The sequence below is a fragment of the Coloeus monedula genome (assembly GCF_965178545.1).
Source record: "Coloeus monedula genome assembly, chromosome: 6".
Lineage (NCBI taxonomy): Eukaryota > Metazoa > Chordata > Aves > Passeriformes > Corvidae > Coloeus > Coloeus monedula.
In genome coordinates this window covers 51,043,658-51,115,746 of record NC_138786.1, presented here as the reverse complement: position 1 = coordinate 51,115,746, position 72,089 = coordinate 51,043,658, and the positions used below count along the sequence as shown (strand labels likewise).

The 72,089-nt window shown below is 37.8% G+C and overlaps 1 protein-coding gene across 1 annotated transcript; it reads right to left on the bottom strand.

Annotated features, from left to right (window-relative positions):
* Positions 1-16,755: 16,755 nt before the first annotated feature.
* On the bottom strand, positions 16,756-50,884 carry VRK1 (VRK serine/threonine kinase 1; the record flags this gene model as incomplete). The annotated part of the gene is made up of 13 exons (XM_082283085.1): positions 50,829-50,884; positions 43,483-43,644; positions 41,956-42,011; positions 37,641-37,710; positions 37,162-37,249; positions 35,636-35,744; positions 35,404-35,496; positions 34,265-34,397; positions 32,906-33,026; positions 31,982-32,040; positions 30,958-31,136; positions 26,876-26,969; positions 16,756-16,838 (listed from the first exon to the last, which is right to left on the bottom strand). The coding sequence occupies exons 2-13, from the start codon at positions 43,637-43,639 to the stop codon at positions 16,756-16,758; spliced, it is 1,242 nt and encodes a 413-aa protein (XP_082139211.1). The 5' UTR covers positions 43,640-43,644; positions 50,829-50,884.
* Between the last annotated feature and the right edge of the window lie 21,205 nt (positions 50,885-72,089).

Genomic DNA, 72,089 nt, shown 5'->3' with positions numbered 1-72,089 from the left:
GATAAAACCCTTGTATTTTGTTTGGATTGAAAAGAATTATTTGTGTAACTTCTGTTTAATTTTTTTTTAAATGAAAATGCAAGTCTAAATCGTTACAATGTTGCTGATGACAACTTTCCCCTTTTTCACCTCTGACTTTTATTCACAAATTTCAATGTTTAGGTAGATCACTTGGAACACAACAACCCTATTTTCAGTCTTCCAGGACAGCACCCCAGCCCTGAAGCAATAAAGCTATTTGAGATATGATTATTTCCTATTGACACCATTCCACTTTGGGAAATAAGCATTTCTTAGATCAAAGACAGAAACTCGAGTGCATATCTTAAACACAAGACTGGGCAATTACTTTATATAAAATATATCTAGCTTGAAAGCTCCAATGTAATCTCAGCTTCAAAATGCACTCTGGCTGGGGAGTTATGTACTTTTTTGACATACAGGAAGGGCTTGATTTAAATCCCTGTCATCAGTTCCTCTGTGAGAGACTACAGGATAGCACTTCTATGGACAGCAGCTCCAAGGAGACAATTTTTCAGGAAATAATAAATGAACATGCATCTGTGTATGTGCTTCAACTTCTGTGAAGTCAAGAACTGGGAAAGGAGGATTTGAATGTGAAAATGTCTGTCCTCTGACAGCACCTTGGGCACTCAGCATGAGACAGAGCAGCCAGCACCTAAACACACAAATCTCCAACCCCCAACTGAATCATGTGGGAAGAGCACCTGCCAGCATTACTACAAAGTGGAAATCTTCAGAAATGGTTTTGTTCATTGGTGCAGGGTGTTTCTCCCATGTTTCCTCTAATGGACACTTCTTCTGTTCACTAGCAAGCCTGTCTGCTTTGAGATAAAACCTGCAATGATGCTGGGAGCAGCACCATCCTGGGGGAAGAGGAAGCATTTCAAAGCCCTTTACCAAAGGCTCTGCAGATCTCAGAGACTCAGTCTGCATCTCTTCCAAAGGAGTGAGGCCGGGGGATCTGTTTGAAGGCTCCAATAAGGTAGCGGTCCCGTTTTCTTAATGATCTGTCCTTCCTCAACTGCAGAGGAAAAGCAAGTCAAGTGTGTCCTTATACACTACTTTAGTAAAATGGATGTGCAGTACACACTTCATTACAACCACCATGGGAATTAAAAGTAACTTGAGCAAACGGCCCCAGCTCCATGTAATTATCTTTTGAAGACACTCGAAGAAAAAAGGAAAAAACCTCACCAAACTAACTCAAGAATAGCAGAGTTGTCCGAGGGACAGGTGAGCTGGCGATGGCCTCAGCGGTTCCCCCATGAGCCAGGCTCTCCTGCAGTGTCCCGGGTTGATGGCCGGGGCAGCAGGTCCCATGAGACCGGGAGCGTGCAGAGGCTCTCAGAGGAGGAGCCCTTCCATGGATGTGTGCTGGACAAGGCTGAAAGGCGCCGGGCTGTGTGTCTGAGCAATGCTGCCCTCCCATGGCACTTGCTCAGCCCGCTCCCTGCTGAACCCACACCCCTCAAATGCTTCAGCGGGCCCGAGCCCACAGAAAGGGCAAGAGCAGGGCGGGGGTGATGAGCCTTTACTGGGGGTTACTCTTTCAAGCTCGGGGCCTCTGAAACTGTATTCCCAGACGACTGATCCAGCTGGCAGTGCCCATACTCAGCCCCACCACTCACAATGGACCACAGCCCTTCCCGGCCTTCAGGTCCCTTTTTCTTATCAGTCTCCCGGCTTAGTAGCTCATTCTCCTGTTAACTCTTTCAGAGGTAATAAAACGGAGAAACAAGAAGCTGAGAAGTCTGAGAGCATAAATATTCTTTGAAAAACAGAGCTTCAAATAATGAAAAGTACAGGGCTGTGAGAGGCTCCTGATGACATCCAGGGGGACTGCAGCCCGACCCCAGACCTTGGGCAAACCCAGAACTGAGCCATCCTTCTTCTGATGGAACAGTGAGACCTCCCTTCCTCTAAGGATATTTTTCTTTTGAAAACAGTTTCTAGCTCCTTTTTTACCTACTTACTTCTTTGTTGCCACAGAGTGGCTGAAAACAGCTGTGGTTGTAAGTGGCTGTGAGTCCTGTCGGTAAAACCTGAATATGTGTGAAGATTTTTTAAATAAACACACCACTTGTCTGAAATGGGGATCAGAAGGCTCAAAGGCCAGCAAGTAGTTCAGTAACAGAGGCACCCACGGCCGAAATGTCTTTATGTGGACAAAAGCCCACAGCTACATTTTTGTGAATGTTCTTTGTATAGAAGGTGACTTGAACTGGGTACAACTCACAGGTTTACAAGCAGCCGCAGAACATTGAAAGTTTAAGGAAAAAGAAGTTGTAAATTGAAGAGATTTAGCACGGCAGGAGAAAATGACAATGACTCTGCTCAGATCCAGTTGTACCCTGGATGACAACTGCATATTTTGTGCACTTAATGTAGTTGGCTCCATAAGGAAGTCAGAGGCATAGAGACACTTTTAGCTAAAGGGGAATACTACTTCTCCCTCAAATCCCTGGGAAATCACTTCTCCAGCACAGAAATAGGTCTGCCTTAAGCCACGCCAGCCAGCTTTCTAAATCCACTGTGGTCAGAGCTCTGCAGTTCTGAGGCAAACCAGTGGCTTTCATGTTATATAAAAGTTACTGACTTTGTGTTTACCACGTGCCTTCTCAGATGCTTCTCGAATCTGGATTGTTTCCAGTGTACATATATAGTTTATATATGTTTATAACTTTATAAAGTTTTAAAAGCTTTGGCAGTCTGTCAGCCAGAGCTGTGGTGTAGGTCTAGGTGTGTTTATGGAGCCTGAGCTGGGAAGTTTCAAGTGTCTTTATGGACTTGCAGGTGGAGGTAAGTAGAAGCTGTATCCCACATGAAGAGGAGTTCTTCTGTGTATTAAAAAAATTTTTTTTCCTCCAACCACAAATTCCTGACTGAGCTTCACTGTAATCACTCAAATCACCAGATCCCAGAAAGTGCACTCCTCCTGGGGACCTGAAGAGCCCCACAGCTCTCTGACTGAACACACAAGCTGTCATCCCCCAGTACCACCCCAGGTCTCACAACCCCCTGGCCTTCCTGCAGCCCACACTGCTTTGCACTTGATGACAAGCCTGAGCTGCAGGCCTGGCCCAGCCTCCAGATTCCAGCATGCCTTTGGTGCCATGGCCATGGTCTTCCTCTGCCAGGCAGGAGGGCCCTTTGCATGACTTAACTCTGGCCTTGCTCTGTGTGAATTGTGGCAAACCCCACTGGGGAGTTGGAGAATGGAGTATCAGAAAGTCCACTACTACCTTTGGATGCAGAATTTATCCTTAGTTTCAATTTTTTGTCCCACATCCCACCCCCAAACTTTCCTGGGCTTTTCCTCATGGGTCCTCCTGCTCCCAGCTTTGCTCTGTCCTTGACCAAAACCATAGGCAGGGATATACCCCACTCTGTGAGTACCTGGCAGTGCTGTTTTTACCACCCCACTATGACATGCTCTTGAAACCTGATACATAGCTTTTGATGGTAGGCCACAGCAGGCTTCCAGCAGGCAACCCAACAAGCAGTGGAGATTTTGCACATAGAGCTATTAAAACACTAGGTAATGAGAAGTGTCAACTTCTTTCTGGGCTGCTGTAGCAAGCACTGAGAAGAGGAAGACAGAACATGTTTCTGTAATGACCTAATTACACTTAATACAAAAAAGCATGGAACATCTTCTTGGGGAGGCTGTATTCAACAATGATGGATCTAGGAATGCTGGACTCTGTAGTATGCATTCTTTACAATACCTGAGCATCAGTTTCAAACCATTTCCTGACAAACTAATTTTCCCCTCAAAATTTCAGAAGATGGAGGCATCATTTTGTCTTCCCTCATTACCCTCAGAAAGTGAAGAACAGCTATTTTTACTAGCATTACAAAACACCTTACATTTAACCCAAACTTGTAAAAACAGTGGAAGACTTTTACTGCTCTAATACACTAGGTTGAGCATTGTTATTTCCCTTTCTGAGAAAATATCCTCTATGAATATATATTTAGAACTCTTCTTAAAAACTGATGACCTGATTGCAATCATGGAATTACTAGAAAAATGAGAAATTGTAAATACTTATTTCAAAAGGTAAATATACCAGTTCTTTTACTAACGATGTACTAGAAGCTTCCTATAAAAATAGTATAGACCATTTTGCAAAGACCAGATCCTCAAAATGCAAAGAAAAGTTATGTCTGTTTAGTGTGCTCACTTGTTCCAAGTGGAAGGTTTCAGGAATGTAGTGGAAGTTTGCAGAAGAAGTTGCAAATAATTAAGCAATCAGAATTTGCTTTTGCACAGAATTCTTTGTTTATAAAATGCAAAGAACTTCTCAGAAGCAGGCTATGAGTTTCACCATTTCTTAAAGAGAGGTGAGAAATCCAGTCTCAGCAACAGAGACAGGCACTGAAGCCAGCAGCATGTTGACTACCTTGAGGGAAGCGTTAGGAAATTTACCTCAGATAAAAAGGCAGAAATGTACGAACTCTGCCCTCCATAACACCTACAGAGTACTAGCATTATAATTATGTTCTATTATGTTCTAGTCAGTCAACCATCTCATGTCCACACAGATAATTATATTTTAACTGCTAAAGGGCTTTGGGAAATTAGCAGCCATGTGAATGCTTGGTTGGTACAGCACATACATTTGCCATCTTAAGGTGATTAATGTAATTCCTAGCACAGGACTGGCCAGATGATTAGTTCAGTGCTACCCCTCATATTTAAAAGCAAACGGACATGAGAAGTAATCCAGAACATACACTAGTCCTTATTTGTGCCTTTTAAAGGAGTTTAGAGAAGAACCTGTATAGTTTCCACTGCAGATAGATAGCTCCTTGAATTTGACTGAATAGGCTGAGGCTGGTTTACTTCACAAGGCCTCTACAGGACATTAACATTGTACCTAAATAATTTAGCTTGATAATTGATCAAGAACAAACACTTTTCAGGGCTTGTATGAGGGACCAGGAGATGAAGTGATATGTGATGTCTGGGAATTTTATATGCAATTTAGTACCTGACTTAGCATGTGATGCTGAGCAAGCTGAACTCTGTTTCTGGTCCCCTGTTTCCCTTTAAGGGGAAGAGGGTACCTAGTTCCTAGATATGAGTTTCTCTTACTGATGCTCAGTGCTTGTAGAATAACTTGGGATCTTTGGAAAAAAGATGTACAAAAACATTATTGATCCCAAATGTTTTGTATACTCTGTTGCTGCACTCAGTGAAACAATCAAATATAGAACATGTTTCTGCAAAGCCAGCATGTAGAAAATTCTCTATTGTCTCTTTCTGCTTTATCAAGCAACCCACAGAATTCTTTAGAGGACCTAGTCAATACTATTTAAAACATCAAGACTCATTTTGCACTCCACGTTCTTTGTAATTTCTCTTTCTCTCAAACAGGTAATATACTACTGGGAAGAATGCCTTCCCTTCATAATTACAACACACAAAGCCTCAGACATGCACATTTCAGGTGAGGCCTAAAATTTTGAAGGCTCTCTTTATCCTTCTAACACAAAGAGACTTTCTGGGGGACCACTGCTTTTGCGAGAAAGGATGTGTGTTTTGTTTCCACTCGATGTTACAGTGAAATATAATGTCATGACCAGCTCACAGACTTACTGGTAATCCATTTCCTGAAAAATCAAATCCACCTATTGTATATGCATGGCTTTATGATAATGCAATGACCCATACAGGATAGTCTAACAGCAACTGGTTCCAGCTTGTCCCTGCCAATCACTGAGCTTCTACCGCATGTCTCTTGCAGTCACAGGGCAAGCATGTGCATCTTGACAGCCCTGGAAATTATTCTAAACCACTTCATCACATTCCAAACCAACACTTACTCTGATTACAAAGTTAATAGCTTGAAATGGACATTCTAGAATTAACCCTGTGACCTGCTAAGTTGGTGACAAGGAGACAGCCAAATGTGATGCAGGCACCAGGCTGAGTGACAATGCCTGATGATGCCTGAGGCTCCACTGCTAGAAGCGATGTTGGAAAATGGAGGTAATTTTAGGGTTTTCATTTCTTCTTTTGGCCTGCAAACATTTGTTTCTCATAATTGACTTTCACATCTGACTTAATGTGTGTATTTCTCAAGAAGAAAATATCGGTGATGAGGCACAATGATGCAGTTTGATTGGATACTTTGCTAATTCTCCACTGTTCAAAGGTAGAAGGGAATTTCTCAGAAAGGCATGTGGAACTCTTGGGACAAAACACGTATTTAGAGCTGCCCAACAACTACTTTTGGCCAGTACCTGAATGGTTTACATCCAGCCCAGTAAAGGATAATATTAAAGTATTATGAGCCAGGGAAATAGAATTATTTCCTAATTAAAAAGGGGCTTTAAACTTTACTTCAGAAAACAAACAACGAAAAGTCCTAAGCCCTATTTTAACAAAGGGTTGTACATCCAGCAGGTTTAGGTAGTTCACTGCAATGAGCAACAATACTGGCACTGCAAATGGGACAGGAACACATAACCAGGGAGCAGCAAAAGAAAATGGGACTGTGCTACTGACCCCAGGTGCCCACTGGATTGGCTTAGTTGAAAAGTGAATCTATTCTCTGACCGATATCAAGCCCATCTATAGAAACATGTGAGACAGGAATGAACCCAATGAGTCTCATTCTCTGAGTAGAAGACTTGACAGGTCTGAATGTGGATTTTAAATGCCTGAACAAGGTAGGAAAGAGATTCTGGTGATGGAAACTTTGCAGAACAAAAATATTCCAACCTGAATCCACATAGTATAAAGCATTAAGGACATCTTTTTATCTTTGGAAATTTTACAGTTAACAGACTAACAACTCTGAAAATAAGGCCTCTTTTAATTCTCTCTCCTTGGATTTGCAATGGGAAGGATTTAAAGAACTATATTTGATCTATCAGGTTGAAGTACTCACAGTACTGTACATTGTTTTAGTGTACTAAATTTAGTTGACTTCTGTCTCTTTCAATTACCCTTCTAAAAAGGATCGGTGAAAAATAATGTCTCTCTTTATACAATTTGGTTTGCTGTTGATTAATTTTTCTCTTCTAGTACTTGCTTATGTTTTGCAGGGTAGGAAGGACAAAATAGCTTAAGGGGGGGGGGGGGCAGGAAGCTCTTTTTCTGAGTTGGAGCTTATAGATTCTTCCCTTTCATATTTTTATCTCATCAATATAATGTCAGGATCATTGAAAGGAAAAAAAAGTCAAACAGAGAATGGACTGAATCTTAACCTTGGTAAAATAGACCAATTGTAAGATATCCTGAAAGTAAAAATAAATTTCTGCACATGCTATCCTCATCATTAGTATGAAGCAAAACTTACTAAAGTTTTACATAATTAATCCACTGATTAGTCCTCTTTTGGCACAGCAAAGAACTGTAGAGGAATAGCATGCCCTAATTCTCAAAAGAACCGTGCTCCGCATCAGAGGTACTCCTCGATATTTCAGAAATAGTTCAATTGCATTTGGTATCACTTATGTGTATTCCCTCTGTAAGCTATGTACAACTCTTAACACCACTCAGCCTCTCTAAAGGAGGTAGAAACCAGGCATGGATTCTGGGGCAGGTCTTGAACTCAGCTGCTGCTTTGCAAAGGATGCAGCAGTGAGAGCCAAAGGGTTTCTGGCTGTGATGTCCTCCAACCATCAAATGGTAATCAAATACTTTGATGAGAAGGAAGCAAAAAAAGATTAATGTATTTTAGTGATCTGTTTAAATTTCAAAAATAGTATTTGTTGAAGTCGACTGCTCTAAAAACCTTTGTTCTGAAAACAGAACGAGGCAGCAATGACTTGCCCTGAATTTCTGCAGAGTCTGAATGATCAAAGATCTGTTGAAGTTTTATTCACCCTCCTTGTTTCAGTGTTTAGACTGGGCTGATACTCCACAAAGACAAAAAGAAAACCCCAGGCTTTCAAAAAGGAAGGAAGTTCTCCACTCAGAGAGACATTAATTCTTTCCAACCTTCTTTTCTAACCTTTCCAACCTTCTTGTTGGACTTATAAGTCTCCCTTACTACATTTGATAGTGCTTCATTAATTATCAGGATTAAACTATCACTAATATTAAATGCAGAAAATCAGCAGTCATCATGTATGTTTGATTGAGTCCTTCAGAGAAACACAGAGTAAGAAATCCAGATGCTGTAATAAGACCTGGAAGAGCTTATGACAGAATGGAAAAACATTCTAGTGCATCCTATGACAATAAATGATAGCAAATGGGTAATACCCTATAGTATCAAAGGCAGAAGTGATGATTAGCAAGCGTACATGGAACTGGGACTTATGACTTCCTGGAGACAAGTGTCCCTGGAGCAGCTTTCCTAAAATTCCTCTTTCCCATCAACCCACCAGATGTTCCTTACCCTTCCTCTTTACAAATGTCTCCTTCAGACATTGGGATGTCACCGGGAAGAGGGGAAGAACAGACCACACCTGCACCATAGCTTGTACAAACATAGTTAACTGGCAGTGCTCACAAATTCTGTTAGAAGGTGTGTAGTTATGCAAGTTTGATAGTCTTTTGTGGGCTGACAGCTTAAATAACTTGCCAGCAGATCATACACTAGAAACTTGTCACTGCTTGTGATACAAGAGCACGTGTGTTCTTGCCCATTACTGGAATGCACCTACTGGGGCAGGGTTTGAAATTTACCAGTTCAGACAAAGATATCTTCAGGTTGCAACAAAGGAAACAAAAGAATGGAAATCTCTTAGTAGACATTAATTTTTTTAAATTATGAACATTTACTTAATGAATGCTGTTCCTGTTAAAGCTCCACTTTTTGAACAGGCAGCCATTCCTAAGACAGAAAATGATGCCATTCCCTTTGCCACCAGATGTTTGGATCCCTGTTTGACTGGTGTTCTACTAGAATTATCAGCTGCTGGGCACATAATATCCCCTGGCACTTGTCTGAAGAAGTCTTGCAGTTAGAAACATAACTTGCAATTTTTATTTGGACACTCCATTACTTGCTGCTGACCTATATGGGCTATCCATGCATTCAGGCAGGTTTCCTCAGAAAAAATAACCTCCCAGTGGAATGTGACATGATTTACAAAATTCTTTGTCCATCTTTCAATCTAGATACTTGAGACTCCAAGAGATAAGCAGGGGCTCTCCATTGGGGACTATTAAGCTATTAAGAAATTCAAGCACTGCTGAGAAGCTTAGATGATATATATACACAGAAAACTATCATGCTTATGAAGTAAAGGAACACTCTGGTGGCTGAACACTACACAATTGGATAAAACTGTTTTCTAGAAGAAATCCCTTCCTTGGCACACTTAATTACCAGTTTGATGGTCTTTCAGAAAAACTAATAGGATTGTCAAAGGCAACATGTTAATGTGGAAACACGGCGAGTGTGGGCTTCTCTGATGAGTTGTCAGATGTTTCTGTAGGAGAGAAGTAGAGTGAAAATGGATGGAAGGGAGAGAACAACATCTGTAGAACCTATAATGATCTGAGGAGATGCTACAGTGGAAAAAAAGAAATCAAGGGAAAGGATTTAGGGGAGAGCAAAGAGGAAACGCTTATGCACTTTTTGTGTCTCCTTAAAAGCTCCATGTAATATTACAGCCCCTGCCAAGCTGTGAAACCCAGGTGACCCACAGTGATCTAGTGGGCCCCCTAGTACCTGTGCAGGACTCAGACTTCTGGTCCGATAGCTCTGAACATTGCACGAGTGATTGATTAGAACAGTGTCGCAAATAGCATTGTCTGTGCTGAAATGGGGAAGAAATCAGATGCATAGGATTGAAAGAGACAGATGAAGGAAAGACCCAGGGCAGATGGCTTTGTCTTGCTTTTGCCAGGCAGATATGATGAAGAGGAAGCAGCAAGGCAGCCATGCTTTCAGGAAAGGCCCACACCTTGAATCATCAACATTGGGCAAGAGAGGCTGTCCAGAACAGCCATCCCATTTCCTCAGCTATAAGCAAAATGTTGTGCCCTGGCCTACTCCAATGCCTGCCAGTGCCCCAGGTTTCCCACGTCTCCCCTCATTTTCTGTGGTCTTCAGGGCAACATGAATTTCAATAATTTCAATAATTAATCTAATGAGGCTAAATAATTAGTCTAATAAATCTAAAATACTTGTTGAATAATCAAAATATTCCCTTGAAAGGCAGAAGGAAGAAGCATATTGCCATGAAATAAACAAAATAACTAATAAAAGGAAATTAATTTTATCACAGGCACTCAACTTCTCACATTCTAGTGCAGCAGGTATTACACAGAGGGGCAAGAAGATTCCCACGTCTTGAAAGAGCTTATAACAAAGACATTATGAAAAAAACCTGTGAAGAATGCAGCAAAAACACATATGTATTTCAAAACATTTTTTTCTCACTCCTCCAGTTCCTCATTACCTTGGACACAGTATCCTTAGTTAATCAAGAAATGTTGAGTTCAAGCACAAGTTCTGTGGTTCAGCTCAAGTTACCGGTTTGCAGCATGAAATTTCACTTCTGAATTACTCATTCCCTGTTAGGGTCTCTCTTGCAATTTTGCTCCTACCCCTAATCTTTAAAGATAATTCAGCAGTGTGCTTAACAGCCAAAAATATTATTATCTTCCTAACAGGCAAAGGATACATTTTTAGAGGAACATAAACTTGATTTTCAGATACAGTGGCTACCTGAAGCCCTTACTGGCTTCAAATAATATTTTGGGCACTACTACCACTGAAAGGTCAAAACAGAATAGTTTCCATGCACTGAAAAAAGTATTCTGGGCAGATTTAGAGAAAATCTTTCTTTCACCAGAAATGGATGACAAATTTCAAAACTGTTTTTAGGAGGGCTTTGACATGAAGAAGGGAAACAAGAAATCAGTGACACAATTCACTGCCACAAACATCTCACATATAAAAATAATAAAGGCAAAACCTGTTGTCAGTCTCCAAAGAGATTTATCAGGTGATACCTGGTCTGGATAAAAGATTAATTTCAAATTCCTCTTCCACATTTGACCACACTGATTAAAAAAGGCCTGCTGATGACCAGCTCTGCCAATGACAGAGGAAACCAGTTGTTAGACCACACCCAGATATTTTCAGCACTACATTGTCATCTTAATGTGGTATTCTTTGCTGTATATTTTTTGCTATGGCTATTACCAAGTATTATTAGAAGTGAGTCAAGGATTGCACATTTGCTACTGCAGATCCACCCTCACCATTCCAAAGGAAACAGCTCCACAATGAGAGATTAATGAGAATGTAAGAATAAAGGCTTTTTTTTTTTTTTTTTAATAGATATATCTCTTTTCAGAAAGGAATTCAATTTATTACTTACACTATTTTTGTTCAGGTTTAGCAGCAGATAGACAAAATTAGCTGGAGGGTTACTTACTTTCAAGTAGATCCAGTGTTCCACTCCTCTCCTGGCAGAAAGAGAAAGGAAAGTATCTTCAAGTTTTCAAGGCACAGATCGTGTATTTCTTGTGGTATGAAGTAATTTCTTTTAATATTAAACTGTGCAATTCACCAATTCCCAGAACTGCATGTTAGAGTTTGCATTCTGAACAAAGCTAAGTACCTTCCCTTCCAGGGCTCTTTTGTCTTTTAAATGCATCCTCCTTGGTTGTATTTCATGTTATTGTGTCCTCACTGCTTCTGTATAAATGAACATATTAATCCTTAATTTTCTGGGTTTCTAGCTCCATTTGCCAAGGAAGAATTTTTCTTCTCTCAGAAGCTGCAGATGCAGATCCCCACTGTGCCAGCTTCTTCCAGTCTGGAGTGGTCTGGCAAAAGGAATTAGTTCAGGAAACTTCATAAAAATGTATATTTTCTTTTCACTTCTACTGTACTTCACAGCTGTCTCACTGTGTTCTCATCACTTTTCTTTTGAGTATACTTATGAAAGCCCATAACAGCAGCTAAGGTCTGCAGGGTTGGAAAGCTGACCTTCCAAGACAAGGGGTAGAAATACAGGAGCCAATCTTTCTCGTATCAAATGACAGTTTCTCCACAACTCTTTTACTTTTTGGGGTACTCCTGAGAAAATGCAAAACCTCAATTTTGACTTGTTGCAGCATTCACAACAGGGAATAAAAATCTTCACTTATAGCAGCTTAGGCAGCTGTGAAACTTGAGGGCCATTTGACAAGTTGAAGTATTTGTATGCAGAACTAAATGCAAGGGCATTAAAATCTGACATGGAAGACTACATGGGCAGAATATGCTCCAGTCTGGAAGAAGACAGGTTTTGGCTGGGATAAGATGAAACACAGACACTAGAAAGAAGTACAAATGCAATACTGTTTGTGATTTAAAAACATGGCACATCCATGTAGAGAAAAGTAGTCCATTTTTCTAAACCTCAAACTGATGCTATAGATACTATTCACAGAGATAATTCATGGAATTCAGATGAATTTATGGAATCGACTTGGGCTGCTGAATCTCAAATATATCAATGAAGAAAACTGAAATGCCTACAATTTAGCATGCAGTTGCATAAAGCTATCTGAGATCCCAACTAGGACTCTAGGACTTTTCAAAACAGTTGATCCCACTATATCTGCTTTCTCTCTGCCTTTGAGAAAGGACATAATGAAAACCACTTCTCACAAAGAACAGATTCCTTCTCCTTTTGAGTACCACATCATTGCAAAGAGCCCAGCACCCCCAAAACAGAATGGGAGGTGAAGGAATTGGCATTTACTGCCACAGAGTTCTTCCAATCAGTTTGATGTTGCAGTGCAGCTACAAGGAATGGGATCTGACCCATGTTCAAAGAGCATCAGCTCTATGTTCTGTTTTACAATGGAACTGGTACACTCTGGAAATTTAGATGTCCCACTACATATGCTGGTAAAAGCACATATATACTGGTTATTCAGACACAATCTGGAGTCTGCCTCCCACCTCCTACAATGAAGCTACTGTTACTCACCTATCATCACCTATGCAGGGCACTGCAAACCATCCTTGAAACAGCTCATCAGCAACTGGTAGACTCTCTATTAAAGCTGTAGCAGTATTAATATCTGATGTCTTCACAAAAGATTTTTTTCTTCTAAAGCAGAAAAGTCTGAGAAAGACATTATTAGTCACAGGATGAAGCAAAGGCTGTTAATCTCCTGTCTACACCTTAAGAAAGAAAAGAGGAGAAAAAGCTAATTTAAACAAATGCTACTAGGGATAAAAATTCAGACTGATGTTAGATTAAATTACATGGGAGGCTGAGGTATCCAGCCATGGTCTTCAGTAAAAAAGAAAATTATAGGGTCTATCAATTAGAGAAGTGGTGCTCTGAGCCTATGTGCTGGCATGCTTACAGTTTTTTTAATGTCTGGCAGGATGTTTTACAAACTAAACTCAGCAAGATGACAATTCCACCAGAAGGTGCTTCAGATGGTTTTGCTAATAATTTTGATCAGCTGAAATGGAGAAAAACATCACTTCGTTTATTTGGCTTTTCCAGAACATGTCAAATCTGAGCAGAACCATTAATTGCCCCCTTCTACACCTCCCCCTGCCATCTCTCCTGCCTTCTTCCAGAAAAGACACATTTCAATTTATTTTTTTTTTTCTACGAGTATTCTGCATAATCAGCCTTTGTTCCCAAAACAAACTTTGGTCATCCTTCATGCACTTCCTTTCTAGAAGGAAGTGCCATTTCTTGAGAATATTCATTGGAGGCTGGTACTGCTACTGCTGCAAAGATGTAAGTGCTAACCACCATATATTGGCTTTTGTTTTAATAGCCTTTTAACCAACTTTGTTAATGGACTGAATGCAATTTAGATATGGAACTTGGCTAAAATGTAGCTTCAATTGGCTATTAAAATTTAAGAGCCAACTAAGATAGCTAATTACAAAAAAGCTCCGGTGATAATGCTAAGCAGAATTAGTAATAGCAAATGACAGTCTGTCTAGTCTTATTCCCAAAGGGAAAGAAACTCTTAACTGAGAAGTCAACCAGACAACGTGCAGAAAACCTAATTGCATTACTGGTATTATGGCATCCCAAATCTGGCAGCTCACTGGGACAAAACAGTGAGAAAAGTCTGTCAAACTACTCAGGAAAGCAACTGACCCCCTTCTTAATGCTAGCTGCAGCAAATATTGGGAATTAATTTTTTATATTAACTTACTGGAAAATAATCCTGTAAAAATTATCAAACCGGCACCATCTAAAAAGTATCTTATAGCCACCCTGAATTTGACTGTCTCTCCAGATATTTTAGATTAGCGGAAAATATAAACAATCTGTCTGCAAAACGTTCAAGCACTAAAAGCAGCATTCTGTGCTTCATTATCAATATCCTCATTACACCATCAGCTGAAGTGCCGACTAGTTCTCCTGTGAAGATTTATCATGTATGGTGGCCACTTTGAAACATAGGTAGCGTAGTCTTTAACATTCCCTACTCAAGTGTCTCCCTGCTGTGCCTGTAAATGTCAGTCCAGTTTTTTCATGGCTGCACGCACAGATTAGAAACAGCAGGAGAGCTTGGGAGTATGACTACAATACTAGTAAGGACACTTGTCTTCATGGCACTGCTCAAGTGATTCTTGGAATGCAGGACCCTGCTGTTTTCTAATATTTACACACAACTGGAGTCATCAAGAGCAGTAAATGCAGTCTAAAGGCAGCTTGCTTCTTTTGTGTTAGGGGCTTTACTTTCGAACAGGGATGTCAACAAAATCCTACTGCACCCTCCGCCTCCCATAAAGTGCTGTATTTCCCCATCAGTGCTTTGCAAAGCAGCAAAACACGTGTGTGCAAGCACACACTGTATGTGATCCATATGGTAGCGCTGCGGGTACAATCACAGCCTTCCCCTCTGCTCCTCCTGGCTGTCCCACACTTTAAACACTACTGCAGTTACAGCAAGCTGGAGCCTGGGGTTTTGCAGTGCCTTGTGAGCACAGACAAGCCCTGAAACAACAGTCACCTTGAATAAAAAGCACCCCTTTCCTTCACAGAACACTTGCCAGGACATCTTTTTCCAGGACATTTTTGGGGTGGGAGGAGGTAGGGGTAGCTTATGAAATTTGCTCCTCAAAACATTTTTTTCAAATATATAGAAATAACTGTTTGTTGCACTTGGCTTTGGTAGTGTCAAAAGAAAGCACACACCGTGAAAACTTGGAAAGTAATCAAAGGAAGTTTACTGGTAAATAAGTTACTAAAAAAATAAAATGTCAAACAATTGAAGTACAAAAGAATGACATTAACTTTGAGTATGTGACAAGGAAGAGAATACCGTATGCCTTCCTGACAATAGCTATTCAGAGCAGTGTAACATACTTTCTGAACAAAATGATTAAACGAAGACATTAAAATGATAGTTTGATTTGAGGAGTTTTAAACATGACAGAGGCTTTAGCAGTCCTATTTTTACATCTGAAATGAAGAGAATGCTATGCTTAAAGTTGTCAGCCACACTTTGCTAAAACCCAGGAAAATGAGCCTAACAGTCAACAGAAATGAGAAAGCACCTTGTAAATGTGGTATTCCAGTTTTATTTCAAAACAACGGATTCCCTTGTTACAAAACAAAACCTCATCATTCATTCATTCAGCATTTCATGCTACAACATATTTATTTAATCTCCTGAGTTGTTACTCAGACATTATACAATCAAGCAAGCTGGACATCCACACGGATACACTCTCACTGGCTCATATGGATTCCTTTTGATTTGCCAAACTTTCAGTTGCCCTGATAAGAATGATGTTCATGCCTTACGTGTATGCTGCAGTAGATACATGAAAAGTGGTAGTGTTTCACACTGAAAATCAACACTATTTTTTGACTTACAACTCTGAAGAGAGGACTGAAAGCCAAGCAACAAAGTACTTTTACAAAAGGATTTGGAAGATTACATGCTCCTCAAGTACTGAAAAGGTAAACCATTATGTTGCTATGAGAAGCAGATGTGAGACAGTATTTCACTGGAACTAGATCCTGCACAAAGTTACTCACAATTATAACTTTTCCAGTCTTTTCACTAATATAAAAAGAAAACCTGAGGGGGTGGTTGAGAATAGGCATTGGTTTTTGGTTGGTTCTTTTCTTTGCCCTTGGCCCTTTGTCTAAAATTCTGGTCTCTTTCTTCCCAGAGAAATTGTAAATAATTGGAAAAGTGATATAAACACAAACACTATGCAAAAAAAAAAAAAAAAAAAAGCCAAAATTCAGTACCTGTCTTTCAAAGAATTGTTTAAATGCATTTTATACAAACTAGAATGGAAGGACATGATTTTTGCCTTATGTTCTGGTTTTAATTCAAACACTTGAAAAATATTTAAAAGCTATTTCTGCTTTTTCAGACTTCATCTCAGTGTACATCTATGTGACCACCAATATGACTTTACTCAAAACTGTGAGAAATCAGATGCAACACTGCTGTTTCTTATATAGTATCCATAATGAAACTATTAAATAAGGCTTTATCTCTACATTATAAAGCTGGAAAAAGGGACTCTCTTTTAGTTTGCCTTTAAGACATGAATTCATGTATATAAAGAATAAAAATGCATCCCCACTTCAAAAGTTGGCAAAATTTTGCATTAGTATCTAAGTATACATAAATTATGCAAATATTTTAATAAAACATTCAAAAACAGGTACAAACAACAGTCCGTGTTTTTATAGGAGTCATCATTTAAAAAGGAAAGAAATAGATTCCAGTGCTACAAGAAAAAAAAAAAAACAAAACACAGAAATGAGCCACTGAGCAACTTAATTTGTTGCTCCATATATTATTTACTTCTGGAGTCTCTTTCTAGTTGCTGTGCTTTTCTTGAGTTTTGGTAAGGTCATCTTCTGGGTTCTGGCAGCAACTGCATCTGCAATGCAAACAAAACAAAAAGACTTTTTGTTAAGCAAAGTAACAAAAACAGATCACAAGAAAATACTTTTAGTCTTAAAAGGATAGATCAACTCAACTCATTCATTGAGCTTTAAGTGGGATGTGGGATATGACATGGACAGAGGAGAATCTACAACTATTTCTGGGCACTGACCTTCTCCTAAAAAACACGTTGTTCAGTTCAACTTCTCCAAGAGTAGCATCAGATGGAGTTGAGTCATTTTTTTAGCTCATCTTCACCAAAAGAATTAGATCCTCTATAAAACCTACACTTCTCCTTCCTCCTCATGTGCCAACTTTTCATTTTATAATGCCTTCCAGTATTAAGCCATTTTTTGGACCTTGTGCTAAGCTCATCCAGCTCTGGGATCATAGTCTAACCCCAGACAGTAACTACCTACCATGCAAAGCTCATTCACTCACTCCCTCTCCTCTCCCCTCCCACTGGGAAGTGGAGGAGAATTGAAAACAGGAAAAAAACCCCATGGATTGAAATAGGAACAGCTTAATAATTACAATAAATATAATAATAACAAAAGTAAAAAGAAACAGATTAATTACCACACTCACAAAAAAACCTCACTGACTGATGCCCAGATTACCCCCAGCAACAAGTGGTCCCTCCCAGCCAACTCCCCCATTTTATATACTGGGTATGACATTCTGGTATGACATTCTCCCCCCATTTATATACTGAGTATGGAATATCCCTTCGGCCAGTTTGGATCAGCTGTCCTGGCTGTGCTCCCTCCTGGCTTGTTGTGCAGCTCCCCATTGGCAGAGCACACAAGAAACTGGAAAGTCCTTGACTTAAGGTAAGCACTGCTCAGCAACAGCCAAAACATCTGTGTTATCCACATTATTCTCATACTGAATCCAAAACACAGCACTGCACCGGCTACTAGAAAGTAACTCTATCCCAACTAAAACTAGAACACTTAGCAATGAAATTTTGATCTGAAATTCTCACAGTTTAGTGAGCTGTGGCATCTTAGAGCGTTCTGAATGGAGCTTATACAAGAGGAGGTGGAAGGCACACAGGTGTGAAAAAAAAAGAAGGAAGATTTCTGATTGGCAATGTCAGCTGTTACATCAGCTCAGCTATCAGTGCAACTGTGCCCACAGATTCAAGCTATCACTTGACAATATTTTATTAACAAAGGTAACAAATAATCCCATCTAAATAAGATTCCTAGTAAACCTGGCAGGCAGGTTGTTCAAAGAGACCATACCTAAAAGCAATAATAAAAACCTTCCTGCACTTTGATTCCTTCCTGCCTACTACCAGGGAAAAGGAAGAAAACAAAGCACCACAGCTCATTTCTGTGAATTGTATTCAACTGTAGTCACTTTGACAAAAAAATATTACACATAATAAAAATTTCTATCTTTTTGCATATACAGGAAAAATGAAATATTTCTCATCTCCTCATGTAGTTTTTAATTATTTTTTTCCTTCTTAATCCTAAATTCCTCCTTGAAGATAGCATGCCTCATTACTTCAGTTCTTGCTTGTAAAACTATATATAATTCCACTGTCCATGTCAAGAGTACAGGTAAAGAAAAGTAAAACTGAATTTCATGGAAGTCCTTAAGAAAGAAGCTGCTTGCTTAAGACAACAGCCTTTGAACAGTAAGAGTCACTGATCATTCAAGCTCAATGAGTAAATTTGGGGGAATCAAAGAGGCAGACAACAATGCAAAACAAAACAACTTTACAAAAGAAACCCAGCAGTATTGTGTATAGCTCTGGGCTCTATCCTACAAAAAAGGTCTGAGAAAAATGCAGAGAAAAAGTGGTCTCCAGCTCTCTAACAAAACAACAAGAAAACATTGAATTTAACTAGTTTATCTGAAGAAAGTAAAAAAAAGAAAAATGGAGACATATGATGTGCAAAAGGTTGCTGCATAACATGAGTGTGATTTTCATGTCCACAGCAGCTAGAACAACCACTAAGCTTAAGGGGAATTCATATTAGGTAATAAAAATATCAGAAGAAAATACTTCCCCTTATCAAATCCTTTGTAATAGTAAGGATAGTTAAGTACTACAAGTGGTGTTGACCAGAGAAGTTTTAGAATAATCACACAGGTTTTAAGATAAAATATTAGCATGTATGAAGATTAACACCAACATAAATTGATTAGATTGGTGTATAGAGCAGATCTCCTCTTGATGTCCCTTATCTCATCTTCCAATCCTACGTACACTGTTTTAGAAACACACAAATCTTAAGAGAAATAAAACTGTGCTTGAGTCAAAAAATTAAAATTTCTATAAAATCACAGAAGTTCTTTCGATAAAACCAGAGTCACAACTTTCCCATTTAAATTGCCTTCTTTGATGAAAAAAAGGACAGTGAGAGATTTGGAAACATGAAAACACAGCTAACGAGCAGATAAAATCAGGTATTATTTAGGTGACTTCTAAGTTACATCATAGGTTAGAACATCTGAAAACAGAACCACACAGAGATTTTAGACTCTCAGCAAACATCATGTAACTGAAAAATATCTAGCAGCAGACATGCCAAAAGTTAGCAACTGCATCACTTGCATATGCTGAATCTACACCTGACAAAGGCTAAGCACATGCCAGTCCCCAGCTAATGGGCTGAAGAGTTCCAGCAATTGTAGCTCTTAACCAAATTTGTAGTCATCGTCATTAAATAGAACAGCTAACATCAAAAGAAGCACAAGTGGTGGAGTACATTCATCAGACACTACAAGGTTTCCTTTCTCAAAAAAAAAAACCCAAACCTAATGTCCATGCATACATGCGCATAATCTTACACACACATTTTGCTCTACCTCTTTTAAGAAACAAAGGTCAGTAAACCTGGGAGTGGTGGATGATATGGTGGAGAGTTCTCTGGAAGAGATGTGCTCAACTGGTACCCACATGGATGAAGTTTAATCATCTTTTCTGTGTGGACACCCCGAGTGCCACAGCAGGACAGTCTCAGGACTGACGTTGCTTTAACTACACGCCAAATGTGTTGAATTGCCACAGTTAACCTGAGAAGTGATAAGGTAGGAATGAGACTGTCCCTAATCTATGATCTTACATATGCCACTGCATCAGATCTCAGTGCAATAATTTATTCCCAAGAATAATTTTGTTACTAATTTAAGTAATAAATACAGACTTGTGATTTCCAAAGCAGATAAACTTAGAACTGCCAGTTCTTCAAATCTTCCACTGATCACAGTATCCCTTTTCTCTTGCAAAATGTGCTTCAGTCATATTTCAGCTGTCTTTGTTGGTATCAAACAACTAAGTAATTTTGCTAGATGGCTCTCTAGGAGACCTTTTTCCTTCAACTGCCCCTTAAAAAAGTTCTACAGTCATCAGATTGAAAAAGAAAACAAGAAAATGGAACTCATACATTTGCTGTTTACATATGGAAGGAATAAGAAAATAGTGTTGGAAGACTATGTTCAGCAACCAGCTGCACACATCAAATGGGAACTTAGGGCAGGCTGCAACATTTAGTGAGTTAAACACCACCCTTCTCCAATAAGTTTGGGCAGTTTGAATATGGAACCAATGAGGAGATATTTTTAAGAAGATAAAAGAAGAAATCGTCTTTTAAGAAGATTTTTAAAAGATGAAGTCTTCTTTTAAGAAGACTCTTCTTTCTTTTAAGGAAGAGTCCTCTGACAAGCTCTTTCCCAACTCAGACAGGGAACCCCCGCATAACTGAAAAAACTGGTGAATAACACTTCTCAGACAAGCATTTTTCAGTACTCTGAAGCCGCTGAAGAAATTGCAAGGGCAACAAATAGTAGTTGCGGCTAGTTGGCCTTTTCTACAAGCGCTAGCAGCTCTTTTTCTACAAGAATTCAGAAATGACTCAGAAAAAAAAGAATGGAGAGACCAGAAGAATGCAAATATGGACTTGAATTCCAGTAAATATATGTCTGTGGGGTGGGGATGAGAGAGAAAAAAAGTCAGTAAAGTTATGGGATGGGGCTTGGCTTTAGGTACTCTGTTCGGCCAAGTACTCCCTTCCTGCAACAAATAAAGAAAATGCTTTTCATATTCTCATAAGGAAAAAGCATCAGAACACAAGAATGTATTATTTATGACTTTATGCCTGTGTATTTTTTACAGATAACATCAAATATATGAGTGTTCTTTTAAAAAATTTAATATAAAATTGTTCCAGATGAAACTAAAACTGGTTTACTTCTATTTGTAAAAATTGCTTCACTGAAGATATTCCAAAACATAATTGTACATACACAGAAACCATTCGTCCCGTTCAGCACGTGTCTAAAATTAACCCTCCTCTTCACCATGCAGCAATTTGCAGAAGGAAGGCAGTTTAATTCAAAACATTACTTGCAATCTTGAAACAGGTTAGTTTCCTGTAAAAATCTGAGTCACTGCAGTACAATTTTTCTTTCCTGTAGAAAAATTTCACTTGCCAATTTAATATCTGAGTTCGAATTGCAATACCTGTTCAACATACTGCAATTCATCTTCAGGTCACAGAAAAACAACCAAAAAAGCAGACATCACTTTTTTTTCTTAAATTACTTGATTCTACATGTAAAATCATTATACAAAACCTTACACATAGAAAAGTTTTGTTACAAGTTGTTTTCTTTTAACTTAATACTTTTTATTAGCAACAAACACAAGAAAGTCCCATGAAATGTAACAAGGAACTTAAATTACTTACATTTTAAGTGTGTTTAAGTGCTAGAAATGGTCTGAAGATCTTGTACAGAAATAAGCTTAAAATACAAAGGTAGACTCAGTAAAGAACTGTGTTCCAAGCACACACACAGAAATACACAGTAACACTCTCATACTTTACATGTTGGACACTAATTTTTTCACTTTATTGTAATTAGTGGCACATGTTCAAATTAATTCTCACTGAATTTGTCACTTGCAAATTGTCAAAAAAACCCTATTTGTGAAGAACCATAAAGAGAAATTAAATGTAAACCAAATCTATTTTAACCTTCCTATTCAAAATATTTTAAAATCTTCAAACTTAAAAGCACCTCCTACCACACCTTTTCTAATTTAAATAGCTTTTGAAAAGCCTCAAACAATCTTTGGACAGGCCATAAAAAGACAGATCACTTCATACTGTGTTTGAATATACTTAATGCAAAATATAGAAGTGAGTTTGTCAATTTTTCAGGCAACTAAAAACATTATTTCTCTACTTTAAAACCCAGATCTTCCTGTTAATTTCTAGATATAACATTGCAGCACTTTTAATTGCTTTTAACTGCTAGAACCAGACCACATAAGTCTTATACTAGAACATTTAATTTGCAACACTCCTGAGACAAGTAAGGGAAGATGAAGAAGGGCACAGAAAGGGACAGATCTTTCAGTCACTAAACACAGAGATGGATATACCATTTTAAAACTTACATCTACTTCCTCCTGGAGTCTGTAACAGATAGTAGTCAATACCAAATCCTCCACAAGAAGGAAGAGATGAATTAAACAATTAGAATTATTGTGAAGCAAGTTTCACAGAAAATAAGGTTTTAGGGTATGAAATTGAGATAAAAAAAATCTACCTCTAATGTGGGCATTGGTACAGAGTAGAAAGACAAGCCACAAGTTGCACCATAAAGAAGCTCAAAAAACAGTATGATTTGCTTTCTCATAAAGCTTGGTGACAAGGCCAATAATTCTCTAAATGCAAAAATGCGCTTAAGTGGACATTAAGTAACAAATCTTACTTGAATAAAGAAAAAAGATTTAAGGCAATAACCCACATACTGATTTATGCAAAGGCATGCAAGGTAAATAAACATAAAGCTAAGTACCTATTAATTGAGAAATACTATTAAACCACCGTTTTGGAATGTTCTTCTAACCAATCCATCAGTATGACTGTTTTCATATTGGAGTGGTTCACATAGTTCTTTATTTATACTGCAAGCGTAACCAAAGACCCCAGGTTAAGGCCTTAACACGGTGGATGCTATCCAGCAACACTGACATGCAGAATTCCTACCCTCAGTAGTATTGCCTATTTTAAAAGTACATTAAAAAATACAGTACTTTCATTGTCGTATCTTAGTATTTCTCTTTACATGTCCTATTTAATAAACTCCAAAACTGTCTTAAAAAATTCAGAACAGAAAAAAGGTTATTCTAAAAAAATTCTGTATTGCAATCTTCATCAACCCCGAGATTTAAAAATACCTGCCAGGGTAGTCATTTCTATTGTAGCTTTGAACCTAAGATTACTCACAAAACTCTTGTTTTTGCAGCATTTATGTGATTTTGACTGAAGATACCTGTACTATCTGCCTATTCCACCAAACTGATCAAAAATAAGCATATTAGTCCTATCATATTATGCACTACACCCCTGCACGAGCGTTGGTGGATACATACAGTGTATGCCAAAGTTTGGCATTCTGCTTTAACAGTATCGTCATATATAAGACTGTATTTTACTACTGCACTTGAAGGCAGCTAATACTGAAAATGGAGCTGCAACAGAGTGGGGAGAAAAGCTTCTAATTTAAATAGAAATCATCTCTTCTGACAGCATCCTGGTGGAGATACATTGGCTAACGTAATACTTCAACATCATCCATATTGCTTTATAAAGCTTGCAAAATTCCACTTTTCAGGAAAGCCTATGGTTTCATTATGTCAGGGAAAAAAAAGAAAAAGCTGATAACATGCTAATATAAATAAAAAACAATTTAAGAATGTCACAAAATTTCATGCAACTTATTTTGGAGTCCAATACAGTTTGTTTCTCAAGTGCTTTCTGAAATTCTGTTTCCAAATAGAGTTGCTCAACAGCTCTAGAAACACTGATGGCTGACAGAATTGGAAGAGAAGGCTTTTAACCACCTCATCTGATATGGCCACTCTTACACTGAGAACAACCAGGGGCAGCTGACAGCAGAAGCAAGAATTTCCAGATGTCTGTCCTTTCTCAGTGCCATTCTTTCCTCCTCCTCTAAGTCCACAGGCTCCCCAGCCCCAGCAGTGGCAGATTTCATTACTGGCAGAGTTCCCTATAGCCACCGAGCACCTTAAGGTACTCTTAAGTGCCACACAGCTGATCAGGATCTTTTGGGGACAACTAATCTTTTGAACTGGGTAAGCCAAACTGCTTAAAAATCTGGTTAATGCTGATGAGCTGAACTGCAAGAGGCTGCACAGCTCCTCTTGTCACTGCTTTATGTTCAAATACTTACGAGATGTTGTTTGAATACCTGAAGAGCAACCACCATTCCACCATATTTATGCCCCTTACAAGCCAACAAAATAGAATTTCAACAACTTTTAAAGCATTCCTGTATGACTTCACTTTAATTTGTACAACTAAGAGGTATCAAGAAAACATCCATTTTACTGAACTTCAAATTTTTTTTTTTTTAGTCACAGGAAAAACTACTTAATGGAGAAACAAGTCTGTGGTAACACAAAACTAGTCAGATTTGGAAACACAGTTTTAAGTATTTCTATAATAATCAGAGCTTTTCAAATTATAAAAGCATCAGAATCAGAAAAGATTATGAAACAGTTGCCCCTTCCTTCTACACAGGTTTATGAATCACATAATAGTTGGTAAAGTTTTTAATTCCAAATTTGGAGAGAACCAAATGAGTAAGTACATGTATCACATTTCACCTGAAATTATTTCATATACTCCCTCTACTTGGTATTCATTAAACTGAGTAGTGTAAATTAGAGCCATTTCATCTGTAGCTCTATTGAACTGGCAAGAGTAAGTTCTTCTAATTTAAGCTTATGTTGAAAATCTATATAGCCTCCCAAATACCTTTACTTAGTCTGAGAAAACCTCATTGCTTACAAAAAGCTGATGTTACCAACTGGATTGCAATTCTTCAAGTTCTTTTCCATCTCCTTCTATAAGAAATTCAATCTACAATCCCAGGAAAAGGTACTATAATATATTACAAGAAAGGAAAATATGTTCTGCACATGCATTTTAAATCGCAAGCAGAAAATAGTCAGCTGTATTAAGTATTTTGTTAAAAAGTCTTAAATTATATCTAAAATGCTAAAACTATTAAGTGTCAGCATCATATAAAATAATTTTATTGCCTTGAAAGTATAATCCAATTACCACTTCTTTAGCCACTGACAGACTAGAGAATTTATAATAAATTGAAGTAAACAAGTAAAAAGGCATTCAAAAAAGAGAAATAATCACTGGTCTTAATGATTACAATTCTATAATATGAACAGCTGAAAATGAACAAAGCAGTGTCACCTCCTGGAATAACATTAGCTTCATTCCTTGTACTTTGTACCATACAGTTTGAGTAAATATACCAGGGTAAATCCAGAACCCACGAACATTATTACTCTTTGAAAGGTTATAGTTTCCCATCCTGCAACACTCCTTCGTCAAACTGTTTTTAAACAAGGATATTTGTTTTGGGGTAGACTTCAGTCCTACTGCTTTATTATTTTTATACTAATTGACCACAGACAACATCTGGTATTTTAAATGAAATTATAAACCATAAATTCTTGAGGAAAAATATCTTTGCTATTACTTGAATTCAGTTCACATTTACATAAAGGCATTACAGGGTTGGATCCATAAAGCAGTTTGACTGGACACTCACCATCAGCTTACCCTATACAGATCTGCTGAAGATTTCTCACATTGCATTTTCAATAATCCTACTTTATCTGTCCATGACTTTTTCCAGACTGCACTGAAACTATGCCAAACTATGTTGAAAAAATAGCTTCAGCATTTTCTATCCTTATAGCTAATCCTTTCCTTGTCTTTAAACATGCTTGCTTTTGGAAGCTGCTGCTGTTAGCCCTTGGCTTTAACACACTGTGAAGAGGAATCCTGAGGAGTCAGCATGTTCTAACAGGGAACTGGACAAGACAGGAGGACAAAATGAATGAGCAGAGAATGAATGATGGCAAAAGAACAGGGTTCAGCCACCAATTTTTATCAGCTAGCAATTCTACCACCTTTAGGCACTACATAATTGGAGCATAATCCTTTCTTAGACAGAAACTTGAAATATTTTAACTTTATAAAGTTAATCTAAAAAATAAATTGTGAAAGATCAAAAGCACTTGCACTGCTAAAGGTAAATGGTTCTATTGGGTATTTTATGGCCACGTGGCTAGGTTTTGGTAAGCTGAGGTCAGCTTCAGGGCTAGAATCTGTAGGGAGAGATCAGCTGCTCTCCTGTGCCTGACACAGCCCTTTCCAGATGGCTCCAATACAAACACACTGTAGGCCAAAGCTTCAAAACAAACCCACTGCAGGCCAAATCTGAGCCTAACTTGTTTGTGGCACCTCTGTGGAAACATTTAAGAAAGGGAAAAAACCACTAGACAGGCAGAAAGGAAGCAGCAGTGCAGGGAGAAGAGTGGGAAACAGCAGACAGAACACCAAAGTCAAAGGTGGAAGTGGTACTCCACTGCACCAGAGAACATGTTCCCTGTAGCCCAGAAGACCCAGAATGGAGGAAATATCCCCTGCAACTCATATGAGAGCCCAACCTGGGAAAAATGGATATTTCCTGAAAAAACTGGGCCACTTTTTTTTTCCCCCCCACCCCCAAAGGACTGCAGCCCAAAAGAGAGAGCCCACACTGGAGCAGGGGGAAAATGTAATGATGAAGGAGCGGCAGACACCACAGCACACTTCCCCTCCAGGACCCCTGCACCAAACTAGGAGAGTGGTAGAGGAGTTTAGGGTGAAGTAGTTAGCTTGAGTTTGGGAGAAGGGGAAGCAAAGTTGTTTGTCACTATCCAAATTTATTTTAAATTTGCAATATATTACATTTATTTTCCCCAAGTTGAGTCTGATTTGCCCAAAAACAAATAGTAGATAGTAATAAATTTCCTCATCTTTGTTTTAATTCATGGGTTTTCTCAACCTATTTTCTCCTTCTGTCCCACTGAGGAGGGGAGCAAGTGGCTGAATGGGGGTCTGGACTTTAGCCAAAGTATCCTGCCACACCAGTACATGCAACTGTCAGAACAATGTTTTGACTTACTAGAAGTAGCAGCTTTCTTTTTTTTTGGACTTCCTGTATCTTCCATTTCTGCCTCAGTGCCCTCACTGGCTGCAGCTGCCGCCTTTCTTCTTTTCTGAAGAGAAAAAAAAAAAAGAAAAAAATTTTAAAAAATAATAGCAATTGAACTCAAGAGCAGGAAAGACTACACAAAGTAGAAAATATAAACTAAGGAAATACCTTGTGAGGATATTATATTATAAAATGTCTCCAGTTATAGAGAAAATTTATTCCTGTATTAAAACAAGAATACTAGTACTAAGCTATACACAACTTAAAACAACAGTTCCCCAGTCTGCAGATCACTTTAGGAGCTGAAATTTTAATGTACAAAAACATGAGATTTTGTGATCATAACATGGGATGTTTTTTAACTTACACTGAATAACTGTCACAAAAGGAGCAATCTGAAAAACTTAACACATAAAAACATTTTATCCTAAGTTCCTATTAATTGGGTTTCTCTAAAGCAATTACACCACATTAAATTCAAGTTTATCTGGATTCTTGCTTCTTAAGCTTTCTTTGCACAGCTTAAAAGTAGCTAATACCCACTTACAGTACATTTTTTTTTTAATAGCAACGATGGGTTCTGTTCCAAAGAGAGGTATTTGGGAAATCTGAACTGCATTCAAAGTACATTATCTTAAAACCTCTAAATGGATAGAACTCTTACTATCTGTGTATTACAATTAATCTTACTATTGCAAAGTATTCCTGAAGTGGTCATGGAAAATTATTGTTTTAAGCCATGATTTTTGCAAAGGATGAACTGACCTGCATCAAGCATACATGAAAAGCATTGAACACTGGAGGAGTTTTACCTTTCTTTTTTCTTTATTTTTTTATTTTTTAATTGTGTGAGACTAGAGCTTTACTAACACAGCTTTAAAAGTGGCTACAACTTCACACAGCTCACGAGAGAAGGCGAGAGTGCATTACATCTTTCCTTTCCAAAGTGTTGCTTCATGATTACCATCTAAACCCTGCTGGGCTGAACAGATTGGTTCGATAATTACATACAATAACTGCAGTGGGCAGGTAACCCTCAGCTGGCACAGGGCAGCTCCCCTGTGAGAACTTCCATATGCAAACTGCACTGATGGAGTGCATTAGGTACATCTTTCCTGCCGGTGCACAGGCCTGATTACCGCCAGCGAAGACTCCAAGGTTAGTATGTCAGCAGATTTGTGATGCATTAGGCAGGAATAAACACAGACACTTTTGTTCATTCTGACCAAAATTAAGGAGGACTATTTCAGCACTGTACTGCTTCTACATGAGAGATAATGCATTCCTCCCAATTGTACTAGGAAACATTTTAAACGCTCATCAGAAAAACAGATATTCAGTACATGTTACACAAAAGCAAAATACATTTATCTTGTTTCTAAGCTTATTTAATAAAAAGTGGTTTCTTAATCTTGATGCAGGTGAATTACCTAGCAGTAGAAATCAGGGAGCATTCATCTGACAAAAGCAACACCTGCACATCTGAACCTGAACATTAGAAGGAACCACAAATCACTAAGACCTGTATTTTTCTAGGCTACTTTACTCCAAATATTACCCAGCAACTCTTCAGCACTGAACAACAATAAGATGTGGTCCTCGCTCTAAATAATTTAGTCGAGAGCTTGAAATACTTCCTTCAACACACGGTACTGCTAGCTTCTTGTTTGGCTAGAACTACTATAGAATACCACACTCACAAACCAACATGCATTTACTATTTAAAAAAAAAACCAAAAAAAACAAAACGAAGAAACCTCAAGCACAGCTGTGAACTGTGTTTCACTTACTTATACATCTGGGGAAACTTGAGCCATGATACAGAAAATAAAATGCTAACTTTTAACATAGCAGACATTTGTGACTTTTACCCAGATACCAATACTGGAGAATGACTCAGATTCCAGAACAACCATGCTTATATGTAACATATAATGCCCACCATGGCTCAATTAGCTGACAGCACAGGAGAATCCTACATTCTAAGAATGTATTTACACAGAAGCTAGAAATATTATCTCCTAGCTGTGAAACAGCATAGCTTCAGAACATCAAATAACACTGGTTTAAGAAAATATTATGGTAGATTGCACCAAAAGAAATGGAGAATAGGTGTGTTAAGACCTGTTGTGATTAAAAGATCAGTAGAGCCAAAATGTCATAGATATTTTGTGTTAGAGGTCATAATCTTCTCAAGGAGGGATGCCAGATTGCATTTTTCTTTTTCAAATTAGGTATTAAGCATGCCAAACAAAATTCAGCACTTGTGATCCTGGCTTTCAGAGGCGAAATGCTACTAATCGGTGGCAAATTATCTTTATGGAGAGTAGTTTTTAATGAAGTTTGGAATTTGGAGCTTATCTTTAAAACACTAAATCATCTTCTACCCTAGCCTATACTGCAGCTGCTACAAGGCCTACAAAATCCAGTATAGAAGGAAGAGTCATCTGTCCTGGTGTTTGGACAAAAGCAAGAGGGTTATGTTAACCTGATGTCCATCAATCTTATTCTGTCAGACACTCCAGCAGTAGCTGGCATAAAGTAGCATTAAGCCCACTGAAATATGAAGCAGACAGCTGAAAATGCTCACTCAAGGAGGGTGGTAGCACTCCCTTTTTTATCTAAGTGCTTGAACATATTTGTGACAACTGAGCAAGCTAACCGCACATATGGTTCTCAAAGTATATAAAAAAAAAGAAACCCAATCAAAAGGCTTACTTCTATTTGATATCAGGAGGTAAGAACCTATGGAAAAGTATTATCCCACCCTTTGGGAATGGTCTTGACTAATATAGGCTAAAAAGGTGTCGCTAACCTATGACAAAAGGTAAGATTTTTTAAGTTTTTATTCCATTGAAAATGTGCACCAGACATCTCTGCTGGACAAGGACATTAAAGGTCACAGCTGTTGGCTCTGCAGCAGGCCAACTTATTCAGCAAAGAAACCAGCCAACCATTAAAACCAGATTATTTATGTCCCCAAAATACAGGCCTCAAGCCTTATCAAACCACAAGGGGAACAGAACTTACGTTATCAAACTCTCCCTTTGGAGAGACCTTTACACTCTGTTCAGCAGAAAATATTAGTACAGAGACCACAGCTGTATGATTTTAGCCAAAATACTATTTACTGGGCAAAAAGAACTAAGAAAAGCTGGACATATATCTTCAGAAGTCTTTAGAATACCACAGGTTTTTTTCTTTCCTGCTTTTCCCTCGTCTTTAACACACTGCTGATCATGTCAGTAAGCAGGCAACATACTTGGACTATTATCCTGTACTGTAATTCTCAGTTCCCCAGCTCATGCTAAAGGAACCAATAAACTGCCCACCTGCCATTAACAAATGCAAACAAAGAAGTAATAAATGCAGTTTGAAGTACAAGATAATTGTCATTATTGCCATTATGTGACCACTTTTTTATGGTTATAAGCTGTTTTAACATACACCTTCCCTAAAGCTTAAAAAGTTCTTAATGCCATATTCAAATGGGAATTCAAATCCAGAGTTTAAGGCTTCTTAAATACAAGGAAAAAAATACTCCTAGCCAATCGATACAGTTAAGACTCAAAAGTAACATATTGGATCACAGCGAAATCAATATGTAAATTCCAGAATCAAATACTTGGCATAAAGATATTTACTTAAAACTAAGTTTTGAACTAGTCATGGAAAAGAAACTAATATGGAACAAAAACTAGACTTATCTTACCTTACATGTACTTTGATCCATCTGGAGTTTTACCAAATTAAAGAAATAAGTAAATTAACCAAATGTTCATCTGTTCAAATATCATTATATCTAGGTATACAAATTTTGTTACCCAAGGTACTATCTACAATGAAAGTACCTCTATAAACATCACTCTATATTAAGTTTTATTAAGAATTAGTGAAGTTGAATTAGAGAAATAACGTGTGCGACCAGGACTTAAACAAATCACTATTATTTGTTGCTGGATGAAATTATGACACCTACTTCCAACACCACTAACTCTTACTTAGCTCAACAAAATGCAATAAAAGCTGACATTAATTTTTTAGAGTAAAACCTTTTGCACGGGATTTCTTTGAAAGTCTCCATTCTCTGCCAAGCCAAAGTCAAGCACGCCATCATCTTTTTGCCCAATGGCCTTGAGACCTTGCAGAAGTATTTCTCGGAAATGCTGATAAACAGGTTTCTCTTCATAGCTCAATAGCTTCACCTTTTCCATATATTTGGCTATTTCATCTAAAGAAATGGCACCTCCAATTAATTTCTATTTGAAAACATTTTAATCATTCACTTTTACTAGAAAAGAGACAGAAATTATGCATGCACTACTCATGCTATTTTTGAAATGGTTATTTATAAACTTATAATAACTATGTTTTTACTACAACACATTTTAGAAAAAAATTATACCAAGGTTCATTACCCAGTGATGACAGCATCACTGTTTTTTACATATTTATTGCAATGAAGAAAACAGTCAGTCGTAAAAAAAGGTAATAGGCTAATCTTCACCAATGAATGCTTATTTACATGGTATTTCTTATGTCTATATTTTAAAATGTGGAAAAGGAAATTCAATGTTATCTCAGAACTTCATCAGTTCAAGACTGAAACATATACTAAATAACACATGAAACATCAGACCACTGAAAAAACAGACGAGTCATGGTTGACAGAGAAAATTCTTCTAATCACCAGAAATAGCTGCAAATAACTAAATATTAAGATCCCAAGAAAGTGTATTTGTAATAGAGTCAGTTAAAAAAAAATAATGTACTCAGCAAATCACCTCTGCAAAATAGGAACAATCTATACTTCAAGTTTGCATTACTTATTAAATTTCCATATCTAAAATTCACTTGTGAAAAATCAATTTACACATCTCATGTTTGAAATTAGTACTGTCCTTAACCAGAAGCAACACAGTGTCTGCAGTGCATAAAACTGCAGCCAAAAGGAAGAGTCTAAACTTCTCTTAAGCAACAATCTAATTCATGCCACTTTGTTGTTCCTGATTGAAAGGAAGAATTAAAGTAGGTACAAAGTTCAGTGAACAAGTATTTTAAAATAGTTCCTCTTACCTGGTTTATCTTTCCCAGGAAAGCATTTGTCCATCAAAATGGAAATATTATCTCTACATCTGAAAAACAAAATTAGTCAAAAAGACTGTTTCTTTTGAATTTTCAATCTTGTCCTGCTCTGATAAACTATTTAAGTACCCAGTTTGGGCCACTGTCAGATACAAGAAACATACTACATAAACCTCTGGTATGACTTAGTATGGCCATTTATAGGTGTGCAGCACACTTGAGAACCTGATGAATGCCAGGTGGGCTACCTGAAACAGTTGCTGATTGTTGTAAAAGCAAGTAGAAGACTGAAGATAAAGAACTGGTCCATTTTAAACTCTCACATACCAATGCTAAGGAAGCCAAACAAATACTTGTTAATGAGATAGTAACTGCTATGCTGGGACAGCTCTCTTCATATTAAATATCTGACAAGACATGGTTGATCTGGGCTGAGGGGAAGGCATGTTAACATTGAGGCTGAGGGACAAAATGAAAAATAATTTGAAAATCCCATGATGGTAGTCCTCTAGCTGGAATGATGCTCAAAGACATCTAAGATTCTCCTTTAGCCTTCATTTCTGCCACATGCATCAGAGCATGGTGTTAAAGGGACTCGTACTCCACACTTTTCTTCCCGTAAAGCACAGCTGATGGTCACCTGCATCCTGCTAAGAGTGCTTTTGGCTTCACTATGACAATTCTAAAGTGACAATACCACAGTGGAAAAATAAACATTTCACATACACAAAAGAAGACAGCAGAACAGTACAAGTGAAGTTTAATTACAAGTCAAGGATACATGAGACACAAAGGGAAAATGAGGGATACAGAAAACAATAGCTACTCACCGAGAGGGAACATACTGAAAGTACAAAGCATTTCTATGGAAAGATATTTTCATTTTCAAAAGAGAGAAAACACGTAGTTTCTCACCTGATTTTTGAGTCTCTGACAAAATTTGGATCTTTCAAATTATCTTCCCATGGTAGATGGCCACTAAGCCAATGAATCATACAGTAACCCAAGATCTCCAGATCGCCACGTCTTGATGGTGCTAAATATAAATATACATATGAATAAACCAACCATAACACCAGCTAATAAAGCACACACAGTTTAACAACAGTAAAAATTTATAAATATGTTAAGACAGTGCTAACAACGTAACACTACCATATCTGTTACTTATATCTTTATTTTAGCATGAAAGCTAGGAAGGAAAAAATATTGTTCCTACATCTGGAAGGACAACTTCATTTTCAAGTCCTTTATCAATCTCCTATTCAAAGACATGACATGCTGCAGTTATCCCAATTTGGGAAGCTTTTTAAGTACTCAGGTTGTGGAAAAAATAGAACAAGTTAGTGAAATGATTGACTTTCTGTTCAAAATAGTTTTTACTTCCCTTCTTCTATAAAAAGGTAGAAGTGCTGAGACCCCACCTCCCCCCAAAAAAATTCCACAATGCTGAACTATTTTATGTGGCCTGGAAACTGAGCAGAGGACAGTATGAGATCAGATCCCTAAGCCTTCACAAAAAAACCCCACCCAGAAACAAGCAACCACAAAAAAAAAGCCTCACCAAAACAAGCCACACGTATACTGACCACGGACTACACTAGAAGTATAAATTGGCAGATCAAGTTATCTTTGGTTATGTTCAGCTTTGAGTATCCTCAAGCAAATAATAATTTTCAACAACTATTATTTTTTGCAGAACACACTCTTATGCTAATAAAGCAAAATTTAAGAATTAAGAAAATGAAGATGATATTCACTATGAATCTTCAGTGATTAATCAGATATAGACCTGTTCTTTCCATATTCAACCTTTTCTCACTTCTTGCGTTTTGATGGTCAGTGACTATAGGCATAATTAATTAATTAAATGAAGTTTATTGAGTTAAAATAAAGAATATTTTCACATTGATAACAACAACTATTTTTCTCCTAAAACCAGGACCTATTTCTCCATCAAGATCTCACAAGCACGATTCCATTTCTGCTTGGTTAATATGAAGCAATATGCTGAACCTCTTAACAGTCTTTATAAATTAAGAAGCTCTAGTTAAGAAAGTTACATTAAAAATACAATTAGTAAAAGTTAGTAAATGAAAAAAAAGAAAAACGCCATCATAGCACATAAGGAACTAAAAAAAAAAAAAAAAAAAGGAAAAACATTTTTTTTTACAACCAGAAACCTGGTCTGTTTATTTGCTGCACTGAGTTTTGTAAAGTCTCATTTATACAAAGGGATACACAAATGCCTGTTGCTGAGTTTTACATCCTTACCCACACCCTTGTGTGCATCAATACTGGTATATTCAATAGTTCCATCATGGCACCTTTTAGGATCTTCTTTATATACTTTGTGAACTCCTTCAGGACAGTATCGGTAGGCGAGTCCGTAATCCACCAAGTACACCTAGTAATTTCCACAAATTATTCTAAGGTTAAACAACTATAAATACAAAAACTACACAAATGATAAATGCAACTCCCAACTATTCTCACAACTTCCTTGAAAGTATTAAGAATGGTGAGTTGTTCAACTTTGAATGATTCTCCGTACTTTATTAATCTTAATCCATATGATTTGAAAACAATGTCAGATAGGTTTTATTGTTTTCCATAAAGCAGTCTGATCTGGAAGTCATTTCTTGCTGGTACAGAAGTCAAGTACAGTACAACAATTATCACCAATAAAATCAAATTTAAAAAAATACCAAAAAAACCAAACCAAAACAACTAACAAGCAAAAAAAGAAGTAATGTCCGTAGAGTTATAAATACAATCACTCTGCTACCCTCTTTAAAGTGAGTTGACCCATTTGAACAATACTACATACTACTACTACTCACTAACAACGGTTACCTTGAGAGAACTGAAATTATTTTACATCTTTCAAAAGCTAAAACATTTGGGCAAGAACACATACATAATTCTGTAACTCTAATATGCATTGTTTGAATGGTAAAGAGAGTTAAAAATGCAGAAAAATGAAAGACTTCCGTAAATCAAGTGGAACAATCAACACTTTAAAGACCAATTTTTCCAAGTAACAGAACACTTATCTGATGGATTTCTTGAACAAAGCAATGAGGTAACAATGAAGACAGGCAAACATAATTTACCAGTGTGCTATATAATTTTAGGCTTCCACCTGCAAATACCTATTTGTGAGTCAATTTTTTTTTAATCTCAAGAATTTCTCTAGAATACTATTTAGGCCAAATAGTCAATTGATAACTGTCCAGCAAAATGCATTAAAAAATCACAGAATATTAACTAGATATAAATGTCAAGCAGAAATAATGTTACCATATACATTCTTAAAAATGAGCTTCTGCTAGATTTCACAGGTTCAAAGCACTTTCATTGTTGTCAAATAGAAGGTTTAAAACATGAGGAGTAAAATGCATTATAAATACCTGATTAGGGTTCTTGTAACTCAGAAGGAGGTTTGCAGCCTTGATGTCTCCATGCACATATTCATGCTCATGGACATATTCCAGAATATCAAGCTAACAAAACAAAAGTCATGTAAATGCAGTACCGAGGTCCGCCCACCAGAGGACCCGGACTCGGCACGAGAGTGGGACTGAACTGAGAGACTTACAGAGGGAAGACAGATTGAGAAAACAATGTATTTTGTAAACTTACTATTCTCAGGCCTAATTGTAGTACAGTTTTATGGGGAAACTGTTTTGCATTCTCTTCATATATCTTCTGAAGATCTCTGCCGAATCGGTCCATTATCATAAATCGATAGCTAAATGGGAGGACAAAAAAAAAAATAAACAAACAAAACAAACAAACAAAAAAACCCACCAAAAAAACCAGCAAAGTTACTGAATTGTACTTAGCAAACTATTTTATCTGTGTTAACTGTACTAACTAGTGATTGAATATGTCTCTCAAAAGAAACTGTAGGAAATACGTGACTTTTTTTAACGCTGTACATCAATTCTTACCTTTTTTATATCAGCTACTCAAATGCTCATCCATCAAAAGAACTGCTCTTTATTCTAGTTATGCAACACAATAACAAGTACTCACAGAGGAAAACATCCCTATTGTAACTCACTATAGGTAAAACTAAGCATCATCTACTTACAAAAATACATTTCTTAGTTTTTATAAATGACTTAACGTGTTCACTTACAATGTTCCTTCACTGAAATCTACTGCAAACTTTTTTTGACCTACTGTTAACAACAAAAACCTCTCACTTGCCGAAGGTGTTCTGATATTCACTGCTATGGACAAACTGGTTCTAGAGCTATAAATGTTCATAGTGGCTATATTAAAGAAATTTATGCACTAAACACTGAATGCAAAGTCACTTTTATTTGCAGGATAAAAAAATGATAGATTTACTTTTGCCTCTCAAAATGAATGTTATTTTTACATTAGGTTAGGTTCACAGTTGAGGACCTACTGAAACACTGATACTTCTGACATACTAAGGCATACACGCCGACCACACAAAGAAGCCTGACCTACTGTAAGCTCTTCAGTAAGCAGAGAATTACTAAAACTCCTTTGCAGCACAGCTGTTTAGAGAACGGCTACTAGGAAATAAGGACTATTACATAAACAGGCATTAACATTAAAGACCAAGTAACAAAAACCTTTCCTGGCATGGAACAATACTAAAAACTATCCCTAGACTTAAAACAAATTTAACATGGGAGTAGCAATTATTCTAGCTCACAGATTAAGCAAAAAAAAAAAGCCCTATCCCTAGGGAAAACAGAACAGGTTTGAGTGAGTACTAAGTCCTTAATATTTGTGAGTGAAAATACTCTTTAAATGCACGCAACAAGAAAAAGTTTGAAGGTAGTTATATTATTCCAGGACGTGTACATTAGAAACTGACTTTAATTAAAATATAAAAAAGCTTCTAAACCACATGTACATAAATAGCATCATTGTATTACAGCAATGTTCACAAAAATTATAAAGACTGTAACAAACACAAATAGAAGTAACAAATGGAATACAGATAAAATGTATCTATTTATATAGTCCCTAAACACACCCCACCATGAACATGAAAATTTGTAGCAGAAGTGAACAACATTAAGATAAACAGAAAATACACCTTATTAAGTAACTTAGGCTAAAAGAAAGAATGGTTGTGGATGAAATAAATTCCAACATATGTCAATAGAAGATATATTCACCTGTTTCCATTTCTTTCATGCAAGCCAGAACCCCAATATCTTGGTACACCTAAGTATTTCAGTTTATGGGACTTAGTCCACTTCTGAACTGAAAACACAAATAAAGTTAAGTTCATGAATTTGCATGAGTAGAGACATACATAAAAAGGGAGCAGTCACATTGCTTACTGTTTCTGCGTACTCTGAGCTGTTTCTTTCATGGAAATATGTATGCAAAGTATACAGTAAAGTTAGTCACATATCCATTGTAGGGACAGAGATGCAACTCAAGTTTAAATTTAGACAATACCACCAACAGAACTACAAAAAACTTCTTACCAAAACCCTCTAATTTACTATATATATGAATTAGATTTCAATCATTTAAAAATAATTTTGAAAATAACCTAAAGAGATTCTCAAAGTTCAGCCTTACTTCTACAGGCTCTATTTTCCTAAACACTTGTAGTTCATTAAAAACATTTTAATAGACTGCTTACTTTCATCTGGCTTAGCAGCTCGCATGTAGAACTTTAACTCAGTAAAAAGAGGTCCATTCTGGCTGGGTTCCTTTAAGACAATTTAAAATTCATTAAAAACTGCTGTGTTAATGACTAATAATTATTAAAAGCTCATAAAATGTAACATCCACCCTATAAAAACACATTCTCCCTGAAATGCTCTACCTGATGCTGATAAACTCAATAGAATATCTTGTTTTTATAAAAGAAATTTAGCTCTAAAAGCTATTTTTTATTATAAATGGCTTGACATTAAGGATATCAGAGAATACTGCCCCATAACAAAAGACTAAAGAATAAGAAATTAACTGAAAAGTATAGAAATATTAACAATTATTGGCAGAAGTTTAGCAGAGAACATTAAACAATGTTATCTCAGATTTTCCAGATTACAGCTGGATTGCATCAGTTGTAGTAGCCTTTAGTGATCTTAAAATAACACCTGAAATGATTCAATGAAAAAATCTTAACAAAAGTTAAATTCTTGTTGAACATAAAGCATTTTGTTCCCTTATACAGTAGTTGACCAAGATAAAAACAACAGAGGATTTCAAAATTTTTCTAAATTACAAGAACTACACCTATTTTGATTTCAGAGTCTACCTTGTATTTAATACATTTCAGTTCCATTTTGAAGGGACAAATCTACAGGAAGCATGTCTTACAAGTAAAGCTCAAGAGAGAAATTCCTATGAAAACACCAAAGCTTTGAAATACTGCAAGAACAACAGATGGGCAAGTATCTTGACTCTACACTTCCAGAACTTGGTAAGGAAAAAAGAAAATAAAACATGTTCTCAATTCTTGTAATTTTTTAGTGATTGATTTTGAGATGAGCTTAAGCAATATATTTTTGTCAAGTTACTCAAATATATCCAAATTCATTCTCTCTCTTGAAAATACCTGTTTTGGAATATCCTACACTTAAAAAATAACAAAATGGATGCAATTACTGGCAAAAAAACTCAGGAATAATACAATCACAAGACATTAGATACACATCAATCTTAAATGTGTTTAATCTTGGCTTTTAAATGCAGATGTAGTGATCCAGCAAATTGCTAAAGGCCAGACTGTAGCACTGAGCTAAGAGAGGCTCGCTGCTGTTCTCATGTCACCGGAGCAAGGCAGAGCTCAAATGCGCCCCTGACCGCGGGCTTTGGTGCACTGATGTGAGGGCTCAGAGGCACAGCTGGACAGGGACACGCTGGGAGCAGATACCAGCAGCTGGGCACCACTCCTAGGCCTGGACACTTGATTACAAAGCTACAGCCTATCTCACCTCACTTTCTCAGCAGCACTGCCCTGATAAACAACGGAGCCAAGACAGCTTTCTGGCATCTCCTTGTGAGAAGGAACCAGAAAGAAGTAACAAAACCAAAGACAGTCAGATCAATTGATCAACACAGACAAACTTTGGTACCTGCACATTAACTTTCACAGTTCATTTATTTATCCACAATGTACAACAAATTAGAAATACTAAAATTATATATGCAGAAAAGAAGGGTTAAATAGCTGAATTCTTCTATGGCAGCTACCTCGAACACACATTACTTCACCTATTCACTTCATCCTATGTAACATAATCTATTAATACCCTAACTTATTAGAATATGAATTCTTATATACAATTTTCATTCCATTTACACAGGTTTGAACAACGTTGTTTTCCTACTAAAATACAGCAAAAAATTAGGTGTTAAAAATTCATACAGTATTTATCTATAAATAAATTATTCCACAAAAATTTATGTCTCAGTGCTGAAAAAGAGATGTATCTTTCTCTGGTCAGAAAGAAAAATCTGCTGTCTTTTCATACTTGGAGAATGGATAAATGATTTAGCCATAAACCAGATCTTAAAGTTAACTATGAACGTGTTTTCCCACAGTACCATTAATTCTACCTATAGATAAAAAAATGCATATGTGACGCTAAAAAAGCTTACACAATGTCCAATATTTGCCATAATAATCCAGAAGGAGTGCAAACAAATTTCTACAGCTTTATGCCCAGGGTCATTCTAAACACATGACTTATAAAACTGAAATTAAACTCTTATTCAAGAAGATAACATAATGAAAGATTGATTATAGAGTACATGTCAAAACCCAACAAATTTCAAGTAGTGTTTTAAGAATTCTGATCTTTTTCAGTCAGAAATGTAATGAAATGTAATTAAGCCCTGCATCCACTCCTAACAATGACATCTGAAAGGTCCACATGTTAAAAAGCGCTTTTTTTTAATAAAAGCTGTGATTCATTTCATACTGCTCAGACATCAATATTATGAGGACATGTCAAAGACTAAGCCAATTTCCATCCTGCTTTAATACCTTTATTTGAAGAACACTACTTATAGAAGCACATATTTTGTTAAATACTAATAATTGTTCAAAGCTGTTAACCACTTTGCTTCAGCTGATAGAAAAACTAGCAACCACCCAGGCACCAGAAAATGGGCTCTTATCTGTAGTTGTGTTCTACTAGACTGTAGAGGCATAATATGTTATGGGTCATTTGTGAGGCTAGCACAAAGACTGGGGCTATTCTTTACTGCCATAAAGACAAATTACGAAAGGCAAATTAAAAGTGAGTAGTCATCTGGGATATTAGCAATGGAGGTATTTACAAAATGCTGCAACAAAGTGAATCTAGCATAGGAGCAACACAAAAGTTGGGGCAACTCTTATATTCAAAAGTGGAGAGAAGCAGATGGACAGGTTTCAAACTCAGGAGAAGAGGGGGACGGGAATTACACACAGCATAAAGTAATGAATATCTGATGACTTTCACAGCAAGTCAAACCAGATTCTTCCATGAAAGTTAAATGGTGCTCTGCTTCCTGATCAGTCCAAACTCAGCAGGAGCCAGTAATTAGAAGCCACTGCCTCTCACAGGCAAACCACTGCTGCTGGTCTCAATGTCTGCCTCTAAAACAGGCCACAGCTCCAGTACGATGGACACCCCATCCTCAACAGTACAGGCTGAACATACTAACACGGGTTGCCACCACACAGCTGCAGGCTGGGGCTCCTGGTCTGTCTGCAACTGCTGCCCACGAACACCTAAGGCAGCAGCAGCAGGCTGATGTTGAAAGTGTGGCAGTCTGATATTTGCGCAGCAAGCACTGCTTTTTTCAGCGAGAGACAACACTTCGGAGGGAGGGTCATCACAGACTGCACCTTGGGGTGGAACAGTATCAAAACCAGTATTCTAAAATTTCCCCTTAGTTAGCGGATGTAAACACCAAGATTAAAGGCACATACTAACCAAAATGTATTTTACTCTAATTTAACCTAACCTTATAGTTTCAGGAACAAATGTTAACAGCACTAACATAGATACAAAGTGGCTAGCTACTGCAGCAAGACACTTCAGTATCATTATGTAGTTTTACAAATAAAATGTTAAAACAGTGCAGTTCTGAACTGCGCTGAAATACTAATCTTTCACACTGTGAAGCTCTTGTACAGTTTTCTGGTATTTACTTTTATTGCAGGAGCAGAAGTGCCACCAAGATAATGAAGGGTCTGGATCTCCTATGGCTATTCCCATACTCCCTGTTTTTTCACTAAGACTTTGCAAGATCTTACCAGACCTATACAAAATACTCTGGCAAAATTTAAGAAAAAATACTTTATACCTTAGGAAGAAAAATAGCCAAATCCAAGTAAATAACTCTTTTTTTAGACTAAAACCGTAAGAATATTTCAAGTAATAGAAAGAATTTGCTGATTTGCTACAATGGGCTAAAAATGAGCTATCAACAATGCTTTTTCTTCTCTCTAATCATTAGGTTAAAAAATCGTGTCAGTGATATTTTAATTCAATAGCAATTAGAACATGTATGTGGGTTATGAAAAAACATTTAAAGGACTTTGTGGAGACCTCAGGAATCAAAGTTTTGCTGTTTCTACTCATGAGCCATCTGTCAGTTTACCAACATCCAGTGGTGAGCAACGGTTCACAGAGACTCGCCGCTGAATCACAGAAATTCTCCAAAAGCTAGACAGATTTCATTCACTTGGTGATAACTGTGCTGTTTATAGGAAACAAATGACAGAGAATCTGATCCATCTCATGGATCTTTTTCAATTCCACTGATATTCCATAATGATGTTCCTCATACACAGGAGTCCCAATTCTCAGCAGCATTTCTCTGTATCCCCACACTTTTATTTTAAATAGTACTTTGCAATGCATTATTTTCAGAAGTTGTTTTAAATTATACATTCTATTCTAGAACAAATATTTTCAAGTTGTGAAGTAAAGATTCAAATGCTCTCTTACCACTTTTGCAACATAAGGGGCATCACTGCCAACCGCCTTTGAAGAATTCACATCAGCTGTTAAAAAGGAAGCTTTCATTAGTAATAGGAAAGGAAACTGTCACAAAGCGTACACTTGCTATGCAGGATGGACAAACGTACAACAAAGTAACTAAGTACTGACAAGAACATAGACCAGTACCTTAGCCTTTGGTAAGAAAATCACTCTATATGTGAAGGCTACTGTATATGGATATTGCATTCTTGCATTCTCCCTTCTGTTTGAGGAGTACAGGCAGTTTACTAAATGAATGAGTTCATTTTTATTATCCAATAACTTTTTCCTACTCAATAGTATTCCTTTGGCTTTCTAGGACTATTATAAACATACAGATTGGTGGACATAAAGAAAAATAAATTTCATGTTGCCATGTCACATATCCAAAGGTGACTTTCTGTTGCTACTAAGTTGTTGGTATTTGTGACAAAAGACACAGATATGAAGAACATCAAGTTAGGCAAGTATAAGGTACAGGAACAGTCAGGGTCACAGCGTTCTGCAAATGATGGGGAAGCAGAGAGCAAGCTTTGGCTTGAACAAAGCAGGAATTCGAGAGAGTTGGAACTCCAGTAAATTTAATAGCTCATTGAGCGAGGCTGAGTAAGTAGTTGAAAGCTTCTCTGGCAAAAAGCCACCCACTGGTCCTGTTTTTCTCCTTAACCCACTTATGCTGCAGTCTGTTCATTTTAAAAGCAGGACAGATTATTTTCCTGTTTTCCAACTCAGTATGAATCCAGTGCAACCTTTTCCCTAAGATGAGGAAGACCATATTATAATGATCACATTAACTTTCATCCCTTCAAAACTGTTTGAAAAATGACTAGGGGCAATCAAGCAGAGAAGTCTCAAGACCTCTCTTATCTGTTCATGTGTCCAAGTAAAAGAGGTACTAAGTATGGAACACTATTCACTTTAAAAAGTTTTCCTTGTAATAGTATTGCAAAACAAGACCTGAACTGAGGCTTTAAACTGTAAGTTCTTTGATTTGTTTTTAGCATTGGTCACATTAAAAAAAGGATATGGCATGCCAAAAGTTCACAAGGCAATGGAAAAGTAAATGCAATACCAAAGTCTAAACCAGTCCAAATAGTGGCTGACCAGTAGCCTCCAGATAATATGCATTGACAGTTTCAGTTCAGAATTCATCATTATAAAGACACTCATGCAAAAATCCAGTCTTTCAGCCAGACCAAAATTCAAATTTAAATAAATACTAAACTATCCTTTCCATGGCTAAAAAGTAACAAAGATTTTGATTTTTAGAAAGAATGAACTACCACTGGAAACTCATAAAACTAGTATTTAAAATGACCATTTATCTATTTTCAAGATTTTTTCCAACACCATGACCCAAGCTAAGGTTCTAGTAAAAAAGATCACGTGAAGACACTTCATATTTCTAACTTAGGGTTAACTTTTCATTGTTTTGAATAGGGATAAACATCTCACTCTCCACTGTAAAGCATTATCAAAGATAGCTACACTTACCAAGGTATAGCCGTCCAAAGCCTCCCTGCCCTATAGGGGCACCTAATTTCCATTCTTTTCTTGATGTATCTGCAAGAACCTCCCCCAGACCAAACACTTCAGCAAGTTTCCTCTTTGCAGGGGCTCTTTTTCCAGCAGTTTTCTTATTATTTGGCATTTTCCCTAGAGAAAGTGAAGGGAAGAAAAAATAAAAAAAAATAGGTTACATGTTGATCCCACTTATTTTACATAAAAATCTGTTAGAAGCACAAAAAAGAATGGGTTGTTTAAGTTATAATTTATTACTACAAAGATACTTGAAAATAAATGCAGTAAGCAGTTTCATTGGCATGAATTCTGAGTGAGAAACAACTAATTTTTCCAGGCATCACAAAAAATTTGACAGCAAAAATCTTCACAAGAGAAACCTATTACAAGACCTTGTATAATACATGCTAAAAAAATCTCAGAATCTATCATACTCAATCAATCACAACCAATCATAGGTCTAAACTTAGAAAAAAGTAAACTTATGAAATAAAGCTCATCAGTTCTCCTGAAGTTAAACATGCATATTGAAAAACTGCAAGTCTTCAGTAGTAATGTGAGGAATTCCCCTTACCTGTAAAAAATAAAAAGTCATTCAAACAATTAATTATTTTTTCTCCTATATAACTGCAAGAAAAAAATAATGAAAGTCTGGTTATTGTTTACAGGGCAGCATTGCATAGGTCATCACAAAAACTAGCACATAAATACCTATTTTGAGATCCCAAAAGTATTACTGCTGCCTTCTCACAACCCCAGGTTTCAGATAAGCAATATTTGCAGAAATAACAGCCCACTAGAATACACCTCTTCTGCCAAATTGAATCATAGAATCATATCATATTGTGTATTGCAAAGGACCTTTTCAATGTCATCTAGTCCTTCTGCAATGAGCAGGGGCATCTTCAAACCAGATCAAGTTGCCCAGAGCCACATCCAATCTAAACTTGAATGTTTCCAGGTATGGGGCACCTACCACCTCCCTGGGCAACCTGTTCTACTGTTTCACCAGCCTCATTGTAAAAATTTCTAACTTCTATCTATTCTAAACTTTCTTTTTTTGAGCTGAGAACAATTACTCCTTGTCCCATTGCAAAAAGCCCCGCTAAAAGGTTTGTCCCCATCTTTCTTACAGCCGCCCTGCAAGTACTGAAAGGCTGCAAAAAGGTCTTCCCGGAGACTTCTCCAGGCTGAATAATCCCAACTCCCTCAGCCTCTCATAACAGAAGTGTTCAATTCCTCTAATCATCTTTGTGTCCCTCCTCTGGACTTGCTCCAACAGGTCCATGTCCTTCCTGTGCTGAGGACCCCACAGCTGGATGCAGCTCTGCAGATGGAGTCTCACCAGAGCAGGGCAGAGGGGCAGAACCCCCTCCCTTGCCCTACTGCTTTGGATGCAGCACAGGATACACCTGGTTTTCTGAGCTGCTTGATGGCTCACGTGCAGCTTCTCATCCACCGTCACCTTCAACCCTTCTTGGCAGAAGGCCTCGTTTTGAGCAAGTGTTTTGAGGTTTTAGTAGAGTCAGACTTCGCTGCACTAAAAGAAATTACTGCAAATGCAGCCATGACACAGCAAAGAGTGCACTAGGTCTCTTTACATGAAAGGCCTTCATAAATTGTTTTACAAAACACTGAGCTTTCCCTTATGCAGATAAATCTCATACAAACAAGTCACATTTATTTTCTGAAAGACACCATTCCGATTGGTGGGATTTTATTATTGCTGGAAGTAGGAAGCAATATTAATACACAATTTGGGAAGTTTTTGGATAGCAAAATAACTTTTTCATAGTAGTCTAGCTACTCAATACAATAACCCTAAGGCAAACTCAGTTATTCGGCATCAGTTTTCCTCCTTCATTTCTAATGTTCCTCTAGGATTTCTTTTAGTTTCCCAAATAGAAAACTGCGTAACTGTGACAACTATTCCAAAAGCACTCCCCCTCCTACAAAACTGGGTACGTTCAGCAAATTTTCTTCCTCAAAAAATGTCTGTCACCCAAATAGCATCTGAAGAGAGAAGCCCATAACCACTTCTCTACTTACTAAAGACAAGAATAACTGTCAAGTTGCCTGAAAATGTTCTTCTGTCCACTAATACTCAAGTCTGCAGCTGTGACTGACGAAACCCCTCGAGGTGGAATGTGACAGAATAAAGCCCAACAGTGGATAAAACACTCCGTGGAGATGGAGAATGGTGATGTGCCCACGGATCTCTGGCAATAATGCAAAGGAACTCACAGGAGCGCAACACAAAGGGGGCCAGTGGGTGGCCTTTGTTTTAGGAAAGCAGCTAAATGACAGTTGAGTAGAGCTCAGAATTGCTAAGTGGATCAAATGGAGGTGTAAATGTCTCCCGAGATTAGCCAGGCCATCTTGGGGGCAGTGAATAGGAGGCTGAGTCCAATACAAGCATGCAAAAACTAAATAACTAGGAAAATAACTTCGAAAGAACAATGGGCTTGGGCTGGTTGCAATCCAGATATTCCTTCCCGGTGGCTGGGGACACCAGCATCGTGACAGTGAACATATTACAGAGACCAGTAATGAGAATCACAAGAGCTCTCTGACTGAACTGTGCATTGCAATTGCTGTATTTTGCCAAGTGTCACAATTATCTTGTTTTCAGTATATTTTGTATCATTCTCCTAAATCAGAAATCTCCCATAGCATCAAATATCTTCAAATAAGTAAGTTTAATACTAAATATTACATCCTTTATACACTGAACATCTAAAGTAACCTAGTCAGAGAGTAATGGACTCTGGCAGCAAGCAGTCTCCAGACACCACAGTCACTCAATACAGGAATAAATGCAGAAAAGAAGGTGCATCATTACAGGCCAAAGTTCTACTTTTTCAGTGTCTTTGTTGATCTGAGAAGTATCTTCATGTCATAGAACCACATCTGAATACCTTCTGAATATCGTACTCATATCTAAATGACTAACTTCAACAAAGCACTTTTATGAAATACATCACAGGAAGATATTGGTATTTATCAACACCTACATTGCACAAGCTTCCTCATTATTACAAAATAGGATGTTTTAATTCTGCATTACTTTTCCATATTTCCCCTTCTATACAGTAACATTCTTCCCTACAATCAACACACATTTTACACATAAATTTTAAGACTAGCTTTAACCACATCATTATCCACAGTCTCCAAGAAACTCCTCTCTTCATCCCTTTGTCTTTCTTTTTTTTTAATCTTCAAGTGATACAGTTTACTGTCTTGAAGGAAGATCCTTCCTCCAGATTTTCTCAGGAGAAAAATGAGACTTTCAGGTACCAAAGACAATTCCAGCCAGCTCAGATAAGACCATACCAGTGAGAAAGCAATGGTGTCAAAGTGACAGAAAGAACAGAGTGGTATAAAAGGCTACGTGTTGAAATCACTTACAAGAGCAGGCCAAAAAGATCACTGCAGACCTTTAAGCAGCTTCACAGGACATCCAAATCAGGAAATGGATTAAAACAAAGGGGAGACTGAAATTATTAGAAGTGGTAATGAAATAAACCAGAAGTCTGGAGCCCCAAGGCTGACTCAGAAAAAATGAAAAAGTGCAAAAATCAGCAGCACTGCCCAGTGACTCAGGTGTGGGACAAGATCACACACACGGTCATCTAAAGGATACCAAAACATATCCAAAATGAGCATGCTGTCCTCAAGCTAAGAAACAACTTATTGTCGATGTAAGAATCATGCAGAGGGCTTGAAGGACTGCACCCCCTTGATCTCTGAGTCATTACAAATAATTCGGGCAAGACTTGGACAGACACGCTTAGGTGCTTGACTGCTGGACAGATTGTTGCCCGTAAAAGAAAAATGTGTAGCCTCTCTTACAATAAAGCTAGCAGGCCTGTGAAACAAACCTATTGATACACTCCACATCTTTGACATTCACAGTGAGACTCGATAGCAGCCTCGCTTAAAAGGGAATTAAATTTACTTAAAATAGCTCCTCAAAAGTATCAAAGGAAGAGCTGGTGCTTCCCTCTTCTTCCACACCCCCGTTTATTTTTGTTTAACATGGTCAATAATTGTACGCCTGAAGGTATTTATTTTTTTAAAAAATTGTTAATGACAACTTCCTTTATCCATAAAAGCAAAAATTCAAAATGGACATAAGTTTGAACGTCCCCAGCTGGGAACCCTGCCCTTAACAAATACACTAGATACACATACATGGTTTCTTGGCTGTCTGTATTCATACCCATCTGTTAACATGGCACTGTGCCTACTTACAAGTTGGTCAAACTATCAGCAGGCCATAGGTGCCAAACACTGATCGCTTGCAATGGGCAGCATGCACAATACTAAGCACTCACTCTCTTGCAAAAAAGCTGTTATCCAAGGAAATATTTAAGCAATGGCTGCACATGCTTTCACATTTATTTGGATAAATCCATTCAAATATCTTCCGTTAATTGAAACCAAAGACACCTGGACACAGCAGAAATTTTCTACATGAAAATACAGAACTAGGAAAAAAAAACAACATGATCAAAAATGAAAAAAGACAATTAAAATTTAGTGCAAATTCTATCTTTCTATGTGCTTTTCAACCCACAGTAAACATGAGGGGTTTGTCAGGAAACTTAGGCACCAAAAAACATAACATAGAGATGTCTTCTGTACATTGCACAACTGGAATAAAGCAATCTACTTCTCCCTAAAATCACTTTAAAAATTCACCACCACTACCCCTTCAAAAAGAAAAAAAATAGCTTAAACTTTCCTCTCAATACTTCTTCCCATCAACAAAAGGAAATATTTTCTACCCACAAGTATTGTGAAGTTTAATTCATTAGTTCCTGCAATCATGCTAAAGTCCTTGGAAACAGTGCCATGGATGTCAAGTACTGTACTATCATTCAAGTGTCAGACCTGACCCTACTTAGCTAAGGTGCCTGACAAGAACAATTTTCAAGGTGCATGATTGTAAACAGCAGCATTTTATGTTGCTACAATGTGCTCAAAACAAAGGTTTTCCTACTAAGAAGTATGAATAACAGAAGTCTATTTGTCTAAACTCTCTCCAAAAGCCTCTTGGTACTACAAAGGCCTCTACCTAACAAAACATCTTGGAAGAAACAGAATACACTGTACTTGAGATAGCACTATTGATGCAAAATTGTCTGCATATCAGTGGTGTTATCTTTACAAATGTTGTCTGCAATGGTTGCTACTTGAGCAATACTTGAACTCTTAGAATAAATATGAATAGCCACTTCTCAATTCTTGTTGCCATTCATTATCAACAAAACTCTGAAATGAATACAAAACAAATTTATTTTGAAGGAAGTATTTCTGCTGTGTGTCACATGAAACTGATTTCTTCCTGTTCTTCCTCTTTTATTTTCTGGAAAATGTAATTTTTACAGCTGTCTGTCTTAGTAGGACCTGTTTTCATTGTCAACCCAGAGAAGGCATGCTGATGACCTGTGCTCCCAGATGAGCAGGTAGTTCCAGCATGACCTGAAATCTATGTATCATTAAAACTGTTCATTAATCAAAGCAAGATCTATGTCTGCCTGAAAAAAAAAAAAACAAAATTAAGACAAGGAGAAAACAAAACTAAATTTTTGCTCAAGGAGTGGGGAAAAAAGAACACGACACTTTAAGACTTCTGAATACTGTAGAACTGTTTCATAGGAGGGATCTCACAAAAAATAACTGATGTGTCAGTGACTTGTCACACTAAGTGAGGTAGACCGTGAACAAAGACTTTCTTGCATAAATCAGACATCCTGTGACTGGTCTGTCACTGTGTTACGTCTCTGAAAACTTCTCCAATCTAAGTTCCTGACCATTAAGACACCTGATAATTAATGGCACTTATGGAAGAGGAGGCACTAAGGTTCTTTCCCCAAGAAATACAACAAAAATATCTTTTTAGACAAATTAATAAATGCCATTGATGTACCACAATTACTGAGAAACACATAATCACAACAGCACTATACTGGAGCAAGGCAATGCCTTTTTTTCCTTTTTTTGCTAAACAAACCAATATGACAGTATTTCAGAATGCAGGTTGTTCAGAGGTAGGAAACAGCCATTTACAAGAGCAATTACTGTGTTACTAATTTAAAATTGCCTTCTCAAAATCCATTACCTTCTTTTAAAGTTATTTTAAGGTCATTTAAGGTTCTCCTGAAAATCCTAAACATCACTCAGTTATCGCAATAAAAACCAGTGAGCATTGTAAGGTACCAAATCATGTCACTCATATCACCTCACCTCTATACCGACTGCAAATACCTAAAATACATGTGAGACACTTAAAAGCTTTTTGATAATTTGGCACACTGTATAAAAATCAGCAGCTCTGAAGTTCATCAGGAATCCTGCCTCATTTGGGGGTTATCCCCAAGAATTTAGTGGACAGCTTATTCCTACAGAGGAAGGCTCAAACCCTTTGACACAGTAATAGTTACAGGAAGCTTCACAACACCTTCTGTATTTTTGTTAGCCTTAAAAAGGGCCCATGGATTCCCTTTAAATTAAAAGAAGTCTTTAAAGCGCTTAAGCACAAATTGAGAACAACACAATTCACCCTGCCTGCAACTCCTTAAGTCTTAAACAAGGAATTTAAATAGCAAGAAACAGGACGTGAAGAAAAACCACAATGACAGAAACCAGCTTAGCCCAATTCTTACACAACAAGCCTTTCCTGATCCTAAAATCGCATATTTTTGTGATCTGTAGGCCTGTATTTTAAAAAAAAGTTTACTTTAAAACAAAACTCAGGAACGCCTCCCAACCAAGGTGATGGCACACCGGGATGATCCTGAACGTGATAAACCTCTAAGTGGCACAGAGTATAGCTTTTACTCAGCCTCCTCCACCTCGCCTTAGCGCTACAAAAAAAAGAAACACGAAGGAAAACAACTTAGGCTGCTGCCACCGAAGGCAGCTTTAGAGCCCACAGCCCGGGAAGGCGGGGAAAGGGAGGAGTCCCATACCTCAAGGGTGAAACTGAGGGAACTCTGCCCCACCTGCCCCCGTTCTCTCCCTCCCTGCCGGCCCAGGAAGAGGCCTCCAGCGCCACGGGCTGGGCCAGGAGAGAGAAGAGAAGAGAAGGAGCCTTCCCTACGCCTGGGGAGAAACAAGGCCCGAGCGGGCCCAGGCGGTACCACCGGCCTCCTCCGCGAGGGAAGCGGGGAAACCGGCCCGCAATACGCCAGAAGAGCCGGTGACGATCGGCACGGCGAAGGGGATACGAAACAATGCCTCAAAACTCGCCTCCAAAAAAAAAAACCCCAAACAACTGCACCCCAGAGGCAGCCGCTGGCTCCAAGTACCTCCTGCGCGAGCGGGCCCGGCGCCGCTCCTTCCTCCCGGTCCGAAATTCCCGCACTGCCCGCGGCCCCAAGCGGCCCGCCCGCCCCGGCACCACCTCCCAGCATCACCCGCGCCCATTGGTCCGCCGAGCGTGGCCCTCCGCCCCCGTCCCTCCCTGGTCGCGATACCTGATGGGAAGTGTAGTCCGTAGGCGCAGCAAAGGGCCACAGGAAGGGCGGACAAGGACTACACTTCCCAGCAGGCACCGCGGCCCGCGGTGGGCCAAGAGCTGAAGTTTTTAGCGTTACGGAATCGTTCGGGTTGGAAAAGATTTTAGACCCATTTTCACCAGAAAACCGTGCCCAAGTGCCGCATCCACGTGTTTGTAGAACATTTCCGGGAGTGGTGACTCTACCACTGCCCTGGGCGCTTGTTCCAATGCTTCACAGCTCTTTCAGTGAAAAAAATTTTGAGCGTTATAAGAAACCTTGGTGTCTTACGCTGTAGTAAGTTTGGGAAGGCCTTTGTCAAGCTGATACCACAGAATCAATTAGGTTAGAAAAGATCATCGAATTCAACCTATGACTGAACACCACCAGGTGAACTAGACCATGGCATTAAGTGCCATTTCCAGCCTTTCCTTCAACACCTTCAGGGACAGTGATTCCTCCTCCTTTCGTTGTCAGATACAAATGTGCGCACAGCTGCACCTGATTCTGCCAAGTTGTGAAGTGAGAGACAGATGCAGAATACGAAAGACACGGCAAGACAGGGAATTCAGGGGATGGGGCAGGAAAATAAAAGGGCAATTGTTTTGTTTTGTTTATTTACTGGGTGTTTCAAACCTTTAAAAGGGCATTATGTTTTCATGGCCACCGTCTTCACATGCTGCAGTTTTAATGGTACTAAATAGCTTCAAACAAAGAACCATCATTCTGTAGCATGTTCATCGTGACAGTCCTTACATAGATTACCTTGAAAAACTGGGCTACATTAAGAGCAATAGAAATGTATTCCTGAAATACTAGGTACTATTAGAGATGTTCAAGAATCTGAACTGTTCTGAATGTTCTAGGGTATTACTGTTCATAGGAAGGACCAAAAGTTTGTTTGAACTAAGTGAAAAACACTACCAGGCATGATAGCGTTTCATTGCATTACCTTCCTCTTTAGTATTGAATTACTGGAATCATGAAACCATTTTAAGATGCTGATAGAGAAAATTAAATGAGGAATTTAATAAATATTCCACTTCTACACATGAATCACATTTTAATTTAATAGAATGTAGTATTCAAGTTCCAAAGTAAATGATCTTCACGTTACTGTTCTTCCAAAAATTGTAGAATTAAATGTCTTTTAATTCCAGCATGTGTTCTCTTTCTGCAATCTTCTTTATTTTTCTACTTTGCAAAATGAGGAGAAAAATGCTTATGCATTGCTCAAACATCATGTCATACTACACACAATGCTTTAAAAACACAAAAAAATTTTTAAAAAAATTAGCAGACAATTATAAAATGAACAGGGAGACTGTGTCACCACGGATACTCGAAAAAAGAGTACACGTGCACGACACTCAGCTGTCCTAACTGGGGTTTGAGGACCACAGATTAGAGTAGAGATTAAGGTTATTGTACCAAAAAATCATCACGGTATTTTCTTCAAATTGCAGACCTCATGAATGGCTAGACCACAAAAGGTTTTGATAAAATCCTTGTGGTCAGGGTCTGTAAACAGTCTGAAAAAGAACAGTGGTATGATCACATTCCAAGGAGAAAGTTTTTGATTCAGCACCTTTTTTTGCCATGCACCCACAGAGCACTTGCTAGGGTGTACAAGGAATTATACTTCCCATCATATCCACTTGTTATCCTGCAGTGGGAATATACTTACACTAAGGGAAAAATGCGTTTACTGCAAACTTTCTTTTTGTCCTCCCATTCACATTTCACACTATTTTCCTCAGAGGAAAGAGGTTATGTAAATTAAATGAAGGTTGTGGCTTTTTTCACCTAATGTGCTTTTATCAAACTTCAAGAGAGTAATCACTATTCTCTGAGAATAGCAGTATGGCACGCTAGAGTTGTCTTGTTTATCCATTAATATGCATTTCAAGAGAATTTAAAGTAATGTGCCCAGTAACCTCAGAGCTTGTGTGTATTTCAGGAGACCAGTACAACATCTGATTGTGTCTGAGTGCTGTTAAAAGGTAGATAGGAATAAAACTGGTTTTGCCAGTCTTTCCAGGTGTCTTTACAAGTTAGACTAATTTTTTTTATTTTTAGGGAATAAATTTAAGTTTTTGTTTATTAATTCCTCCAGAATGCAGGGAATAAGAAACTATTATTTTGAATACTTACTCCATTTGATGAGACAATTTATTTGCTCAGTGCAGTTACTACATGTCAGTCTATAAAGTTCCCCATGAGATAACGCAGTCATCTAAGTTTTCCTCACCAAAGGAATGTACAATATTGTTTTTTGTTAGGGTCAAGTTCCTAAAGAACTTAATAAAGAATCACTTCAGCAAATAAATATTTACCCCTTATTACAAATGAAGAATCAGACACAGAGATGCTGTGTAAAGTTTGTTTAGCTTGAAGTGATAAAGGAAATTTGTAACAAATCTCCAGGTAAGACCTAGCTTTCTTGACTCTTAATTCTATATTATGAATTAAAAAGACATTATTAATTGTGCTTTTCAAAAGATTTTAAATTAAAAATTAAATGCTGAGACAGGAAAAATCTTTTTAAATCTTGCAGCTCTTTTAAAATATCCTCTGTATTCATTCCCCAAGTAGCTAAATTGTTAAAGAGAGGAATGGAATATGGGGTAGAAGAGATCCAGTGTCTACAGAGTACCCAATAATTCAATGGAAGGCGGATGAAGTATTAGAAGAATTGATGAAAATGCTGTGGAAGAAAAGCTACTCAGTGAGATACATTGGAAGTCTCACTTTTTTTTCTGGCAGTTTTGTGATGCTAACAGACACATGATTTGAAGCTGTTAAAGGAAATAATTTTAAATAAGTTGAAGCTTCTAAGACTAGGACTTGTTTGAAGTGCATTAAATTAATCCAAATTACAGGACTTTCATGAGTTTCTAAAGCATTTCTATGTTTTCTTTGGTCAAGGTCCAAACTCATATGCATGGGCGGTTTTTCTCTACTTAAATGACTAAATTGTCTTGACTGTGAAGTGTGTTTGCCCATCCCAGTTAGAGTGATATTTATAGGTACAAATCCATTTTATCTGGGGGCACTGTATATCCTACACTTTAGATTCACTCACATGCACACAAACAGCAGTGCATAGGATCCAACTGTAACGATGCAAAGAACTTCTGTTTATCATCAAACATTTCATATATTCCATTACATGTGAAAGAATTATTATCTGTCCTGTTGCAGTGCAATGCTTTTTCCTGTAATGGAATTTTACTCTGCAAATTTATTTTGGTATTAAAAGGTTCCACTTTATAATGTCTATGGTTCAATCAGTGATCTAAAAGGCACTTAAATACTTTGAACAAGATACATAAAACGCTTTTATTGCAAAGCTTTGCTGTATCTACCAATTTTACCATTGATCTCTTTCCATGTAAGGCAGTTCTGGAAGCTGCCCATGCTGTATAAAATCACATGGTGGCTTTTGATCTCCAGCTGGTGATTAAAGCACATTATGGAGGTTTGAAATTTTTTTGTGGTCATTAGCATACCTCCAAACACTTCTCTGCTAAATAGTAGTGTTGTCACTACATGCTATTTAAATAAGAAACCAGAATTCTATAAACTTATTATTTGCTATTCTTTGTAGCTCAGGGGATAAAGATCTCTTGAATGAGGTGAGTTTATACTTAGCTGTGGATTTACTGATCAAATAGTGATTTCTTAAGGTGATTAGTCTTCAGCAAAATGCACAAAAGAATGAGGTTATATTTTTTAAAACCCTCTTTGATGCAAACAGGGAGAGCTCTGTGCCTTGTACTCCCTATCTACAGTTTCATATTTCCCACTGCTTAAAGACATCACTATCACTTCCAAGGTCAGCAAGCTGTCATATGTTTTCTACAGTGGATTTTTAAACATTGGAGTATTAACTCTTATACTTGAAGATAGAAGAAATAGCATCTTTCTGCACACTTTTGGAAAATGTATTTGTATGTTGGGAAAAATAAAGAATCACCGTGTACTTGTTACTTTCTCTAGCCATCTCTTCATTTCTTTTCACAGAAAATAAATGAGTGTGCCAGCTTTATATATTTATCTTTCACTTTACTATATTACATTGCATGTTATTTGTATATTTTTACCATCTATACCTTGCCAAGAAGCAAAGTTTACTGAATGTTACCCAGATACAGAGGAAAACATAACACTTGTTCAAAGATATTACAGGCAGTAAATACCAAATAAATTCGAAAGCCTTGTTAGTTGTTCTACCCTGTCTCCTCACTCCCCAAAATAGAACAAATATAGGTAACCTGGTTTCTGACAAGTCAGTGGTTGCAGGCTGTTGAAAGGGAATAAAATCTGGGTCGAGGGAAGAATATTGGCCTGGAATGGATTTTGCTGTTGTAAGGGATACATTTGAAAGGACAGTTGTACAAGAGATGTGCAGGCAAAATATCAAGATTAGCAGATATCAGCAGACCCATGAAGGAACACAGTTTTGAGTCTCTTATACTGTGTGGCACCTTGAATTATTTGAATCTAGGAAATAATGATTTCTCATCTCTACATTTATCCGTCAGTTTCATGAGAGAGAGCACTAAAAATTTATCATTTAGATAATATTTTTATTTCTAAACAACATGCTAAAATACCTAAGATCTTTTATAAGATTGGAGACAGCAGTTTTTGTCTGAGGAGCATGTTGTTCAGAGAAAAAAAAATAATGAAAAGCTAATGAAAATTAGCATGTTTCATCCTTTTTTAATATCAAAAGTTAATCTATATTAATATAAATAGGTTTTTGGTGAATTAATTGTCTCATACAAACTTTCTTTGAGAAAGTAAAAGGGGCAGAAGTCAGACTGTCTCCTGGAAGGAGATGTAATACAATGAAAATTAAAAATAAACCACTGCAATTCATTGCAATTCATTACAATTCGTACTTTTCTGTCTTCTGGCAAGCTTTATTATACAGAAGTAGCTGTCTGGAGAAGAAAAAGTACTTACAGAACTTCTGTTCTATACTTGAGCATACCATGGAATCCTTCCTTTCATGCTGCTGTACTGCATGGTTTTGGTGCTCATGACCATGCTAATCTACATAAAATTTACATGACATGTAACAAAATATATGATTTGCATAAGAACCGGTTTTCCCCAATCTCAAATGGCACTAAGAAACTCTAAAAAAATGCTACCACTAGGTGTCTCATTGGTTTCAATGTACTCCAACCTAAGAGCAAGAAATGCTCAACAAAATTTAGCAAAAATACAGTTAATTACCACTGACATTCCCTCCTTCGTTACACTAGCACACCCTGAATTTAATCACATGCATTATTGTAATCAAGCTGTCAATCAGATTTTGAAATATTTCAATTTTTGACATAATTACAGCAGAATCCCTACAGCCCGTCTAGAACATGGGTATGGCAAGATTGATATTGTGTTACAAAATGTGATCTGACAAAAAAAAAATTGATGCTTCTGTGCAAAAATTAAAGAAACACTGAACTGCTAATGCATTTACCCTGGAAATGTGTTGCATCAGGTAGGTTATCAAGAGTTAATACGACTGCCTGCCCATTCACTGTTCTTGTGCTTTAAATGCTTAAATATTGTCTGTGTCATTTTTATTTTTGTTTAAAAATATATAGCTTTAATTTTCTTAATTGGAACCAACTGTATGGAGAACTATTTTGCTTTTAGGCTTACAGCAAAAGATTTAGAGAAACAATCAGAGGAGAGAGGGGATGCCAAGGAGAGACTTGAGCTGATGTTGATACTCCTCTGAGACAGCCCCGTCTATGAAAAGCCACAAAGCCAGTGGGCCGTTTCACTGGCATTTGCAAACAGCTCATTGATAAGACATCCATAGTATATATTGATATTTTTTTCAAGAATTTCATGTTCCTGCTTTTTGATGTATGGTGGAGAAGGTAATATTTCTTGTTAGCATTTCAAAACATAAGAGATGCAAGTAGAGGTGGAAGGCTCTTTAGATGGAGATCCATCTGTCAGCAATTACAAGGGCTGCCCTGAACGCATATGTTGCAAACTTCAGCCTGGCTCAGGTGAATATTAGTCAGACAGAGTCTCTCTCACTTTTGGGACAGCAGTTTGTATTTTAACCAAGAAGGTAATTTTTACCATCTGATGACTATTTCATGGCCTCTGTGAATGAGTTTGCAGACCCCAGCCTGATTTTATGTAGACAGATGTCCCCCTTCACAAAAACAACTGTCACAATTGGCAATAGTTTTCACACGTGCTGGCAGCAGCACAGGCTAGGATGAATGGGAGACAGGAGAGGATCCTCCTGGCTACACAGAGGCAGGTGAGGATGGCGGATGTTTGCAGTCCCACCGACTGTGCTGCGTTTTCAGTGTACAGTACCATTAGTGCAGGGATCTTCTGTGTGACCAGTGCTCTTTGCTTTAAAAGCCACTTGTTTCGATATTTGTAGACAGGTATTCCACTAGAATGACTTGATGCAAATGTGCTTGGATAACTTAGGACAACCTCTTGTCTGATAATAAATTAATAATTGCTTTCTTTCCGATGGCAGGTAGGGGAAATTGCAAATGCATTTTTCACTGGAAAGTTATGCAAGGCTTTTAAGAAGCTTCAGAAACACACATGTAGCTTCACACACAATCTCAGCACTTTTCCAACCTCGACTTCAGGAGACACACTGTAACTCTGCTCCTTCTTTCCATCTTCTTTCTGTCCTCAGGGTCTCATTTGCTTATTTTCCATATCACTGGCACTGGCCCTGTTACTCAGAGAACTACTGTTTAACTTTAGTATTATCTCACCTCCTAAGACCTCTGTTTTTAAGATCTGTTTTTTCAAGTTGAGTTGCCGTATTTTCATGCAGACATCTGCTGAAAGCATTGAATTAATTAATACAGTAGTAGCAACTAGGAAAACATGATAATCAGTTTTGTCCTCTGCCACAGTGAAATTACCAGGGCAGAGAAAAATTGTGTAGAATCCGATGGGCTCTCTGTTTTATGATTTGTTATTGGGACAATAGGTTAAATTTCAGCCTTTCCCTTCCATTCTTCCACCTCCTCCTTTCCATTCACATACTGGAACCTGACTCCATCCACACGTACGAAAGATGACCTTGCATATCTCATGGTGGAGGTGAGCAGTTCTGCATTCAGTGCAGACTGGCTGCTTTTTGACACGAGATCCTAAGCTTTGTCCCTTTCCAGCTCCCTATAGCTCATATTCACTTGAAGCATACTAGGAAGAAAGTGTTTACCATCTATTGTTGAAACAGCTAATTTTTTCAGTAATGATGTGGCTTTGAAGATATTTAAATGGTATTAAACTTACATCAAAGATATAAATAAAGAAGTGAGTTCAGCGGTTTTTTACGACACTGTATACTGACAGTATTCTAAACTGTCCACTAAACATTTTTCATTCTCCCTAGAATATCAACATACTGACTGCAATATTTCTATCAGTGTTCTTCTACTTGCTAATAATCAAATTGAAGCCATCAACCTTTTCATTTAGAACTACTTGCTCCAAAAAGTAAGCACAGCCATTTGAAACAATTTTGTAGCTATGTCAGATGGAATGTAAGGTTTAAATTGTTGAATTGTAAGACTGCCACCTCGTAAACATATTATAATGTATATTGGTCTATTTTGGTGAACAGATGAATAATAATGTACTTTAAAAACAGTTTGAAATGCATCTTCTAAGATATAAAGCAGAGGGGCTGACTAATATGAGAGCATGGCATTTCACAGCAAACCTAATGAAAGCTTGTGAAAACTACGGTATCTCATCACCACACTGGCTACATTGGCTGCAATACAGTCAATACTATATTGACTGCTAGACAAGCTATAAGTATAAAGCATTCCATCTCTCCTGATGAAAGTAACAGAGCTGGGTCAAAATTGATGGGTAAAAGAATAAATATTCCAGCTTCATGAATTTTATATAACTTATTCTTGAATATTTCTTAGAATTGTGTCCCGTCTCCTTGACCAAAGTAAACTTTGCCTTTCCTTCATTTTCAAAGAGTCTTTTGAGAATGATCATTAAAGTAGAAGCATATTTTTAATACACAATTTATCTGCATAGCCACAAAATAGAGCCTGCTTTGCCTGCATTTCTAGTTGTGAAAACTTGAGAGGGCACAACTACTTTTTAAAAGAGTAGATTGCCTGATCAGGTGTTTTATCCTTTTTATTAAGTTCTTTATTTAAAGTTGAAAATGTTTCCTGAGTGCTTGCTGTTTACATGGCTTTGTATTGTTTGTGCATGAGACAGCCTTCTAAGCAGAGGGACAGTTCTGCCTGGCTCAGGCATGAAATCATTGGTGCTGTTTGCTGGACCCTGAATGCAGATAGAGCTGAATTAGCCCAAAGTGCACATGCTGTCTCTCTCTATCCTGCTCATGTAGAATGTTATTCAAGCACTTGTTTGGGGATGAAAATCTCCCTTCCTGTAGTCAGCTATCATGGAGTACCTATTCAAAATAGATGCTACATTGCCTCTCACTCTTAATCAAGACCCCATGGTATGGCACTCAGCACAGAGGACCAGCACTTACACCCCGGGCATCAAAAAACAAACACAACTGTTCCAGAAATTAAAAAAAAACCCCAAACAATATAACCTATGTAACCAGAAACAATATTGTCTTATATAACCAGCTAAAGATACACTTGCTGCCACTTCAGCAGCACTGATATCTTTGTTCTGTTGTTTAGATTAAGCTCAAAATGTAATTGCTTAGTGACCAATTTTTGTGTGATATGAAAGAGAGAAAGTCTATGCTTGGGAATGCTCAGAATGAGGTGCAAGAAAATTTTCTCATATAAAAAGAAATTGAAAGGGGAAAGCATATGCATGGAAGTTTGCCATTTCTGTATGCAATTGGTCAGATAGGATACATAACCTTTTCCTGCAAATGTTGTTTGTCACCTCTCTTGAATTTCCAGAGCATCTGCTGGAAATAATAAATCTATCATCCTAGAATCCCAAGGGTGAATGGAAGGAAGAGATATGCATGTGTAGGTGTGTACCTTCCTAGGGATATCCTGAAAAACATTTGTACCTGGTCTTTAGAACAAGCCAGTTGTGAACAACTAATTCACATAACACATATAATATACTGGGTAGAGGCATTTGACGTTTTATTACTGATTAAGGTTCTAATTAATTATGTATAATAATCTTTAGTTACCAAACACTCAAAAAATGGAAATCATAAAAGACTGAAAGGAAATATGGATAATTTTTTCTTCATTGAATGACATATTTAACTCACAGCCTCAAGGTTGTTGGTTTATTTTTCCCCCAGTGGAAAGCTAAGCATAAGGTAAGGGATGCAGATTATTATAAAGCATCTGAAAAGTTCCTCCTGAAACACCATTTTTAGATGAAGGGGTTTTTTTTAAATGAACAACATAGCATAATGCAAATCAACGTGTCTGCCCTTATGTGGTCATTTTTACCAGGGCAATATGAGCCTGGATTGAACATGAATCATTAAAGGTGTGGTCTAATAGTGTTTTATTCACCTTTGATGCATTGTGAATTTATATTTCACATCAATAATGAGCTGCAAAACCTTCCAGGGTACTAATAAACAAAATAGAGCATTAAAATAGTCTTGTGCCCTACTGTATACTGACAGAGGAAATAACACCAAAGAAAAAAAGTCAAAACCATTACGAGAAATATACACACAGAAACATTCAGAAAACCCATAGGAGATGTTCCAGGAAAGAACCAGAAGGGACATTTGCCTAGGAATAAAAGAAGCCTGGGGATTTAACAGATGAGTGACAGAGATGACAGCAGGTAGGAGTGGGCAGCTGAGGGGTTTGGTCTGGTGGCAAGGAGAAGAGAATTGCACCTGGTGTTCTGGGCACAAAAGTTGTTGGGAAAGAGATAAAGCACAAAGAGGGCAGAGAGTCCAGACAGAAGAGGGCAAGGAGAAAAAAACTGGAGTTAGTGGAGAGAAGACGTGGCCAACTGGAAAACCTTTGCAAATCAGCACAGATTGTAAAGCAAAGGACAGGCAGAGGCAGGAAGAGGATAAAGAAGACATGACTGTTGCAAAGATATCCACTACTCTAGTAAGTAAGATTTTTCCAGCTGAGGAAAGAGGGCAACTGAAGCAGACAAGGCAGCAGGTAGAAGATACTTGCCAACTTCAAGTTTCCCAGCCAAGTTTGTTTAGCATGGTCACACATGCTACTCTTGGCACCTGCCATTGAGTTGACCATTTATAATGGTTCAGAATTTTACTCTTTCCCTTTTCATTGCTTGAAATGATCCTGGGTCACTTGCATCAAAATGTAGTTTATATGATATGATGAGTATCTGGAAAAATGTGAATTGTACAAGTAAAATTAGATATGTATTAAGGAGCAGCTTTTTGCCTGCTACAATGCAGCTCTGCCAATGCACTTCAGGCTTGACTTGCAATACCCTGCATAAAAATCAGTGCTGTCTCTCTTCAGAGCGGTGACTCAGTCATGCTGAACTATGCCACCTCTGTGGCAGAATATAGTCTATTTTATCTGTTTTATAACCTTAATGACTCAGAATCCAACACAGTTATCACAAAAAACAGAGCAGCTCTGAAAGCGTGTTTATAATGCAGAAAATTTGATACGTCATCATTCAAAGAACAGCTGAAATTTCAGGCTGGTACAGCAAACTATATCTTAAATAAAGAGTTGCATTATTAGCAAGCTGTATCGTGTTTTTCAAGATCCATGGCAGAGGACAGGAAAGGGTGAGTTTGGTTTCTTTTTCCTGCCATCATTACTAACCAAAACACATAGGACTGGACAGCTCAGGGACATGAAGCATGGTTAGTTTTACTTTCTAATCTTGGGCTGGATTTGAGCTAGTGACCTGTATCAAGACTGGTAAAAAGCCAATGATTGCCAGCCTAGGTAGGCAACTGCAAATAGTTTGGTTGTTTCAGTACAGTTCTTAGAGAAAAACAGGGTACAAATAACAAAAACCAACCCTATCTATCTGTTTTGAAGTCATTATTGCAGACTGAAGAGCAGCAAACTGTTAGAGTTTGTCTCAATGGGGAACTATTCCGAAGTGTCTCTCTACTTTTTGGTTTAATTTCACACACAGACACATGTTCAAACATACACCTAACTTGGTCCCTGTTTAAGCCAGGGGTAAGGAGCAGCCACAACAACGTGTTTCTCACCAAGTCCATGAGCAAGCAAATTTTGAGCTACTTAGTTAGTGTTTACCTACTGGTTTTGATTCCTTAGTATCAAAAAGCAAATTCAGCTGCCCAAAGCTATTTTTGCTCTCCATGGAGAAGAATTTATATTCATCTTTTATGGGAGGCTTTGAAAATGGTATTACAGAATTTTAGATAAAGGAATGCCACAGTTCACAATAACATGACCATCATGGCTGCTTTGATCTTCATACCTTTAGCAAAATATGTTCAGATCCTCCTTGAGAAGTAGCTTCTTCACAAACTGAATTACTGAATTTAACTTATACTGCTAACAGAGATTTCTTTTGTGACACATTGAGCCATCCAGTGGCACAGGCTGAAAAGACTACTACATATACTTGTTAATGCATTTCTCCTGTGCCTTTCTTTACATCAGAGATGTATCAGTGATTACCAAAAAAAAAAAAAAAAACCAAACCCAAAACAAAGCAATGCCCCCCCCCAAAAAAAACCAAGTAAAAAACATTTTAAAAGGCACCAAGAAAATGTCTTTTTAGTGATAACTGCAAAGACCTAAAGGTAGTGAGCATTTCTATTCATTTAAGGTCAGACAGAAGTAATCTCTTGACACTGATTTAATAGAAAAGGGAGATAGGGGAAAAAGAAAGTAACAATGAAAAATTCCAAACTGTAGAAATTTAAAATTCCAGGGTTAGGCTGCATATCTGCCCTCAAGTCACTTCTTTACACATCTATGCTTTTCCAGGTAGAATAGCCAAAATCAGATCTCAGTCTTTGGTCACCAGCAAATTCTTGTAATGACAATTTGAGTTCATTAATTTACCCCAGATCACCTCACTTTTGTCAATGCCAGTCTTGTGATTGCAAAACAATACTTTAGTATTTGAAATAGGTAGGGATAAGTATCTGTACACAGAAGCAGAGACCCAGCCATTGAGGGATTAAATGAGCAACTAATTAAGTATAGTGTGAATTTTTTATTATTTTTAATTTTTTTAAGATTGTGAGAAATTAAATGGTGACTAGTGGTGCTATAGCAGTAGTTGGTAGAGCTTGGCTTAGTGTGGGCAAAGAAGAAAGATCATTAACAAATAAAATAGGGAGCACCTCAGGGGACACGCCTACAGACAGTCTGTCACCTACTGCTTTTAACATTTCATTTCAAAATTTAATTAGATATCAATTTCTGAATGCCTAAATAAAACCAGCCTCTTTCCATTGCACCAGCATGGATCAGCTTTTAGTGATAAATTTAAGGCTGTAACATTACTCTTTCTAAATTTTGGGGGGAAAGAATAACAACAGAATAACCAGAAATGACATCCCGGGTTCTAGCAACCAACAAACCATCCAACAAAAGTAAAAAATATTAATGCCAATATTTAACTCATTACTGATGCATTGGAAGCAGTAGTAAGGCTTTATAAAAAAAAGTGTAAGAAGCAACGTTATTTCTCACTAACTTCAGAAAGGACAGGACTGGTGTCCCTGGTTAATAAGGAAATGCTTCATTGATCACAAAAGCAATGTGAGTCTTCTATCATTCTAGTAAAATTTATTACATATAAGTCAGTAAGAACTATTGTAGACTTCATGGGACTCCCTACTGTCAAATAGATCATTGCAGAATCTGGGTATAGCTACTTTAGGATGTCAGAAAGAATGAAAAGTGTTCTATTCTGGAAACAAACTAAGCACTAGTCAATGTTTCTCTTTCCAAAGTAACTGCAGCAAGTCAGTTCAATGTCCAGATGATGGAGCAGGTGTACTCCATGTCACAATGTAGAATCTTGATGTCTGTTTTCTTACTGAGGCTACCAGTGTTTGGAAGAGACCAGTAGCATAGATCACATCAAGATTTCAAGTTTTTGTCTGCCAGAAAACAAACATAGCTGCATCTTTTTGAAGTAATTGTTAGCTACTCGGCAATACGAACTGTTGTGCAAATGTGGGAGCTGCCTTCATTACTGCTGTCATTGCATTTTTCACTGGGGATTTATTGGACCAGCAGTTCCTATGCTTCACAAATAATTCAACACAGTTGTAGTAGGCTTAGCTGTGTTCTGCAGCAGGTGGGCAGGATGAGACTGTAAACCATCTGTCCATTCATCTATCTTAGACATGTATCTCCCTATTTCAATAACACTCAGAAATCATTTCATTAGATGACTGATAAAATCATCTCCATTTACACATGGGGAATGAAAGGCCTGGGGTGCTGCCATGTTTCCTTCAGACTGGGGCTCGTCTCTAGTGTCCATGGCTTTTGCAATACTGCTCCATTCATTGGACAGTCTTCCTTCATCCTCTACAACATCTTTCCCTGTCTGAGGCTCCCTATTTACCTCTGTGTGTGGGCTGCACACAGAGTGGGTCAGTTTACAAAGAGAGTTTGCTCTCTTCATGTTAATTCACTTTATTCTGGCTATTCAGCATATAAGGTATTCTTAGATACCTTAATGTAAATGGACTGATCCGGTCTCCAAGTTTCATCGTTGCACTATTCACATTTCAGTGTGATCCTACCATGGCCCCAGGTATTGCAGTGAGCTACACTGAAGTAGCATACGGTATCCTGGGGTGATGTTAACTGTGGACTGTGTCAATCTAAAATGAAACATCAAGGGGTTCATGTTCCATCCAGCACGGGAAAGGACAATTTTACACAAGGTTGTTGAGCTCGTGTCGAAGAGCAGATAGCTGTGCCAGCAGTGGGAGGAGTGGCTGCATGGAGGAGATCCAAGGGTGGGCAACTGTTCCCTGGGGCTGCAGAATCTGAGACTGGGGCCGAGGCACCCTCCTGCTGGAAGGGCTGGTGGAGCTGTGTTGAGGCTGCTGGTACAAACAGCCCTGAATGCTGTGACTGTGCAGCTGAGTAGCCCTCCCATGTCTGCAGAAGAGAGCTTCTAAGGGCTAGGAATCATACGCTTTTTAAAAAATTTTAAATCTTAAATTATCACCAATATTCCCTATCTGGTTTGCAAGCAGTAACACCTGGGCAAAAGGAGAATCTTTTTAGTAATGCTTACTGTCAAGTACATATTCATACAAAGAATTGCAAAATTTCCACATGGACCTGTACATGTTTGGGCAAGGTCTTACCAGGGAGGCATCCTGTCTGCAGGCAGCTGACTGTGCAATCAGAACAGGAGCAGTCAGCTGAGAAGCTGCACCTCCTCTGATTAGTGGTGCCCAATATGACCCTGTTCCTGAGCAGATCAGCAGTGCACATTGTGTCTCTGCCTTTCCCATAGACACTGTTGATGTGCTAAGGCGAGGAACATGTATGTCTTATTTGCTAGAAACCTTGCAAACAGAGAAATGATTAAACTGCAGAGAATAGGCAGTAGGCTCAGCCCCACAACCCTGTTAATTGCTTAATATGGTATCGTGTGTAACAGATTCTCTCTGCCATGGTTAGGGGCTCTTTGTTGGGCACTTAGCCCAGTAGCAAACACAAGCTGGTTCAGCTTCTCAGGGCCCATGGTACAGTGCAGGGGGGCTTCAAAGTCTTCAGAGAGATTGCTTCCAAACAAAGTTTCTGCCTATATTCTGAACCAGAGGGAGGTTTCTGATGGGAATTCATGTAGATAGAAGGGGCTACATGTTCTCAAATGGACAATGGACAGCATTAGCCCACTCATGCTCAGTGATAGCAGTTGTGGTTGCAGCATTGAATCGATCTCTAAATTGTGAGATGCTCTGGGGGTGCAAATCCTGCCACTGGCAGCACCTGGGGCCACTTTAAGGCCTCTGTTTTACTTAAACCTGGGCAACCTGCTACTGCACAGTAAGACCTGTCACCTGGCCCCAGACTACTACCACATTTCCTCCATGTCTTCCCTAGCCATTGCCCAGACCCTTCACTATATACGCAGAAATCGAGGCACCTTCACACAGTGTAAAACGCCTTTATTTTGGCACAAGAACAGCAGAGCTTTGTTGTTCTCAAAGCAGCATAAACACATCGTGTTAGTGGAGAAGCCAGCAAAGTGACTCCAGGGCCGACAGTGCATCCGGAGCTGCGTTCCCTGAGAAGGCAGGGGGGCTCTCTGCGACGTGCAAACCCCCCACATCCACACACACACACAGCCGAATCCACACGTAAGAAACAATGGGATGAAGAGGATGGTGCGCACCCCGACCCTGCCGGAGCCTTGCCGAGTGCTGCCCTCCGTGCGGCCGGGCTGCAACCCGCGGCTGCATCTCTGCAAACACTCCATCCTCCTGCTGGGAGCGTGCTGCTTCTGCTGCCAGGCTTGGGACTGAGGCGAAATTAAATTAAACTCTCTTCGTAGCGAACGGGAAGGTGAGGCAAACTTCGAGCTGGAAATTGGATGTCATGCACAGCTCTTGCTTGCGGATGTGTTACGCACAGGCACACGCAGGCAAAGTCACACTCACCTGGGGGTCAGGCAGCAGCAACACCGACACTCCATCTGCTTACCAAGAAAGCCAACATAGTGTTAAAAAGCAGCCAGGATGCTCAGACCAGATTGGACTTTAGACAGGAAATTATCTTTTCAAATTTTGGTTGAACGATAAGAAGCTTTTAAAACTAAAGAAATGAATGATGTATGCAAAGCTGTACTTGAAATGATTCTGGTGTTGCAAATTGCCATGCTCTTACTGTGGAGCTGATGAAAATAAATGAAGCTCTGCGTTGCTGGGCTTTTTCCTCCCCCTTCTAATAAATGAAATGAAAAAGCCCCATTATTGAGCCACCTGCTTCAAATTCCTAATTGTGGTAACTGAATTCTGAAATTATTTGTTAGCTGTGTAATATCACAGGCATTAAAAATACTGAGAGGCTATTAAGTTCTTTAAAGCCCAGCACTGGATAAAAAGGTGCAGCTATCTTCAGATTTTTATTTCCATGAAATAACTTTTCCAGTAGAGAAATATGTTCAAATCCTACAAGTGCATCCTGAAAAAATCCCTGTTAATTTACCAGTTAGAGAAGCTGTGAATACCCAAGAGAGGTCCATTGGCATATTTAAATATTTTTTAAATAGTGCTGTATGCCATTCTGTTCGTATTTTTCTAGCATATAAATATAAATGTTTCAGAAGACAGTAGAAATCACATGAAATATAAATGTAATATTTCTAATGAGCAGGTGAGTGTGTGCACATATGTATCTCTGAAGTGTCTATAATCATAGAATCTTGCAGTATGCCTGAACTATTGCTGCATGTGTGTATAAAGCATCTCATTTAATTCCAAAATTTCAGTTTCTCATTTTAATAATGTTCCAACTTAGATATCTCTATAAATATTTTTTACAAATAAAAAAAAGATAATTATCAGGACAAGCTAGAAAGAGTTGTTCTTGAAATATTTTTTTTAATAGAAATAATTTTTCTAGTTCTACAAAACTCACTGTTTTGCTCTTTTTAATGTGAAAGGACTGGAATCTGTTAAACAGATCTTCTGCAAAAAGTTGTTCCACACACATCCTGTATGGTCTTTTTTTTTCCACAAATACAAATATGGATAATACAAATATATATACACACACAAATATCTAGACAAGATGCAACCATTTCTCTTAGATTAACTTCTTATATACAAAATCTCAGCACAGAAATTAGTAAAGGGTTAAAATAACAATCTCGGAATTCAAGTCAGCTGTGACAATATTCAGCACATTGAACTGCTGAAATCTACACGGAATTAGACATCCCTTTGCCCATCGAACCAAATTAACTGGTTTGTTATTACCTTGCATAAGCAGTATTTTCGAGGACAGGGCACAGGAAGAAAAGGGAGTCTATTGCCTCATGCTTCTCACAGGCAGCTCTTGCAAAGCTCACCCACTTGCTGCCTTCCCCACTTCCCAGCTCTGGAGCCAGAAGTTACCAAGCAGCCTCAGAACAAATCCCAGTAACAACAATTCCTTCTCAGCTTTACACTGGCACACAAAGGTGTCCTGTTGGCAGCAAAACCTGGCTTCATCAAACAAGAGGCTATTTCAAAGACAAGAGCAAACACTTGTAATCTGAATATTTTAAAAAGAAAAACAGAACAAGAGGAAGGGAACAAAAAAAGTTTAACCAAAAAAGTTAACTCTAAATTGATTAAAACAGAGTAATTGCAAGTGGAATATAGCAGATGCTATTTAAATAACATTGTAAAAAGGCTGCAAACAAGGAACAAATACAGATCTTGTAGGGATTAAGAGGAAACGAAAAGTTACACATTCTCAGTTAATTTATTTGATTATTTTACCTCTTTGTCATATACAGATTGACAAACTCAAAGTTGTGTTTTGATTGAAATTTAAAATGATATGATGATTAATTTGTACGTACATATTTTAGCTCTTGACTTGCTTGCAAACTAGTTATTACAATTGCTGATTTGATTATGTGCTGGTTGTACTTCACAAAGAGCCTGAACCAAGGTGCTGGCAAATCATGCCTGGCTTAGAAGCTGTGCTGCCACACTGCATGCTTGGCCACCTAGGCCATATGCTGCTATTCCTGCCCCTCAGTTGGATAACGTTCTCCACCACAAAGAACTCCCAAAATGGCCACACAAAGATCTGTGCACTTTGACTTGCTGGAGCTGAAGATTTCCATGTATGCACATCTAGAAACATCGCACTATATTAATTTCCGAGCAACATTTTCAAACAAAATTTTGGTGAGAAAGTATTTGTGAAAAATGTACAGAAGAGGGCAAAAATGTGAGTGATCCTAGTCTTGTGGGTCTTACACAAACAAATGTTTGTGAGTATTTCTGCAAAACTAACCACATCTTGTTTATAATACACTGCATGACATTAGAAAGAGAATATTTAAAAATACAGGCTCACATCTGCAGAAAGAGCAGCGCTAATTATGAGACAACACAGAAAATGGACATAAAATGCAGTAATATATGCAGAGGGTTTTTTTAACTCCTCTAAAAGTAAAAGGAATGAAAAACTGGTAAAAGGGGAATAAACCAAGCATTAAACATGCGTGACTATCTGTCCACAGTATCTTATTTAGATTTTTCAGCTATTTATTGTCTGTTAATATCCTGTGTTCCTGTTCTTCTATTGAAGCATCAAACACCAAAGCACAAACCTTCAAACTGCCTCTGCATGTTTAATAAATACATACACACACACACACGCTTGATGTGTGCTTAGTTAGACACTAAGGGTATGTGCTTTATGTCCTGAAATACCTACATTTTGGAGAGTGACTAACACAAATCAGCAGTCGTTTTAATTCATCTCGTGTAAAAGCCAAACTTTTCCTAACATGATTCCCTTTCAGACTTTTGTAATGAACTTTACCAGAAAGCTGTAGGTAGCAAGTTTCATCTATATATCTAAGGTTCAATATGATTTTCTGTATTAAAAATAAAGGGAAAAAGCAGGGGAAATATTTTGAAAGTCAATTAAAATTTTGTGTACGTTTTCATTTTTTAATGATAAATTAAGTTACTAATTTTGTCCGTGCTCTTTGTAGACACTGCAGGTTTAATTGCTAATTGTTAACTGCGAATGAATACATTTGCATATTAATTAGCTCCCAATTTACATTTTTAATTTGCTTCCTTCAAAAGGTGCAAGATAAAAGGTCGTGTTATTTTAAATAATTTATGCTTTATTGCATGAAATACGCTAATATGAAATGTGCCTACTAATTTTAACCCCTTTTCTAAGAAGCAAAGTGAAGAACATTAAAAAGAAAGACAAATCTGGGGGTGTTTTGAAAAACAACATAATGCCATGTTGTTCTTCAGCATTAGAACTTGCTTTTTTCCTGAAGCCCAATCTGGTTGAAAATTAATGCATTCTTTCCTTCACCATCAGTTTAAAAAGTGATAGGATATTTGAAGAACAAAACAGCTGCCGAAGGGGGATTGATTGTTGTTGTTTCCTGCAGAGGATTAACAAAAAAGGCTCTCTCTCTCTCCCTCCCCGCCCCCCCCCCCGTTTCTCACCCCAATATATTTTCCAAGGAAATGAAAACATATTCAGTAAAAGGATAATTTCCCAAAAGTGTCTTGCTTACGAGGAAAACCCCCACATTTTTAAACGAACATGTGTACTTAACATATCAGGCTTTTGATTTTAATAGTCTAGGATAATCATACAGGAGAAGGATGTCCCACCTTCCATGATCACAACAAGATAAGCTTAAGGAAGAAAAGTCTGCCTGTTTATTTGTTTGTTTATTTTATGTGACCTGAAGGATCTTCTTAGAGGGGAGTTTCAGCATGCTGTTCTATACATATCAATACAAATATGGCTAGACAAAGATGTTATTACAAGTGATCCTACTGTTTCATAAGAAAGTGTCAAATAGGAGCCTAAAAACACAGAGGCACAGAGCTGATCACATATTACCACTGATTACATAAATATCTTCTTTTATTTTGATTTCCTTTTGTGTGCTACAGCAAATTCACTCTGAAGAGGGTTGTGCTTAGTAAGGCTTTTGTTCCTGTAATTGTTGTACAAGTACAAAAGAATACTTTTACTTGTATAATGTCACAGAAAAAAAATATATATACTCAGCTTGAGAAATAATTTTTCTTGTTAAGAAAAAAGCAGGTGTACAACCTGAACACTGGAAGGCTTTCAGCAGAAGGACTAGCTCTTAAAAGAAGTTGTGTATTGTGCTTTCTCCTGAACCACTATTAAAAAATACTGATAACTGTGACCAATATATACATGAGAAATATTTGTGTCCTACATGGCAGAAGAAAACATAAGAAGATTTAGGAACAAAATTTGCAGCATAATGGAAAGTATCTGTTTCCTCAGCCTCCTGACCTGAATCCCTTTTCCTTTCTAGATTAAAAAGCCTTCCAACCATATTCAGTAAAGTAGCTTTGATTATATTTCCAATAACATATCAACTGCATTAGAGAATTTTAAACAGAGCTTGCGGTTTTGGTTGCTTGACAAGTATAAAAAATTCTCCTTAGTTCTACCACACACAAAACACTGGGAGAAATAACAGCAATGAAGTATTTTTCCCTCTAGATGTGTCAGCTGCATAATCAGATCTTCAACTGTATTAGTGCAATTCTTGAATTTGTGGAGCTCTCTTTCCTTATATCTACACTAGCATAAGTAAAGCACTGCCAATTTGTCCATTTAGAGCAGTCAAGGTAACTATGAAGCAGTCTCAGTATTTTTAATTTCAAACGATACTGACATTACATGAAAACAACCAAGACCATCAAAACTCATCAGATTCTAGCGATCATAATCTGCTAAAGAAGGTAAGATTCTAATAACAAACTGGAGATGCCTGGAAAGAAATTGCCTTTAATAAGGAAAGGGGGAAAGGAAGAAGAGAAAATGAAGAAAAGAAGACGAGAACTGTGTTAACACATATCAGTTACTTGGATACAAGCTGATAGGGACTTTTCATAATGTGCATGAAGCATGTAGTGAAGTTAGGAGCACTATGATTTAAGAAAATCTCAGAGAACATCATCCTTTTATATGTCTTGTTCTTATCATATCAGCATGATTGATGCTTCGGTGCATTGTACGTAACACAATGCTTCCAAAAATCAAAGACTAACTGTAATTCTTTTAGATTTGTTCTTTTACCTTGATCATAGGTACAAAAAAAATTCTGAAATGCACAAAAATGTGCAAAATTATAACTGGAAAAATAGCACAGTGCTCTTTGCCACTGTTTACTTTTGAAGATTTCCCAAACAAGCACTGAAATTTAGCAGTCAACTTTAGTTAATAAAGCTACTTATAAACAGCATAAAACATGCAGCTATGGATTTGTGCATGCAAAGATAATCTATGACATCCATCCTGATTTTGCTTAGAGTAGTAGTCAAAACATTTTTGCTTCTTGCAGGTCATGCTGATCTGTAGCATAATTTGAATTCTCAAGCTGTTATCC